Source organism: Pogona vitticeps, chromosome 1 (genome assembly GCF_051106095.1).
Source record: "Pogona vitticeps strain Pit_001003342236 chromosome 1, PviZW2.1, whole genome shotgun sequence".
Lineage (NCBI taxonomy): Eukaryota > Metazoa > Chordata > Lepidosauria > Squamata > Agamidae > Pogona > Pogona vitticeps.
In genome coordinates, this window is record NC_135783.1 from 243536308 (window position 1) to 243592933 (window position 56626).

Consider the following 56626-nt stretch of genomic DNA (forward strand, 5'->3'; position numbering starts at 1 on the left):
AAGTTTTACAAATAGCTTTTAAATTTTTCTTTCAGTTCTACTGAACAACCAAGGCAGTTCCCTTCACTATGCACCCTAAAAAAAGACACTTTTCAAACAAACAAACAATGTCAAGATATGTACAGGCATAAACAAAGTCATGCTGTGTGTAGGTGAATCCAGTTATATTAGAGTTTTTTGTATTATTCAGACATTTGCTGTGGGTTCATAGCGGCTTCGTATTGAGCTCCTTAAACACTAATGTATTAGCTAATGAAAGTCAGTAGGAGGTCAAGGGTTATCCAACTCAGTATCCCTTTGCAAAGCATTAAGCATCTTAAGTCAGCAGGACAGTGCTTTCTTAAATTTGTACTTTAAAGTCCTCTCATCAGTTGTTCATGCCTGAAACATTGGTTAGGATTTATAGTTGCTAATCAAAGCCAAGCTATTTCTTCAGCCTTGTTATTTTTATTTCATCTATGCTCATAATAATTATAGTGAGTCATTCTTCTATATTCTCCTTTAACTGGTACAGGGCTTATCATGAGCAGGGCAAGAAAGCCATTTACCCTGGGCCTCACACTCACACAGGGCCTAAAATTTAAAATATGCCAGAATTCTGTTGTAAGCCATAATTATTTCTTAAGAATCAATAACTTAAGAGTTACTAAATTATGTGTGTTTTAAATGAAAGCATAAATGGCTCACTTGACAGTAATTCATCACAGAATATAAGACTACAATGGAAACAGAGTTATTGGTACTATAGTCAGGGCCAACTAAAAGGTTTTGGCTACCTGAGGCTAATGAGAAGATAAGATCTACTGTATATCCATTTCATATACAGAAGCCAACTGAGCTCCGTTTGAATCATAATACATCAGCACAGGCAAAAGGACAGCATATCCATCATTCCTGAGGCAGGAATCCTGTTTATGTTTCCCATTTTGGACCATGTGAAACACTTGCTTTCTACGTATGAAAGAAGGAGGCTCAGGAAGAACAGAGGTTGCTGCCACTCTCTCTACTCACTAAGCTAGTAGAGGTGGTTGCTTTGCTCTGCCTGATGGAAAGGATGGCTTTGAGTAGCATCATTTGCAAATGACTGAAAATCAACAGGCCGAGCATAGAAAGAACCATGCTGAAAAATAATATAATACTGTATGCTGTCTATGGTTTGTCTAAACAAGCCATATCATGATCTCTGTGAAAAAAACAGAAAGGATCATAAACTAATAAAACTCAGTGGGGGTGAGCGAATGATGCTTCCTGGTCCTTACAGAACTTAGAATCATTAATAGAAATATATGTTTTGCCCAATAAACAGATTAAATGTTTTTTGCTTTCCTTTCTTCAGCAGAGAAATTCTAATTCTTCATATCAAAGCCTTCCCTTATGGGTGAGTCATTACAGGCCACCACCAACAGTTGCTTCTGTCGTTCATGTTAATACACTTTTGAGAAAATAGCTGATGGTAATTTGATCAGGTCTAATTTTGGAGAGGGCAGAACTGTTTCTTTGTGTACTGCATAGCACAAGGATTCTTTTTGATGCATGGTTTATTCAGACTATAAGATTAGCAATCAACATGTTATCAGGGCCAGCCCAAGATATTTTGCTTCCTGAAGCAGAATGGTAAACACCTGCCTCCTTAATTCACAAAACATAGCATCCAAGGCAGTCATGTTATTTTGGCATCTGAGGCAGAAAATGCTGGATGCATTTGAAGTCACTTAAAGTTACTTACAAGAATAAAATCAACAAACATTTTATGCTGAGAACAATATCTAACCTCTTTATCATGCTTTCAAGTACTCAAAGAGCTCCGCACATATTTTCTAGTTGCGATCCCTACAATAATCCTGCAAGGTGAGTTAGTAGTATTATTCCCTATCTTGCAGATGGTGAGTCTTGATGGGGGGGGGAGAGAGAAGAGTGTGAGAATGTGTGCGTGTTGTGCAGTCGGTAGAGTAGGAGATTCGCATTCTAGCCCACACCAAGCCATGAAACTCACTTGGATATCTTGGACCAGCCTCTTTCTCTCATCCTGATCTACTTCATAGGGTTGTGGTAAGGATAATGTGCAGTGGTGGAGGACAGCCATGTTTGCCGATCTGAGCTCACTGGAGGATGAACGAGAAAAATGCGGCGTTTCACCTGCCAGTTTCGGCGCCCCCTTCGCCCGTCACAAGCCGCCCAAAAAAGGTAAGGAAGTGCTAGTGAATTCCCAGCAGAGCCAAGAATGAAATGGTGGACTTCCTGATTTTTTCAATTTCAAAGCCGTTGGGCTGCAACGCACTGCAATCTAAGCCACGAAGTCTCGTGTGAAGCTGGGAGGCTGGCTGTGAAGAAGCAAAATATTAGTCACAACGTGTGTGCAGAAGAGGTTAGCGCCGGTGCCAAGAGAACTGGGCGTGGAGGTGCCAGGGATGCTGTGCCAAGGGAGGCGAGTTGGCGTCCTATTCCCCCGCCCGCCGCGCCTCCCCGGCCAGCCAGAGATTAGCCCCTCGCGCTGGTGCCGCTGGCTCCGGCAAAAAGCAGCGAGTGACTCATAGCCCCGCCGTTCGCCACACAGCATTTTAAATAAGGGAACCGGAGCAGCCAATGTACGGCTGGTCTCTACGGGGAGGCAGTCGTGGCGGATGGCTGCCTGCAGGAGGAGCAGGAAGCTGCTGCACTGAAGAGGAGGAGGCGGCGGCGGCGGCGGCGGCTAAGGAGGAGGTAGAGGTGCTGCCTGGCACACCGCCGCCCCACCTGAGCCGCTAGCTGGGCAATGGACACATGTTGAGCGATCGCCAGCGGCAGGGGAGAGGGCAAGAGGAGGCCAGCCGCCGCCGCCAGCATCCTGTGGACCCCTGGCTGGAGGCAAGGAGCTCTCCTTCTCAGCAGCTGCGAGGTACAGTGTAGCGAGCCCGGCTGCCTTCCCCACCCACCCCCCACCCCGCCTCCATCCATCTCCTCCGGGTCCAGCATCTTCGTCATGTCCCTAGCATGGCCAGGGGCAGAGCAGCAGAGATCCCGGTTCCCCGGGCATGAATCTCATAGGAGAGCCTGTTCAGACGAGCTCTCCTTCATCTCTTCTGTGTGTGGTAGGCACAAGAGTTTGGACTGCAGTGTGTGGAATCTTTCCTGCAAGAAAAGGCACCCCGAGCGTTTGTCAGGGCAACAGAGGACACGGCAGGATATGTGCATGCATTATGTGCCTTTCGGTGAATCCAGCAGGAAAAAAACAACCCAGTCTGAACAGACTCTGTGTGTGTGTGTTTGTGTGTGTGTGTGTGTGTGTGACCCCCCTCCCCATTGTAATCTATGCAACTACTATTGTGCCCACAGGAAATGCCAGTAGTGTCCTTCCAGAACGTACAGCCTCCAGAGCATGTGACAAGTATCAGCAAACTCAAGTGCAAAGAATGAACATCTTCTTGGTTTCCTTGAGGATTTTATGACTGAAATTCAGCCTTGGAGGCTGTTTTTAGTGGCAAGGCTCAGATGTAGAATATTTGAATAATACAGGGGGAAGTGCCCCCAATCACATATAGAGTATGCTTTCCTCACCAGAGGTCGCAACATCTGAGATCAGTGACCTAAGATTCTGTCTGAAGAGAGCTGGCGGACTGGTCGTGTGAGGTCCAATTATTGCTAACAATAATTAACCAGTAGTGCTATATCCATGCGTACCCAGTGTGGTTTAGTGGATAGAGTGAGGAGCTAGGACTCAGGAGATCTGGTCTGAATCCTGCTTAACCATTGAAAGTCATGGGGAGGAGGGGGGATGGAACTAGTACAACCATTCCTTAAATAGCTTGAAAACTCAAATAGGGCTGCTATAAGTCAGTTTTGATTTGACAGCAGTGAACAACTATACCCATAAATACAGACATGCCACAGTGAGCCTAACACAGAAGTTCTCACTGTTTTTTGTGCAGATCATGCCTCCAGTTCTGTACTATGTTTGATATTACTTCACATTGTGCTTGTGTTATATTTCCTTGGTTCCCCACTGTAACCTTGAGCCCCAAGCCCCACTCCTCAGGCAAGAGTTTGAACATTGGGTATACACTATGAGATACCTTGAACTCTTGTCTTCAAATTTGCTGTACAGGGTACAGAATTCAGTCCCTCTTTGCTGGTCTCCTTTGGCGCCAACATCCTATCATTTGGGAATGACGTATGTCTCTAATCAAATCTGTCGTCCTCTTCCTCCTCTTGCATTTCCTTGTTTATTGCAATAGTTCAAATAAGCTTCAGTTACGAGATGTATCTTCATTACATTTAACAGGGTGCGTATGTTTGTAAAGACAGTAAAATGCAGGCCACCAAAGCACCCTGGTCTGGTTGTAAAGAGGGGACAGATAGGCAAATAGAGCCACTTGAGTGGTTAGTAAAATGATTCTGATTGGCAGGAGAGTAAGGCGCACCATCAGAAAAGCTGGAAAGAATTCAGCACTGATTTATTTGTTAGGCTAGTGGCCCATCTGGCTCATTAACAGCAGCCTTTAAAGAAAATGACCACAACACCTGGTTGTAATAGATTGATCTCCTTGTCAATCACTCTCAACAAAGGTTGCTGATTTTTGAACAGCTACATGAGAAACAAAAATTCAGGTGGTGAAGCTTTGTCCAGCGTGCAGATGGAAGAAAGTTAACTTGCTCAATTTCTGCTTGTCATGATACAGAAGCCCTGCTACTAAAAAGTTGGCATCTCTGTCTCCAGTTCCTAGCCATAAGTGAAGCAAAATCCAAAAGACTCAGTCTGACTCACAGATGGAATCTCTGTTGCTATTGCTTCTCACAGTAGTCCTTACTCTGCCACTCTTCTCTCTACTGATCCTACCTCAGCTTTTACACCTTTCCAGCCTCTTCCATTCTAGACCATAATCCCAGAAACTCTGTACTATATGACCCTTCCTCAGATTCATGTACAGCTATTACAACTTTCTTCTACTTTGCCCATTTTCCTCTCTTCCTATTATGTTCTTGAACACTCTCATTTCCACATATGACCTGAAGAAAAGAAAGGGAAATGGGCAGATCAAATGCCTGCTGCAGTCACTGCCATAAAATTACTGAAATCTTGAACTGCCATGATTGGGTTAGGCAAGGATCCTTATGAAGCAGATACTTCAGTGTCCAAATAGATGGGCCAGAGCCATGACAGCAAAGCAGATATTTTACATGCAGAAAGTCCCAGATTCAATTCTTAGTATCTCCTATTAAATGGTAATGTAGGGATGAGAAAGTTTTCAAAAGTTTTCCGAAATCCCTGCAGAACTAGCTAAACAACCTTGCTGCCTACTAGCTAGACATCCACATTTCTGTTCTGTATCCAATTGATACTCCATGCCAATGAGTGTAGAGATGGATACGTAGTCTAGTATTGTGAGGCATTTTGTTTGCCTGGCAGTGTTTTCAGCAGTTGATGGCTATTTATTACATTTTTATCCTTCACTTCTTCCAGTAAATTTAGGATAACACACAAGGTGCCCTCTACTTTACCCCACTACAACGTTTTGAGGCTGAAAGGTAGTGACAGGCCCAAAGTCGTATGGTAAGCTTTGTGACTAAGTGGAAATTCAAACCCAGATCTGCCTGGCTATCATCTAATGCTACCTAAACACCCATATTTCCATTATACATCCAGCTAATGCTTCATCAAGCCTGGTTTTTGCATTCTTTTTCACTTTGTGCCTGTTCTGTACAAATCAAAGCAGGGAGTTTCCTGGCTGTTTTAAATCTCCCCACTACCATGCTATCTCAAGGACTGCATCTCCATTTACTGTATAAGCCTGCTTGGCTGTTAAGATCACCAGGAGAGACTTTTCCCTCATTCCCTACACATTCACAGGTATGTTTGGTGGAGATACAGAAGAGGACCTTCTCTGTCACTGCTCCTACACTTTGGAACACCCTCCCTCAGGAGGCTAGGTTGCCCTCACTGGTGTCCTTCCAGAAGAGAAAAGAGCTTTCCCTTAGTGACAGGATGCCTGAGTAGTTTTTTTAAATGGATTGTCGTGTCTTACTGCTTTTAATGTGTTTTTGGTGTTGCTTTTGTTTACCATTTTTAGTGTGGTATTTGTTTGATCCTTTTTAGTATTCATATAGTTACTGTTTTTAGCTTTAAATATTGCATTTTACTGATGTAAGCGTCCTTGAATCTTTTTAAAGAGAAAGCAGGGTAAAATAGTATATATGTACAAAGAAACAAACAAATAATCAAGTGATATTGAGATGCTTCTTAACAGGTAACACTTCAAAGTTTGTACATAATTGCCCTTTTGATTGATCTCATGAAAGTATAGAAATTCTGCTCTCTCTCTTTTTCCCCCTCATAGCCAACATAGCTTCTTGCATTCTTTGACCAGCAGACATTCTCCACATGTATCTGGTCTCATATGGTTGTCACTGTAATTAAATACATCAATACAAATGTGTGAAAAGAAGAGGTAGATCCATGACAGTTTGTCAGAAAGAATTTTTTTCAGTAGAAAGGGAAGAATGCTTTGCACATATTCAAAGGCATTTTGAAATGTGGTACTGAAAACAAGTTCATGATCTGTTAAGTGTCAACAATACATACATAACTCAATGACAGATCATACAAGTGGGGACTGGCAAGATGGTCCTTGAACATAAGACCTTGTTTAGCTGGGGTTTTTTTAGGAAGTGTTATTTGTAAGTATGTCTGTATATTTATTCCCCCATTACAAACAAATATGCCTGTTAATAGCTAATAAGCTAGGTGTACTGAAGCCACTGCCTTGTTTGCGAGGGAAACCCTGCTGCAATGGTATCGGCACTGGACAAAACAAGTTTGGCATTAGAAGTAGAGATGCAGTTGTTCATATGCTGGAAGTCCTAGATTCAGTCCTAATACCTTTGGGATCTCAAATAGGAGGACGTATAAAGACCTTTGCTTGAGATTCTGTAGAATTACTGTGAGCTAGAAATGTCAACTATGGGCTTGATAGACCTGTATAGAGTCATGCATTCATGTACAATGGATATTCTCAGATTAACAGGTAATAGATTTCTCATTGCCAGTAAAATGTACATGCTTCCCTAAACCTGTCAAGATTGTAGGTGTTAAGTTCAGTTTCTCAAGGGCACAAGAGAATTTCACAAAACCTGCCTGAGTGCATTAATCCAATCTCAAGACTTCCTTTCTCAACAGATGGGATGGGCTATGCCAATATTATTTATTTATTTAAAGATTTTTATCCTACCCTTCTCCAAAGAAAAGATCCAAGATGGCTTACATCATTAAAACATAATATTAAAGCTAAAAACAGTAGATTATTCAAATACTAAACAAATTACAGTAATAACATTATATTAAGAATATTTGGTAAAGTATTACTAAAATAGATTTAGAAGCAGATTTAACATCAGAGTCAGAAAAAAGTTATATGCTGTTGTTATACAAAATTATACTGGTTGCTAGATATTTATCTAAGGGAAAGTTAAGAAATATGATTTGAGAGTTACTACCCAAAATAACCTATGTGGATAGAAGACTGATGACATATCCTTGCTCTTTTTAATATATATATATATATTTATTGCTTAGCATATTTCTAAGTGGTGTCAAATAAATGGTGTTAAATAAATGGTGTCAAATAAATATAACATGACTTAAATAATATACAGTATACATTTAGTAAGCCAATATCCCTCATAGCAGTTAGGGATTAAGACAGCAAAATACTTTAAAAATTATAAACAGATGGAAAAAGTATAGCCATTGAAAATTATAGATTTAATAGAAAAGTCTTGATCTCTCACCAGAAATGTGTATGTTGGTGGCACTTGTACCTTTTTTGGAGAGGGCATTCTAGAATCGGGGCACCATGACAAAGATATCAATGAGTGCCGTTAAACTTAACTACTTGCTCTGCAGCTGCCTCTTAGTTTATTTACTTATCTATTTATTGCATTTATATCACACCTTTTCCCTAGGGTTTAAGAAACTCATAATAATATAAAGAAGAATACAAGAATACAATTAAAGCAGGACAAGACCAACTATAAATATGGAATGATTGGTGTCCGGCTGATCTTCTGTGGAGTGGAAAGTCCCATCATTATAGTCATGCAAGATCACACCATCATATCCAAATGAGAGAGCACTTGTGGAAGTATTACCATTGTATCAGCAGTGCTCTCCATGAAGCTGTGATATCCTTGCCGAAAATCTGATTTTGCTTGTACACAGCTTATGATTGTGCAATCAGCAAGATCCCATGTTGGTCTACTGGCAGGATTTTTTGTTCAGTAGAAGCTCAATAGGATACTGCTGAATGAAATTTTGAAAAAAACACACCAATTTAAAACAATCAAGGCCATATCACTAGGAAAAATACAGCACTCAGCTATGAACAAGCCCTGTCCTGAGCAGCCAGTCATTAGCATTTTGAAACATCTCTGAGGACCATTTATGAGAAAGAGTTCCGTCAAAAGCTAAAGACACTGCTACATCTGTTAATTCAGGGGCAATTTAAAATGGAGTTAGTGGCATTTGTCTTGCAGTTAGTCATTTTGGAAATAGATTTGCCATGGATTTGCTACGATACAGTGGTGCCTCACCTGACGAGGATAATTTGTTCCATTGAAATCGCTGTTAAGCAAAATCCTCGTCAAGCGAAACAAAAAAGCCCATTGAAATGCATTGAAAAACGGTTCAATGCGTTTCAATGGGCTAAATACCTCAGCGTCCAGCGAAGATCCTCCATAGGGCAGCCATTTTTTGTGCCTGTAAAGCGAGGAATCCATCCTAAATCACAGCAGGGAGCCATTTTGCACAGCAGGTGGCCATTTTAAAGCTGTCGATCAGTTGTTTTAAAATCGTTGTCTAGTGAAAAATCGGTTCCCGATTTTTTTTTCTAATAGGGAAAAATCATCGTCAAGTGATTTTTCCCTATTAGAACATCATTTTGCGATCGAACTTCATCGTCAAGCGGTTTCATTATTTAACAAGGTAATCGTTAAGCGAGGCACCACTGTAGTTAGGGTACAACTACACAGTTGAATTAAATTGGGAGCTGGTTTGGATTTTTAGAAATTGATTTAAAGATCATGTGAGTTTTGTCTCAGTGTGTGTATCCATTGGGAAGAACTTTTAGTCTGATGGTAAGCTATGTGCTTTTTCAGCATTCTGGGTCCTTGTTTTCCTGGTTTTTGCTCTGTATCAGGAACTTAATTCTTCACCCTGTTCTTGAGGCAGAACTTGCTTGCCTTGAGACGTTGATGCCAGACTCAACAGCTTTTGTGCAGCAAAGCAAGCATTAGCAGCTGATAACACACATCCCACAACTACTTCAACAGGCATTTCCTCTGTACTTCGTTCTTTAAGAATTGTCATAGTTGACAAATCAGTTTTTAATATTTAAAATTTTAAAATACTATAAGTTTTGAACTGGCATCGTGCTAGATTGGTGCAGTGCTAAAATAGATACAGGGAAAAAAGGAAGAGTTTGGACTGGAAACCCAAACCCATTATACTTGGCAAACTCTGCAGACCCCACAGACACTATTTACTCTGACACAAGCAATCACACATGCCATATTAATAAAACAAAGTGCAACCGAAATGGATTCAAAATAAACAACCCCAAAGTGGATGTTTAAGACCCCCAGGCATGCCAAAATCTGCATGCTTAGTTGTACATCATGTAGATGGAGATTTTTAATTCGATTTCAGTCATGCCAAAACTAATACAAAAGTAGATTTTCTATGTATAGTTATGCCCTAAAGTGAGCTTCTAGACATAATAAATTTGTTCTGAAGTGATGTTTTCAAGGCTTGTCCAAGAACTCCAAATCACCTTCTGATTTGTGTTAGTAGTTTGAAAACCGAAAAGTATATGTATTTAATTAGTTGTGTTTATTGAATATCATTTGTTTCTTTACACACTAATCCATGATCTGCACAATGAATTTAAATTGCCTTTTTGTTACCCCCATCTCATTGCTATGGGACAATTTTAGAACACTTCACACACGTTTATGGATTGTCCTAGAGAAGAACAGTCCATCTGGTGATACTGTTAATTTACACCCTCTAATCTATTGGCACGGATGCATATTAAAAATTGACCAGCACCTGAAGCTGAAGCTGAGTTTAAAAAAAAAACCGAGGTGGGAAACCAAACACTCCCATAACTCCTATTTAAATCTAGTAAGAAGGAAGCAGTGCTATCTACAGTCTACTTTGTCCAGCTATTTTGAAGAGAAGTCAGAAAATCCCAAGAGGGCTATTAAGAGACAAGTTACTGCTCAGTGAGACCCAAAAGCTACGTAGGGATTACGTAAATAGCAAATGGAGGGATTACTCAGCTATGCTTTCTTGATTAGCTATAAATGGCTTCCTTTTAACCCTTTAATTATTTTCCTTTCCTCTACTGTTTGTTATGTGCAAACAGCTGTTCTGTCATCTCACTTTGCTTTGCTCTCACCGACCTCAATTTAGTCAGTCACTGAGTGGATTTTCCACCTTATTTCACCTTCTCCAGTGAGCCTCCCCCTTTTTTCTGAGATCGCTGACTGAGATGGCACATGACTCTCCAGAGAAGGACATTATTAGACCATCATTATTATTGTGCTACACACCATTCCTTTTACATCCTGACACTTAGCTGTATGCAACCTGAGCCAAGCTGGTTTTTGAGCTGTCTGCAGCAATCCCCAGGTCACTTTTCTGAGCTCTCATAATTAATTTAGAACTCTGTGTCTTGCATAAGGGTGTCACATGATTCTGAACAGTGGTTCTTAATTTCCACTAGGTCTTATTTGTCACAATTATTAGCCACACACTCTCGCCAATCTCTATTGTAAGTTCTTCTGTTCTTTCTCCACAGGTTATGCCACGCCTCAGACTTACTGGGTTCCTGCTAATGAAAGAGAAGGGTTGATATTGGCGCAAATATTGCATGACGGTCCATAGAATATAACCTAAGATGGCAGCTGGAAACATGACTCCTTTGGGAGGCATCTTCACTACTGTGCAGCAGGTGACTGAAAAGGACTCTGTCCCTTAGTATCAAGAGGGAACATAATTACAGATTCTCAACAAAAAATTTATGGCACTTTAAAGATGAATTTTGTAGAGTTTAAAGATGAAATAGTTCTTTAAATAAGATACTATAAGACTCCTACATTTGCTGTGAGTCCACCACTGTGAAAATCACTTTTTGTTGAGGCTTTGTGCTCTGTTCGTCCCTGGTTGCTTAAAGCAGCGGTCCCCAACCTTTTTCGAACCGTGGACCGGTTGGGGGGTGATGGCTCCATGTGTGGGGATGGGGAGCACCCCGTGCTCACGAGTGGGTGTGTCGCACTCGTGGAGGGGTGTGTCACACTCGCAGAGGGGCATGTGACACACCCACATCCGAGTGCAACACGCCCACCATGCATGCATGCTGGGGGTGGGGGAGATCCATCACCGCAGCCCAGTTCCAGGAAGCTCACGGACCAGCACTGGGCCACGGACCACGGTTTGCGGATCCCTGCCTTAAAACATTTTTTCTTTTATATCTAGAAATGATTTCTTTTAAAAAACTACCTCATTTTGGATCCTGAGAAGAGTTAAGTTAAATTAGCATGGAAAAAAAGAGCTCCAGTTGACCCCCCCCCACTCTTCGAAAACACTGTTGAGAGGGTGGGGCGTGTTCATGAACAAAGCTCTTAGATGATCTCTCTCCTTATCTATCACATCACTGCCAGAAGATGGGAACGGTAAACCACTTCTGAATATTCTCTACTTGGCAACCCTGAAAAGGTTGTTATAAATCAGAATTGCACTGAATCCATTATTATTTCTGTGAAGATTCTCAGTCATCCAGGTTAGGTTATCTAGAAGTTGACTCATGGCAACATAACTTCTTTCTTGTTAGGTTGAAACTTTTGCTACTCATCCAAGTAGCTTCTTCAGTCTAAGCATCCATTATTATTATTATTATTATTATTATTATTATTATTATTATTATTATTATTATTATTATTATTATTATTATTATTATTATTATTATTATTATTATTATTATTAAGGTTGAGCAGCCTCCAAAAATCTGAGGACCGCATGTGTCTGCTCGTGAATCTAGAAGGATAACTTGTGCACTCCACCCACACTAAAAAAATTCTTTTTGAATTAAAAAAACTAACTAAATAAATACCCTGTACTGGACAATTTAACATACAGAAAATGTAGTGGGGGAAGCAGGGTACTGGGAGCCTCAAACATGGCAAAACTGCTTCCCACATCCTCAGACCAGAGGTTCTCAACCTTAGGTCACCTGATGCTCTTGTACTACAACTCCCAGAAATCTTGGCCAGCATAGCTGATGGTGAAAGCTTCTGGAAATTGCAATCCAAGAACATCTGGTGACCCAAGTTTAGGAGCCACTGATCTACTCTATAAGGGGATTCTTTGAGACACTCTTTGCCAAGGGCCTGCAATATAATATGAGTTTTGTTATATATGGAATAAATCTTGAATGGCTGTATTTGGTTGTATTAATATAGCAACATTGTTTATTTTCTAAAAGAAGGGAATGTAATGCTGTCTTAGCATTCCTGCACCTCAAACCATGTTGAATCTTTTCCCGATAGGGTTTCTCAAGAGCTACCAAAAATGACTTTACACAGCTATTCTTAAATTCTAAAATTACGAGGGGGTGCTGATAAGTATTGAGCCATATCCAGAACAAATTGAGCTAGGAAACTATAAATTGCAGAGTGTATTGGCCAATTTGTGTATATTCAACAGTGCAAAAATCAACTACCTATGATTTTAACTTAAATTGCATTTTCCTGTCCGAAGTGAACATGGTGGCACCTCCAGAAAAGTTCAATGTGGAAGACCATAAGACCATAATCAAGTTCCTGTTTCTCCAAGGGAAAGGTGCAAAACAGATCCATGATGAAATGTCACAAACTATGGATGACAGTGTCCCTTCATATGCAACAGTTAAATGTTGGGTTGTCAATTTTTAAACTGGCCATTTTGGTGTTGAAAGTGAGAAACCCAGTGGAAGGCCTGTTTTTTGTCTCTGTGCCTGCAAATGTGAAAGCCATCCATGACATGAACATGGAGGACTGCCAAATATCAGCCTAAAGTATTGTTATATATCTGAAAATATCACGTGAGAGAGTTGGTGCCATTATCCACAATGGCTTGAAAATGAGAAAGCTGGCAGCAAAGTGGATCCCCAAACTTTTGACAACTGAACAAAAGAGGAAACGTCTGGAGTCATCGGTGGCTGTTTTGGAACATTTTGCAAGAAATGAGTCAGATTTCCTGGGCAAACTGGTGACTGGTAATGAGACATGGATCTACTGTTATGATCCTGAGACAAAGGAACAGTCTAAGGAATGGAGGCACAGTGGTTCCCCCAGGCCAAAGATGTTCCGAGTGCAAAGGTTGGTGCAGAAGCAATGGCAACAGTTTTTGGGGATAAGAAGGGAGTTCTGATGGTGGACTACCTCCAACAGGATTCAACCATCAATGCAAAATATTACTGTGCTTTATTGACGAAGTTGAGGCAAAACATCAAGGAAAAACGTCGAGGAAAGCTCTCCAAAGGTGTCATTCTGTTGCATGACAACGCCTTATCACACACTGCAGATGAAACAATGGCAAAACTGACCTCCTTAGGCTTTCAAGTGATGTCCCATCCACCCTATTCTCTTGACCTGGCTCCTTCTGACTATTATCTGTTCCCCAAACTCCAAAAACCCCTAAAGGGACAACGATTTGGGAGTGTTCTGGAGGAAACTAATGCTGCAAATGAGTAGTTACACCAGCAGTCGGAAGAATTTTATTTGCAGGGACTTAAGAAGCTGCAGGACAGATGTCGCAAGTGTATTGACTTTCTGGGAGAATTTGTAGAATAGTGTGTCAGTTACAGCTTCCTAGCTCAATTTTTTCTGGGAAAGTCTCAATACTTATCAGCACCCCCCTGTATAAGTGCAGAGGTCCAAGCATGCCTATAAAACACACTGTCTGCCCTTAGAAGCCCTTTTCTATAATATCAGATGTGTGGGATAGTCTGTGCTTACTCACTGATGCTTGCAGCTGGCTTTTCACGTCCTTTCAGGTACTCTTTATATATGACAGGGATTAGTCTTGTCATAGAAAAAAAATTCCGAAGAGGAACCTTGTTTCTAATTAAGACCCGGCATAGAGGCCCTTATTTTCAGAAGTGATGGCAGTTACACAGATACCCACCTGCCCTGGCAGGAACACATCCCCTGCCTGGAGGTGGGTGTTGGAGGTTTGTTCAGCTGAGGCCCCTTTTACTTCCCGTTTTGTTTCAGACAAGACTTGTCACTGCTGGGCCTAGTGTGTTGCCATGGTAACTGAGGAGTCCACAACAGCTTGGCACCAGCATTTCAGGCTAAATTGACAGGAATTTTTTTTTAAACCAGTGACTGCAGCTGAAGACTTAAAAAGGCCCGGATCTGACAAATCTCATAGCTACATGACTGAAAATCGGTGACTGGAAAAGGCAGAACTGAATCCTGAAAGAAAGGAGCTAGATCACGGAGCTCAAAATTCAAGGCCGAGTGCCTGACATCTAAAAGGAAAAGGCCTGGCATAGAGCATGTCAGGAGTCAGAGCTGGTGGTGGAAACTCAGCCTCTAATAAGGCAGGATGGGAGACAGAGTGGGAACTGTAAATAGGTGTCCAGCCAGCCAGTAGGTGTATCCTACAGATGTAATATGTAGGTAGTCAATGTAGCCAGTGGCTCTGGCCTGTATTTCTTGTTCTACCAGTCTCTAGAAGTACATTTATCCCTATGCTTTTCACCTTATCTCTCTTCTCAATGTATAGAAACCACAGGATTCTGCTTTCTGGAATGGGGGAGGGGAGGGGAAGGAACTTGACAGTTTAAATGTTATTGTGAGCCTCTAATCCTAGATAGATTTGAGACCGAGGATGATGAGGGAAGGTCTTGAATGGGTAGCTTTGGGCACAAGCTCTTCCCTTTTTTAACATAGAAGTTTGCATACAATCTATTCATCAACCTCTTGACCCTCCCAAACCGGACATCTGGTTTGTCCTGTAACTTCACTATAATCACAGTCTGGGGATGAAAGCAAACAAGGTTGGTATAAGCAAATGTGGGACCAGAGGTTGAAATAGATATCTGGGTGGGCAACCCTATCATGTCATTTGAGTTCTCTGTTATTTCCAGGTTTCTGAGGAACTTGGGTTTACCTGTGTCACCTTTTTTGAGGATACATTGCTATAAAATGTGAGTGAAGGTGTTATTGGCAAGGAGCAGAGGAAGGAGATGATCTTTGTGTGTGTCTCAGTATCAAGGGTCTGCATAAAGGCACTGTGTAATGATCTGCTCTGCTTATTATCTGTTGGCTGCTGTGTAGGATGGTGAGGATGTTGAGACAGTGTTCTCTGGCCCAGAGGATGAGGAGGATTTGGACAAGACCTTGGCTGTTGAACGGTTTGGCGACCTGATTGGCAAGTCTGTGCTAAGAGACCAGGAGAAACAAGGCCGCAGCTACAGTGAGAGCGACTTTGAATGTATGTATCCCTTGTAAACTGGACCTAGCATACACTTGGAGCGCAGAATGACCCAACCTTCAGATAGAAGACATCATTAACTATATGAAAGGTTTTATTTTCAGTGGGGTATTATGTTTTGGGTAGGTTACCGAAGTTTGTATACATAATTTTCTGGCTTTCCACCTCTGTTCTCTACACTGGGATCCCCAACCTTTTTAACCCTGCAGACTGGCTGGGGAAGGCAGGGCACCCCCTCACGCTCACACCCATGCAAGAAGGAGCATGCGCTCTCTTGCATGGGTGTGCTTGTGCGCATGTGCAAAGGAGCAGGGGAAGCGCTCAAGTGGGTGTGTGCGCATTCATGCGCATGCATAAATGGCAGTGCGGTGCTTAGAGTGCACACACTTGTGCGCATGGGCAAATGGCAGCACAGCATGCAGGCGTGTGTGCACATGTGCAGAGGGGCTGTGCAGGGGGGAGCGTGTGCTGGGGGAGTGGGAGGTCAGTCTCCGTGGCCCAGTTTGGCTCAGGCCATGGACTGGCACCAGGCCGCAGATTAGGGACCTCTGCTCTACACCATTCAGTCTGAAAGAATGTATATTGGACTATACCCACTACCAGTCAGAACTGAAACAAATGGAAATTAGAAACGGAATATAAAATTATGTACAGTATTTACAAACCCAATGGTTTAGTTTCATCCTGAGAGTTTAGAGGTTTTGGTGAAGCAGGTATGTAAGTTTGTCAATACTAAAATTTTAGTATTACCTAAAATTTTAGCCCTGAAATTTGACCTTCAGGAGAGTACAGTTTCAAAATGCAATTTTCAGATATTTGACATGAATCCCTGAGGCAGAAGAGAGTACTACATTTCAACTGGGGCACTGTTTTTCAGCGTGCTTCCTGTGTAAAACTGGTTTGTAAATTCTTCTTGAAATGTATTTAGATGCATGCCCTTTTAAAAGATAGCGCTACCATATAGATTTAGCACCTCACAAAACTGAGTTCAAAATAGACAAGTCATGCTCAGGCTGGAAACAAAGAACTTCAGAGATGGACAAGGTCCCAAGGGACATCTAATTCAATATGCTGCCAATGCAGGAAATCCACAGCAAAGAATCATAGACTTGCAGAGTTGCTATACAAATACAAATGTTTGCAATGCAAATGCAGTAAACATTGAACAAGGCAGTGGTCTGATGGTGAACAAGAAGAGTAAGCCTCTGGTCAGTTTTAAGATAACAAATTTCTTTCCCTTTCAGTATTGATTCTTAAACTTGGTTCTCCTTCTAGGGAATTAGCATTTTGAACAGTGTGTAACATTAAATGAATGTACATCAGCACATTGGTCTGTGAAAAGCAATAGTTTTATAGGCACTCGGGAGTCATGGAAAAGAAGTATTTACACTGAACATTTATGTGTTTAAAACATTTATATATCACCCTTACTGAATAGATTACAGAGTGATGAACAACAAATGTATAATAAAAATCATAAAAATGTGTAAAATATTAAACAAATATGTTGTAAAGTAATAAAATATACAATAAAATCATAACCCTAATGACAAAATTAGGTCACAACTAAAAATATATGGTAGGTTAATTATACCATTGCCACTACTGGTAGCACTCACATGGTATATGTAAGAATTTATCTTTTCTTGCATTGAAATAATAGCATGCAGTTATGGTAAATTTTATGCTCCATATTTTTAAGCTCAAGATAGTGAAAATGACTTTTGGTTTTTCCAATATAAATTCAGTAAGTTATCCATTAGTAGGGCAGTTCATGGACTATTGCATGGATGAGGTGCTTCATCCAAAAGTGTGCAGGCTCTTTGCTCCAGTCTTGAACTGCCCGTATCTATAACGTGTCCCTGCCTTGAGATATTCTCTGATGGCAAGGCAAAGTAAAACATCGACAGTGAAACAAAAGTATGTGAACTTTTTGGCATATTACTTTTTTTTTTATTCAAAAAGCATGAGAGAATGGAAATTTACTGATAGTGGAATTAAAAGACTCACTAGTAAAGATGTCCACCTCTTTTTCTCTATTTGTGGTGGGTAAAGGGAAGTTAGAAGCAGAGTATGCCTCATCCCAGTCTGATTAGAAAGAGGGTCCTTCTGGGCTCACTGCCTTTTTGCCTCTGAGTGGGTGCTTGGCCGAGGGGCTGGGGCTTTGAAGTGCTATACACCTGTTTGACAAAAGGATGAGCCAGCACAAACCTCTGGTTCAGTGGTTCATGCCCATCTCTAATTGAGAGTAAATATGGAAGAGTTAGGAAAAGGATTTATTGAATGAATAACATCAGAGTGGAGTCGTAAGAGAGAACAACTAATCATATGACAAAAGATAGCTGTAGAATATGCCATGATAGCAGCCAGTCTTAGCAATGGCGACGGCACCCAGAAATAAGAATTTATCATCTCACTCCATCTCAATTGCTTACTCTGGCATCTTACTGAAAAGGGTGAATGACGTTATATGATTATAAGTTGAAAAACAAAAACAAAATAAGACTGGTATCTCATGTGAATCAGAATTACTTACTGAGATACATCAATTTATTTGGGGATTGAATTTGGAAAAATTAGAAGATTGTGAATTTTATGGCACCTTCCTTGTCATTGGAATGGATATCAGCAGCATTTTAATACATGCTGGCCAAAATCCTATTGAGTTTGTATGCTCGCATAACACTATGTGAAGGTTCATTTATGTGGGTTTCCCTTTTCTTAAATAAATCACCAGGCTCAGTTTTACAAAAAGGACTTGTGTCATTTTATTAACTCAACCAACGGGGTTCCAACTTTAACATGTTCTCGTTTGAGTCTCTTGTTCCAGCAACGGCTCTCGCAAGGGTAACCATAAATTCTCTTCTAAAGGGTTAACCGTATCAACGTTCCAAGGTCCCGCAATCACCCGTTCTGGATCAACATTCTCAAACTCAGGTTCGGTCTGGTTCAAAAATGGGAGGGTCTCTTCATCCCCCATCCATCCCCACAACGGGGATCCCTCTCCTTGTGAGTCACCCCAAGGTCCAGAAAACACCCCATCTTCTGCAGTTCTTCTAGATGCCATGCCCGGCGTGCCTCGTTTTCTCTGGCAATGGCTTCTTTCTCCTCCCTTATCTTCCTCCCTTATCTTCCTCCTCCAATAGGAAGGTCTCTGGGGTAAGCCCCTTCTTCTACGGCGCTCTGCTTCAGCCTTGGGCACCCGAACCTGTTCCCATTTCCCTGTCCATGGGTCCTGCATCCAAACAGTTTCCCAACCACCCCGGATATTATCCCAGGCTCTATTTATTTCCCCTAACCCCCCTTCTTCCAGAGCCCGCCCTTTCTCCTCTTTTCCCACCATTTCAACCTTATATGGAGTAGCCACACTTAACCCTTTCAGCTCTTTCTCTAACTCTTGGGTATCCACTGCTCGCGATATCCCTTTCTCCCGCATGTTCTTCTACTCCAGCTCTCGGGTGTCTACCCCTTGGTCTTTCTTTCTGGGTGGGGTAGGAGGTGGGGTTGTTTGAGTCCCTTTAGATGTCTTAAGGAGAGACGGCTCCACCAGAAAGACCTCTTGTCTCTGGTCTTTCCCTTCACACACAATTGGCCTAAATCTCATTGGCAAATTGCCACAAGTTAAGGATTTAGTCCTTGGCACACAACACAAAATGTCTACGCTAACTTTTTAAATTATGGAATGTCACCAACAAGACTTATGCTAATTGTGTTATGCCAGTTGGCATAACGACCAGAATTTTGGCAGCTGGATTTTTTTGTACATTCTATTCTAATTTTTTATGGGTGACATCAGTCAGCATTATAAGAAGAGGCTACAAGCTTATTTTCGAAATGTTATTTATCACCGTTATTGAGCCAAGACTCAGATAAATGGCACAACAATTAAAAATAATTTTAAAAAATTATATGCTTTCCAATTTCTGCTTTGAGGATTTTTTTTAAATCTGAAGGTTATAAACCACTTGTCTGTGGTACAAAATAAACTTACCTCACCCGGCTGATGTCATATCAACATCCTTGTTAATAAATTGTTAAGAGAGATAATTGTATCTCACTTATAGGAGTTATAAGAGAAAGGAGTTACAAGTAACTTTTTGTAACCTTTTCTTTCCAAATTGTTTTCAAGTATATGAGTGATACACTGTATAAGCTTTGTTAAAATAATGTCAATGTCTGTTCATTTTTTACATTGATGAAAATTACCTTGATTGTTGTTGTTGTTGTGTTTTGCCATGATGATATGTGGAGAATGTCCCTGTAGAAATGTCAGACTTCATGCTTGTAGTACACTGTGTATGTAAATCATCATAGCCTAAGAGGACCACCAGTACCAAAATCAAATATGTGAATATTAATTACAGTATTTTGGCTACAACATGTAGAATTACTCCATCAGTTTGAGCACTGGCCATGTTGGCTTTGGGACTCTAGAAGTAGTAGGCTGAAGAAGTAACTTTTCCCATCTCTGTTTAAAATAGTGGAGAGTATGTTCCAACAGACATACTCTGCACTATTGGACTTGTATTTGGAAGGCCTGGCTTCAACATAGACTCATTCAAATCTATGGGGTCATTTTGTTATGTTAGATGCCAGTTTCTCCCCTCATAACTTTCTTACATTCCCAGGGGCTTTGTGGGGCTATTATAAGACATTTGTTATCTGTTAGTCTTTAAATGTAAATAGGATTTTGCCTTTTTCTCTCTCCTTCCCCCAACTTTACTTTTTGCTACCATGTACACCTTTTAAAAAGAAATCTAAAGGTTGTTAAAATGAAGTATGTCTTCTTAACTCTCTGAAGTCATATAGACATATACCATTTCAGATATATTTTGCATGCACTGTTATTTAAAATTATTTATTTATTATTTATTTATTTTTTCCGGCTTTTACCCCGCCCATCTAGATTCAATGAATCTACTCTGGGCTGCTTTCATTCCGAATATAAAACAAAATTTAAAACAAACAATATCAGACAACATAGATAAACAAAGACCAAGATGGTAAGACATAGGAAATTAAGAAATGGAAGGGGGGAAGGCCTGCCTGAAGAACCTTTGTTAATAATAAGCCCTAAATGGTTTAGGACCTCGATACCTGACAGAGCGCCTGCTCCCACCTAGGTCTACTCGTATCACTCGATCTAGCCAGGGTGGGCGGCTGAGGAGCTTGACCCCGAGAGAGGCCTGGAAGGAGAGAACTAGAAACGGGGCCTTCTCAGCGGTAGCACCTTGCCTCTGGAACACCTTGCCCCTGGAGATTCACCTGGCACCCTCACTGGGAGTTTTTAAGAACAACCTGAAGATTTGGTTCTTGCAGAAAAATGGTGGATGGCACTGTGTGATGAAACAGATGAACCAGGTTGGGACAGACAGTGTGGGATCCTATTTGAAATGCTTTGGCGGTGGGCAGATTTGTATGGAAACACCAACTAACACAGTGCTTCTTGGTTTCTTTCACTGGCATTCCCTTATAGTTTCTCTGTTGTATATGGCTGATGCTTGCTAAGTGGCAACTGTTTCCAACATCAGAATTATAAACCACTCATAGCTCAGTGAGGGTAATTGTAAGAACTTTGAAAATTACTTCTTCGTCTTTTTTTTTTTTTTTTTTTTTTGGACTACAGCTTCCAGTCCACTTCTACAAACACAATTAGAAGAGATAGAAGTGGATTGAATCCACCAAAGCTGACAATGAAATAAAATCATAGGTAAAAAAAAAACATAATAATAAAAGAATAAATAAAAAAGACAAAAATGTGGTAGCACCTTGAAGGCTAACTGTTCCTGTATCCTTTACAGCACAAGCTTCAATGGAATATACCTATATATCATAGAGGTTATCACTCCACCGTTAAATACCTATTGACTTTCTTACCAACCAACTAACCACAATCTCTGTGGTTATATCTCTTATGTTTGAGGAAGTGGATTTGTCCATGAAAGCTCACATTAAAATAGAACAGTCAGTCTTTAAGGTGCCACCATGTTTTTGTCTTTTTTATAAACTCTTTTTTTAAATTCTGTTTTTAACTTATAATGCTTGCACAGATTAACACAGCTACTTCTACAACTATAACCATTAAATAAAATTGTTAGTTGTTAAAGTTGCCAAAAAACAAACACAAAACCTTTGTGTGTCATTTTTGTTGTTGCTGAAAAAGGTCAACTGAAAAGCTCCTCTCTGGACAGCCCCTTCGTCCCTATCAGGCCCTGCAACTGCTCAGCATCACACCCAACTGAACTCTTCTTCTGGCATCTGCCACTAGTATTTGTTTTTGCCTCGTATCTTATTGAGTTTGGAACAGTAACTTTTTTTGCTACAAATCCCAGAATCTCCAAACTAGCACTGCCAGTGGTTTGGTGATTATGGGAGTTATAGCCCCCAAAATTAATGTTTCCAAGATCCACCAGTTTCCTTGGCTGAACTACAGCTAAGAGCAAATTCTGATTTTGACAGTGGAATCCATCTGCCCTATTGAGCTGGTCTTCTGTTTGAAAAGCTTAGACTGCCACCTACAGTCATGTAATGGTAAAAAGTATAGGTAAAAACAAACATAATTAAAAAATAAAAATAAAATAACAAATTAAAAAGACAAGAACATGGTGACACCTTAAATACTGTTATTTTTTTTAATGTGAGCTTTCGTGGACAACTCCACTTCATCAGACATAAGGGAAAGAGATATAACATGGCAAATATTTATACATGGGATCAAAATACAGGTATCAAATACAGAGATCATGGTTGATTGGTAAGTCAGTCAGTGGGTGTTTAACATTGCGGTGATAAGAGTCTTTGATATGCAGGTATTTCATTGGAGCTTGTGCTGTAAATGGCATGCATATGTTGTTTTCGTGGTTGCTACCCTGGAATAGGTGAGACAGCTTGATAGCTGAGAGAAAGAGAGAATTTAGTGCAGTTAGCATTGGAAAAAGCAGCATAGAACAGTTTCTTGTCATGGATGTTTCCATTTTAAACTCACTTTCCATATTAAAGCAGGACCATAATCTGAACTATCTGTGCAAATCATTATTTAACATGGCAAATTAAATGTTAGTGTCTCCTTTGATTTTTACTGTGCAAAAATGTGTAAGACTTTATCTTACAGGCGGTGGGAGTAGCCCAGGGTAGACTGGAAGGGCGGGGGGGGGAGTAGCCATTGTCTATAAATCCACCTTGGAGGTTACCAGGCGCTCCTCGGCGGTGAGGCCGGGTCTAGAGGCCCTCCACGTGTCGATTGGGGCCAGGGATGGAATTGGGATTTTGCTGGGCTACCGCGCTCCCTGCGGTCCAGCCACTTCCCTTCTGGAGCTGGCTGACTTCGTCTCCACGGCATTGTTGGGAACCCCGAGGCTTGTAGTCTTGGGTGATTTCAACGTGCATGCGGAGGCGGAGGTTACTGGGCCGGCTTCTGAGTTCTTGGAAACCATGGCTTCCTTGAACATGTCCCAACATGTCAACGGCCCCACTCACGTGGGTGGTCATACACTGGACCTGGTCTTTTCCTCCAATTGGGGCGAGAGTGGTCTGATGGTGACGGACCTGGTGCCAGTCCCCTTGTCATGGTCAGATCACCACCTGATTAAGTGTAACCTCACAGTGGCTCTCCCCCCACGCAGGGAGCAGGGGCCTATTGTTATGGCCCGCCCTCGAAGACTACTGGATCCGAGTGGCTTCCAGGATGTCATGAGAGGGATCACCGCTGACCTGGCTAGCGCTCCTGTCGACGTCCTGGTGGACAGCTGGTCCATCGCTGCCACCCGGGCAGTGGACACGATCGCGCCCAAACGCCCTCTCCGGCGCAGAACTCGCCCGGCGCCCTGGTTCAACCAGGAGCTCCGGGCGATGAAGCGAAACAGGAGAAGGCTAGAGCGTAGATGGAGGAAGAATCCGACGGATAATAACTGGATAGCCGTTAAGGTCGCAACTAACCTTTACCTGAATACGGTGAAGGCTGCCAGTAGAGCATTCTTCGCTAACCGGATAAGCGAAGCTTCCAACCAGCAGGCGGAACTTTTCCGTATAGTGCGCGACCTATCCGGAGTTGACCTGGGAGATAGGCCTCCCCCTAGCTTTTCACCAGACCAATTTGCGGCATTTTTTAAATCTAAAGTGGAGGCCATCCGCCGGGAGCTCTCTCCTTTTTTGAACACAGTGAATCGAGCTGAGATGTCCAGCGCTCCGTCTTGCCCGGTTATTCTCAATTCTTTTCAGCCAGTAACGCCTGATTCTGTGACCATAGTGCTTGACCGCTGTCGGGCCACCACCTCCTCCTTGGACCCTTGCCCGGCCTGGCTAATCAAAGCAGCCAGGCCGAAAACAACTGAATGGGCCACAGCAATAATAAATGGGTCTTTCCTTGAGGGCAGATTCCCATCTGCCCTCAAGAAGACACTCATTAGGCCCATACAAAAGAAATCTAGTTTGGCGGCGGACGAAATTGGCAATTACAGGCCTGTCGCCAATATTTCTTTCATGAGCAAAGTGGTGGAGAGGGTGGTGGCAGACCAGCTTCAGGCACTCCTGGATGAATCAGATGCACTGGATCCATTCCAGTCGGGCTTCAGGCCGCGCCACGGGACAGAGACGGCATTGGTCGCCCTGTATGATGACCTGCTGAGGGAGGCCGACAGAGGCAAAACGTCTCTGTTGGTCCTCCTCGATATTTCGGCGGCCTTTGATACCGTCGACCACGGTATCCTCCTGGGGAGGCTCTCCGAGCTGGGAATCGGTGGCCTGGCGTTAGCCTGGCTCCGTTCCTTCTTGGAGGACCGCCCCCAGAGAGTTCAGCTTGGGGAGAATGTCTCGGCCCCGTGGAGCTCCAATTGTGGGGTTCCGCAGGGATCGATTATCTCCCCAATGCTATTTAACATCTATATGAGGCCGCTAGCGGAGATCATCAGGGGGTGTGGAGCGATGTGTCATCAGTATGCTGATGACACTCAGCTCTACATCTCCTTTTTACCAACTGCAGGTGATGCCGTCCTGACCCTTCAGCGCTGCCTGGAGACTATACTGGAATGGATGCAGGAAAACGGTCTGCGGCTGAACCTGGACAAGACGGAAGTCCTGAGGGTGGGGCCTCCCGTAGTTGGTGGCCTGGTTGGCCCTCTCTCTTTTGGGGGGGCAACCTTGGCCCCGGCGAGCGGGGTCCGCAGCCTGGGCATACATTTGGACCCGACGCTCACCATGGAAACACAGGTGACGTCGGTTGTCCGCTCAGCCTATTTCCATCTCTGGCAGATTGCCCGGCTGCGGCCCTATCTCGACACGGGGGCCCTCACTACCTTAGTACACGCACTCGTAATCTCAAGATTAGATCACTGTAACGCGCTCTACGTGGGGCTACCTTTGAGGCTGATACGGAAACTTCAGATGGTGCAGAATGCAGCAGCCAGACTCCTCACTGGTGGGAGAAAATATCATCACATCTCCCCCACCCTGGCTAGACTGCACTGGCTGCCCATTTGTTTCCGTGTTGACTTCAAAGTTTTAATGCTCACTTATAAGGCCCTAAACGGTTTGGGACCTCGATACTTGGCGGAACGCCTTCACCCACCAAGTTCTACCCGAACCACCCGCGCGAGCCAGGAGGTGAGGCTGAGGAGCCTGACGCTGAGGGAGGCCCGGAGGGAGAAGACAAGAAACCAGGCCTTCTCGGCGGTGGCTCCTCGCCTTTGGAACAATCTCCCTCCTGAGATTCGTGCGGCCCCTTCGCTGGGTACATTTAAAACTCAATTAAAAACATGGCTTTATGTCAAGGCCTTCCCTCCTGCCAGCTTCTAAGCTAATTTGAATTATTCCTTTCTTCTTTCCTATTTATTATTTATGATTACTATGTTTTGTTATTGATTTTTTGTACTTATGTTATTATAATGTTATACTTTTTGTGTTAGCCGCTCAGAGTGGTACTGACCTACCAGATGGGCGGGCTATAAATCAAATTAATAATAATAATAATAATAATAATAATAATAATAATAATAATAATAATAATAATAATAATAATAATAATAATAATAATAATAATAATAATAATAATAATAATAATAATAATAATACTGAATTCCAGGCAAATGTCAAATGAGACATGGAAATTTGAAGGTTGGGTGGGTACTAAACTCAGAAAATGTAAAGTCATTTGAAGCAAACCGAATCTTCTTTCCATAATGTGATAGAGGAGATACTTTTATTGTTGGAGGGGGCTTTTTCAGGTATTGAAAATGCTAGCAGCAGAGACAATAAAAGTTTCATTTCTTGCTAAATTGGAGTTGGGATATTTCCCTTCTCCTCCTTCCCCTCAGATCTCTTTTGCCATGCCTTACAAGACACCTTCCTGCCTTTTCTCCAAGATATAATTTTCCCCATGTTTGTCTTTCACAGTCCATCGCCAAACATCTCACCACATCCACCACCCTCTCTCCACTCACCTACCACCCCCACACAAGTCCCAGAAGAGGCTTCTGCATTCTGACAGGAAGAAGAAGAAAAAGAGAAAGTCAAGGAAAACTTCTATACCTCCCTCCAATGTCACCCCAACCATTCAGGAGGAAGAGGAGGAAGAAGAAGAGGAAGCAGAATCTGAAGGGGATGAGGTTTTGGAGAAGGAAAGCTCAGCAGAATCTGACCTTGAGGCCTCTTCCAAAGGGGAGTCTCATCATGGCAAACCAAAAGGAGACCTGACAGAAGGAAGTGTGGAGGTGAGAGACTGCTTACCCCCACAGCAAGGGCTGGGAGACACATGCAAAAGAATAAGATAAACTGAATAGAAGGTTTCCATAGGAAGAAAGGAGCCTATGTTCTCACATAAGTATGGCATGTTTGGGTAGGGTCAAGCAGGTAGAAAAATATGGCTGGATGTTTTCACAAGATTCATAGAGTGCTCCTTGTTTAAGTCAGCTTTAATCAGGACAGTAGGAATGACAATTCCTGTGTTTCCAAGTCTTGGGCTAGTTTGACTTGTATTGCTTCTTTACAGTTCAGCATTGGGAGTGAGGAGGAGGAGGAAGAACAAGAAGGGGAGGAGGAGGAGGAGGAGGAGGAGGAAGCCCATGACAGCCAATGCAGTCTGTCATTTCATGTGGCAGAGGAATGCAGTCATCTCCCCCCACTCCCATGTCTTTCTAATCTGCTACCAGAGAAAGGATCTACATCTCCCAGGAGGTAAGATGCATTGATCTTTTTGATGATTTGGGCTTTGGATAGGATGCAGATGATTTAAACAGAGAAAACAAGGAATATTTACATACCTATTTCAAGCATGAAATTTTTTGGGGGGGGGAGCATACAAGAACACATGAAGATGGGATTAATTTGAGCTAAAATTTAAGTGCTTGTCCAGATGAAACATTTGTTTTGCTTTTATGTTTTGTTTTGCTTTAGTCAGGGAATGTGTTTGGGCAGCAAGAGCTCCTTAAAACTTTCAGTTAACATGTTTGTCCATGTTAACAAACAAATAAATATCCAACACAGAATATCTTTATTAATTTTATCTAATTGATAAATTCCTCCCATACGTCTATAAACACATCTCTGCCAGTTATCCCCCTGTTAACTTTTATATCACATGTGAGTTTACAATTGGTTGCTATATTCCAGACTTCCTTGTACCAACCACTTAACAGAATATAATAAGCTGTTTTCCATTTCCTAGCAATAAATCCATTTTGCTGCTGTTAGCAAATTGGACACTAATTCTGTAGTTCTCCAATAAACTATTTTTAAAATATTGATTAGTGCTATTTTAGGACATACAACTACATTTGAATTGTTTGCTTCATTTATTTCCTTAAAAACCAATTGCCAAAATTTCAATATGTTCTTGTATTCGCACCACATATGAAAATAAGAACCTGTTTTCTGGCACCCTCTCCAGCATATTTTAAAGGAAGTGTCACTGAAGTTAAGGACCATCTCCAAACTAACTTCTTTTATCCTTATTGACATGGATTTCAATATTCTACACTTCTATATATTTTTCCAAGCATTAGAGTTTATTTCTTCTCCCATATTGAGCTCCCCATAGTGATCTGAAGTAAGTCTTCCTGCCTGATCTACTGCTTCCATAAATATCTTTGGAAGTTATAGCTTATATATATTTATATTATTTATATTATATATATACTGTACAGTATAGTATTTACTATACCCTTCACTACCTTATTATCACTTTCCTTTCGTAATATACTATGACTGCCAAACTGGCAGTTTGTGCCCATCTCTAGTGATTAATAATAAGCAACACCCCCGATATACTTGGGATTATAGATGATGGTTCCAGGATGGACTTGTTTTCCAAGACGTGAGTAGTGATGATTTTTGGCAAGTTTATGAGATTCATCCTTTCAACAAGGAAATACTTTCCTACTGCTGTTTGAAAACTCCTTATTTGTCCCTTGCTTATAGAATTTTAAATTTTTAGTGTGGTACCCAAATTATTTTGTAGTCTATTGCAATAACAAGAACAAAGGTAAGAATTTGTTGGCAATCCCCAACTAGGGTGCTTCAATACGTTTACCCTGGTTGGGACTACCAACTAGCAAAAGAGTGTTCTGGTACTTTTAGCAAGTTTTACTTCATAGCAGCATTTACAAGCTGGAACCCACTTTTTCAGATGCAGGATTTTTCGGATAGAGAAGAAGTTGAACAATCAGTATGCCCTGTTTCCTTCTAAGTCTCCTGCTAAGAATAATTTATCTCTTTCTATTTTGATATCTTTAACAAACATCTCAGTATCTACTTGTCTCCACAGCTTCTCTGGATACAGAGATAACATATCTCGTGGATGGGACAAGCGCAAACCTTGGAATCAGGTGCCAAGTGGGCAGCGGTCAAATTACGATCTGAAGGAGAGGGTGTGTATTGGCAGCATGACTGCTGTGGAGAGTGCCACATATCAGCGAATCCCTACAGATGAAGCTGAGGCTCAGATGCTGGCTTCTGCTGACCTTGATGATATGAAAAGTAAGAATCAGACTGGGCCTGTCTCTCATTCTGTCTCTGGTGGTGGTGGTAGTAGCAGCATCTGCCTGCTATGATTCTTTCCCAGTCCAGCACTTAGCAAATATGAGAATACAAGAAAAAACATGAAAATTGCATTTTTTTTGTTAGCGGAGTAACTGTTGCAAGGAGAATGAAAGAACGGTACCTATAGCTTTTTGTTTATTTCTACTATCTTCAATAATTGGAGTATACCACCTTTAAAGGAGCTATTCCAGCGCAGTAATTTATATTACTAGCCATTATAATATCATCTGGTAATGGCTCCCATGGGTTAACTAGTTCTTCTTGTTTGTCTAAACTTACTGCTTATCTGTATTGGTTAAGAATTCTGAGTTTTCTATTTGAAGAAATGTATAGGTGAATCATATACATGCTTATTCAAATATAGTTCTCTCTGATTTCAGTGGGACTCTATGTGCACAGGTCTATAGATGGCGGCTAATTGTCCCCTACTCTTTACACCAAACATGCTTTGTAAAACCTCCACCTGTGTCTCCTTTGACCATGTTTCTCTCTGACCAAGAAGCCAGTATTCACATTGGGAAGAAACCAGGGCCAAATAGTAGATTCAGTGGAGGGATTTTTCTTGGGGAACCAACAGGAGTGAAAAGAGTTAAATTTCCCCTCCACACTTGCTTGATAATAATAATAATTATGTGCCATCAAGTGTATGAGTTTTCTAGGTACTGAATACTCAGAAGTGGTTCATCCTTTCTCTCGAGGTGGTCACTGTATAGTTTGCCCAACATCATATGAACTGACTATCTTCCTACAAGGCATAGTGGGAAATCACACTCCCAACTGCTCCTCCAATTTACTGAGCTATATAGTAATCTTATGCTCTTACAATTTTCTCATTCTTTCACTCAGTCTTTGTCCTGCACAAACATACACTGCTGAGTCAATTATCATTTTTGCTATGTTTGGTCATTATGCAGGCAATGCATTGTAGGCTCTTATTCCTCCCTTCCCCAAAGTCATTTGTTTTAGATGCCCTCCCCTTCTTTTTCTCCTCCCTGGGGCTAATTCTCTTTCCCCTTCCGAGCATCACCTATGGTTTTCATTACATGGGAGCTGACGCCAATTGTGATTAAGGCAAGCCAGTTCTTATCATAAGTATGGTTTGTAAATTCATGTCCTTTTTAGGCTTTGATCCTTCTAGAATGTGGGACTGGAGGGTGAGCCATTAGAATCATATACTGTAATCATGCAGTTGGAAGGGGCCTGTAAGGCCATCAAGTCCAATCCCCTGCTCAATGCAGGAAAACAAGTAGAAGTATAACAAAGCAGTAAGAAATTAGGAGTAAGAAATAATAATGTACAGTAGTTCCTGCCTTTTTCTAAACCGTGACATATAATTAACGATTGTTTAAAAAATTCTTAAGGAAGCAAATTGAGTACACAAAGCACCTAATAATGCATGTCCAATGATTATATGGAATCTTCCAGAATGTTGGTCTATAGTCTCTTGCAGAAAAACAACGCAATCTTGCAACACTTTACAGACTAGGATGTTTTATTTGGCCTACACTTTTATGGAATGTAGTCAGATGGTATCTGAGGAAGTAGGACATGTTCCGTGAAAACTCATACCAGATCAAACTTATTAGGTTAGTGTCTCAAGAAGACTCTTATTCTTGTCACATAGAATCTTGTTGTTTATCTTTAGTTTAGCCTACATTAGTTCTCCCTTCTCACTTTCTGCACTATGGCAATAAACTGAATATGTCTCTCTTATCTACTGCAAAGGGGTTTCTCCAGGCCTCACTTTGCTGAAAGGAATGCACTCAGACACTGACCTTGCTTTCCAGCTCTGGCCAGAAGTTTAGCGATTGACTTTTATTGCCTGGGGGCTCAGTTTTGTTTTATTCTCTTTATGTCTTTGTTCCACCACATGTCATGGATTGAGCTCATTTCTGACACATTCAGACAGGACTTTTCCTTGCCCCATAGACTTTCTTGCCTGAAAATGTTTGTCATGAATTCTTTGTGCTCTCAGACAATATCCATAATATCTTCTTGAAAGAGTAGACATATTAGATCCAAAGTTCCACTTAGGGGATTACAATTGCAGTTGCCAAAATTGTTCAAAGTGGATATCTGGGACTTTGCGCAGAGGTACATGTATAAGCTGTGCTGTTCTTCCACCCGGGATTCTGGCTCTGTCTGTAATAGCACAGAAGAGACGTCATGGAAATGCCAGCTCTGAGCCCCAGGATATAGAGAAGTCAATAGACTGCTTTCCAGGCTTCAGCGGAAGGAGACATGGAAGGTGTGTGAGGGGGCGCAGCAGCCTGTGCCACAAGCCAAAGAAGCTTTTCCTTCATACATGCTGTGGACTTCTACAGAAGATCCTTCCTCGGCTGCAATGTGCAAGACTATGTATATAGTCTCTTGGACTTGAAGCAAGCTGGTGCAGTCCCTGCACTAGATTCCTCCCTAGACCATGTATGCTGGCATTGTCTCTCAAATATAATCAAAACAATTCCTGGGTGCTGGATCTAGTAGCTTCTTGTGCTACCTGCAGAGTTTCATACAGAAGAAGAAGCTGCATCTTACTGCTTGCCAACGTTGTGATTGGCCCTGATCCCCTTGACGTCTTACCTCTTTAAAGTCATAGCAATGGCTGTTCTGGACAGGGAAGAGGCAATGAAGGAGATGGGAGTAGGAGACAGTTCAGAAATAGGGATAGCTTTCTGTGTCCCTAATTCATTTGCCTATGACGACTTTGAAGAATTTGTGCTCAACTTTGAAGACTATGATCTATGGGAGGCCATCCAGAACCACTTGGGCTATCCCAGCTTGGAACCAATCTGTAAGTATCTGCTGGTGTGCAAACATATATACATACATTCTCTCCTACACCCATTCTCACCTTTGCTTAGATTAACTTTTTTATTGCATGACCAGACTTTGCTTAGATTGACTCTTATCATATGATCATTCTTTAAGATATTTTTAGCTTCAATAGTTATGCACAAAATCATTTCCCTTTGTGACAACTTGCATTTTCCAAAATATTTCCTTCTACAAATCTATTAAAGGAACCAGAATAGTACCCTCCTTTACATCTGGTCATTTCATCTGTCCATGGGTACAAATAAATCATATTTTATTTGCATACACTCATACGTTTGAAGCAACAAACCACAAGTAATATTGTTTTTGGAGGGCAGGGGTGATGAGGGGACAACAAAATTAAATGTAAAAAGTAATGTAATGAGTTGGAATGAGGATGCTTTATTATTTCAGTAAATAATATTTTACATACTTTCTAGAAATTAATTTTAAATAATGTTTAGGCATTTTAGAGAAATTATGACAGGGTTTTTAGATTTTTTTAATGCCGCTTTGAAAAATTAATTAAGCTATCGTGTGTTTTGTTTTGCTTTGCTTTGCTTTGTTTTGTTTTGCGAATACTTATTTTGTTTGAGGTAGTGGATAGAGTGACAGACTAGGATTCAGGAGACCTGAGCTGAAATCTCTCCCCAACCATGGAAACTCATCAGAGGGAGGGACTGGAAAAATCACTCCTTAAAGAATTAAATGTTCTATGATTCTATGAATAGTGTATCTCTCCTACCGTGAAAGTCCTGTTATGGTAATTTAAGTTGGTTCAGACTTGATGGCACATAACACACATAATTTTTAAAACATAGCAATAGCTAATGGAAAGCCACTGAGCAACACAACGAGTTGCTTCTCAAAAACAATTAAAACATACATTGTATATCAGGGGTGGGCAATTAATTTCTATAGGGGGGGCTACATGAAAAATCTGAACTGTGTTTGGGGGCCAAACCAACTTTACTTAAAAATAAAATGAAACAGTGATGCTATGATTGCTTTTATTTTAAACTTGTTAATCTTCATAAATAATAAAGATATAGAGAGTTTGGGACTGGAAGTGTTAACTTGTCCAAAGGTGCTTTTTTTTTTTTTTTTTTTTTTTTTTTTTGGAGGGGCGTAACTTCCCTTCTCCACATAACTGCAGCTCTAGAATTAGAATTTAGGACATTTGATCTCCTGCATCATTTCTGTTTTGAACTCCAGACACCATCCTCAGACTGTGGTCTGTGGCATGGAGATAGCACCAATCATTCCCTCCTTCCTGGGGATGTCAGATCTTGGATGAAGCAAGCAAAATATGGAATTATATACACTCATTACACACAGCTAATTATCATTCCGTATTCTCATACAGAGTTGAATGATTACACTCCCATACATTATACATAGTCTACATATACATGTTTGTTTGATACATGTATGTTGCATACAGGTTTCTGGATTCAGTAGTCTTCATTCCTGACTAAAACTCAAGTGTAAAACATGCCTGCAGAAATGATGGGCATTACATACAAATGCACATAACAGCATCCCACAATAGCATCTCCAAACAGCTTGAGTGCACAACTATTGATAAGCATTTATTGGTTTTTGTCACTCGTGTGTAGTTAAAAATGGGAGGAGATGGAATCCAGCTGTCAGCATGCCTCAAATCAGGGACACAGCCAGTGGGGGAAAAGCCCTCTGGCATAGTATAGATTTAATTTATATTTAATTTAGTGACCCAGTTTTTCAAGGAGTAAAGCTTTAATCTAGCAGCACTGGTAAAAATATTCCTTCTGTTAGATGAGATCATGGAAGAAATTAGAGACTTCAAGTTTGATAACTGTGAATATGATTCCACTCCATATTTCCAAGATGTATTAAGAGTAAGTGAAGAACAGACAGAGATCATAGCAAAATAGGATGGTCCTGAGAATACCTAGGTGGAACTCTGTCCAGAACGTCTATCTTTCACTTATTTTTTACTAATTCCCAATAATTCCACTGAAGTTTGGATTTAAAAATACCACCTTCCTGAGTAGTTGCCCTTGGCTTGAGTAATCAGTGTAGTTGTCTGATTATCAGCTGTTCCCAGATGAGATAGTGCTGCTTCCATCACAAGTGAAAGAAGTCCCAGTCTCTGTGTCATATCGCTGTAGTACGTGAATCTTCTCAATGGGAATTTCTGTTACTATCTCTGACTATAGCATTAGTAGCAGATACTGTACTTGTCTACTTTGGGAATGGGGATGGGAAGTGTCAGTATGTAACCCTTGCTAGATAATTAAGTGATGTATTTTCTGATACGTAACAACAACAAAGAAAAACAGTGCAAAATATACACATGGGCCAAAATCTTGTGGCTTAGTACAGCGGTGCCTCTCAAGACAAATGTAATTTGTTCCACGAGAAGCGCTGTCTTGCGAAAAAATCTCAAAACCCATAGGGAACCTCGCAAGACAAACGAAATTTATTTGTCTTGCAAGGCATCAGTCTCGGGGGGGAAAAACATTTTGCGAAGCATGGTCATAGAAGAAAACATCTTGTGAGGCACCATAGCGATGGCAAAAAACAATTGTCTTGCAGGTTTTTCATCCCGTGAGGCGTTCGTCTTGCAAGGCACCACTTGGTCATAGAAAAGCCTCTTTGGAAAGGCCTATCTGGTGCCTAATGTTAAAACAAAACAAAACAAAAAAGCAAAAATGTGCTTTATTTTGTCAGGTGTTTTAAAATATTGTGAATGTGAGTTTTTGAAAGAGATTTTAGTTGTACTGAAATGTAATATAATGTATAATGTACATCATTCTCTATTGTGTTAGAAATTCAGGATGGTGTACAGCTAAGAATCCTGATATCCTGACAACATTAAGGGCAATACAAATGTTTTCAATAAAATATAGGGAAACAGATCCTGAAAAGCTGCTTCCTCATCTTCCCAGTAGCCACAGATAAGCATAAGACATAGCATAGACTCCCTCTGCCTTTCTCCACTTTTGTTCCATAAGAACAGTAATTTAACAGAGACTTTGCTGCATCTTATGAAGTATATTACTTTAGTCACATGTGCCTCTCTTCAGTTTGTGATGCCAAGGCATCTGAACCTCTTCAAGAATGGTGTTGGAAGACAGATGTGTGTGAGCAAAGTCTCCTTTTGTCACCTCTGTTCCATAATCAGATTTCAGAATGCAGACAAAGGCAAGGCCACAGAAGGACATTGTACAAAAGTAATGCTTTGCATACAGAAAGACCCAATTTCAGAAACCAAAACTCTACATTGAAGTCTTAACCTTATTTAAATCTTACATGGCTTCAGAGAAGCTGTTGTCTGTAGTGTTCTTGGCTGTTTTAGATCTGTTTGATTTTAATGAGATTCTTGACATTGTTGCTAATCAGTAAATGTTATGCTTATACACTATGCAGTTTAACTGCAAAAGATTCTTGTCACTGGCACTAATTTTACTGAAATACAAATAGCTGGTGGTGTTAAACTGCAATAACATGATAATGTGAATCTCTTGTAATTAAAATAAGCAGGTTCAAAGAAGCATATACAGCACTGGTTTATTGTAAAAACTTTATTTCCACTCTGATGAATGAGTTCAATAAATGTTATACCATTATGATGTTTCTGCTCTGGTTAAGCAGTAACTGTGTTACTTGAGCCATGATTAGCTTGCTGGCCAAATGAACGATAGGTTGGGGCTATCTTAATATAGAGTAAACAGGATATTGACTATAAGTGTCTTATTGAGGATATTTACTCTGGTTTTGTGGCTGCATGTTCCTTGCTATGAAATAAGATGTAAATGCTGCTATTAATTCCAGGTAGCACTGCAGTTACTTTATACAAATTAACTGAGCATACAAAACAACATCTTTGGAAGTACTGTGGTTGATAAGTATATGGATTAGGATGCAATGCTGTTGCCTATACAGTGGACCCTCGACTTACAGACAGCTCGACTTACAGACTTTTCGAGTTACAGACTTCTCTGGCTGCAAAATTTAGATTCGACTTGCAGCCGGAGAATTGACTTACAGAGCAGAAAAAAACCAAAATGGAACAAAAATAGAATAAAAACTGCTAGTTATGGGATTAATCGGTTTCCAATGCATTGTAGGTCAATGGAGATTCGACCTACAGACTTTTCGACTTGCAGCCACCGTTCCAATACGGAGTAATTCCGTAAGTAGAGGGTCCACTGTACTTCAGCTGCCACAATCTGAGCATGTTTGTATTAACATGTATCCATAAATGTATTGGACTAAAACCACCAGTTGCCCACTTCATATTTAAAGCATATTTTCAGATTGGTCAAAAATTTCAGTATGACTCTATATTAATTTACTTCCATAATGGTGCTGGTTCTTTGCATAGTTCATGTGGATTTCAGTAGATTTTTTTTTAAGTTATGCTGGAGGAGCAAAAAGGACCCAAGAAGATGGTTGCTCAAATTTAAGGTCATTTAAGTCCATCTTTTTGAACAGAAGTTAGCTTCTCTGTTCTATGCCCTTCAACATCTGTCATCCCTCAGCTAGTTTAAGCAGTTTATAATGAGTGTTGTAAGGCAATAACATTTGGAGGGTCACAATTTCTTACCTTGTTTTATTACATTGCTGTTGAGAAGAAAGTTCACTTCTCTAATCTTGAAAGTGCTATGCCATTTCATGGACTATGTCAAAAAAGTTGGATTCTGTGCCTTGTAGAAGTTGAGCAAATTTCTCTACATCTGTTTATTTCTCATAATTTATTTCACTTTTGGTAGACATGGAGAGGAGTAAGGAGTACTATGAGCTCCAGCTCCAGCTTAATTTACTTACAGTATCTTGATACCTTTTCCATTTCCTGAGTTTTTACCAGGCATTGCAATGCCCACATACATGTTCTCAAGCCTATCTTTGCAGTTAGAAACATGGGCTCTTCCAAACCAAAGTTGCACTCCTCAAAGTTGCAACTCCTCAATAGTTGCACTGTTAACTATTGCATAGTTACAAGAAACCTGTATTTCCATGGTACAGCGATGTCAGGCATACAGACCCACCAATAGAGAGAAAAGACAGACGTCTTGACAATGCATTTTAATTTATCAGTTCACTTGCTCTTATTGCTCTACTGCTTCTATTCTAGGCCATCGTTTTGAAGATAATCCAGGAGTAAGGAGACATCTAGTAAAGAAACCCTCTCGGAACCAGACTACCAGAAGCAGCAAAAAGTCTTTGTCTTCACAGTCTGTGAAGAAAAAGAAGAAGAAGAAGAAGCTTGACAGGAAACCCCACGAGGTACCATAAATAATGGTCCTGCCCTGCTGAGATCCCACAATGTGCAGGCAAGATTGGCAGCTTCACGGGTGTGCTGGTCATGTTGCACATTGGTGAGTTGTTTCTCATAGAGACAGTGGCAATCGTCAGTGTAAGACTGTATGCCCACCCTCCTCCACCATGGGCATACAAGGTTCATGGCACTGATGGTATAAGAAAGTGATCTCTGACCAATCTGTGATATTATCCCTGGGTTTCTTTTGGTTTCTTTTGGTCCAGATCCTGATTTCAGAGAGGAAATAGCTGGGCTGGAATGGGACATCATACATTAGACACCAGTCTCTATCAGACCCATAGGAAAAGGACAGGCATATATTCCTTTAGATTATCTCACAACAACTTTTGTAAACATCTTGTCATCTACAGGACTGCCTGTGCCAACAGGGCAGAGCTAAAGAGCACGATTGCATCACTATACCACCCTTTGACAGTAACAAAATTTAGGAATGGCATTCCTGTGAATGACCCTACATAGAGAAAACAGCAAAAAACAAAGTGAAATGCTTGTAGTTCAGTTGTTTGGCTTGCTTCTTTCCTTCATGTGCCAGGTATTTGTGGAGCTGAATGAATTAGTTGTGGATAAAAACCAAGATATGCACTGGAAGGAGACAGCACGCTGGATCAAATTTGAAGAGAATGTAGAGGAGGATACAGCACGCTGGGGGAAGCCTCATGTGGCCTCACTTTCCTTTCGCAGTCTTCTGGAGCTCAGGAAGACTATTGCCCATGGTGAGTAACTAAGAGGGAATGTGTTCTGGGGTTTATACATTGACAAGCTACTGATCAGATATAATCTGACTCACATACGAAGGCATAAAGCAACAAGCTCTCTCATGGTTCATGCTTTCCTGGGAGAAAGAAAGAATGACATAAAGTTATGGCCATCATGAAGAGTTGCCATCTAATTGGCAAGTTGCCTTACACCAATATACAAAGAGTCCTAGTTCTCAGGCTGGCTGAGCAGCATGCTAAAAGTTTGGGCAAAGGAAGAAGTCACCAAGTTTTCAGTGTAAATTAAGGCTTGCTTCTATGTTTTTTCCTCTCTCAAAAAAGTTAGGGTCAAGACAAGATTCAGAATTCCAATCCAGATTTTAAAGAGCTCTCAATAGCAATCTGTGAAAGCTATAAAACCCATTAAAAGGGTTTGCGTATTTATATGTGTGAATAAGCATTACTTCTTCCTACCTAGAGGAACTTTTAAGGTTGCCAAAGGGAAGGTAGTGTGCACGAAGGTGTCCTTTGCACAAAGAAAGGGGTAACAGAACATCTGTCTCCCTGAAGGATCTTTTAACTGAGAAATCTCTGAGAAATTTAGATCTCAGTGATCTAAATCTGTTGGTCTTCCTGTTCTAAGGTGCTGTTCTGCTGGATCTGGAGCAAACAACATTACCCGGTATTGCTCACCTGGTAGTTGAGACCATGATAATCTCAGACCAGATCAAGGCTGAAGACAGAGCCAATGTGCTGAGGGCCTTGCTGCTCAAGCATAGGTGAGTGACTCAAACGAGAAATATACTGGTTGAATTCCAGTTGACTGCAGTTCCACCAGCATAACTGTTGATGGTGTCATCAGCCCATTATGTTACTCTTTAATTTAATTCAGACCTTCTTGTGTCTTCACCCCAGGTTTTAAGGTTTCCCAGTGAACCCTTTTGAGCTGGGCAAACACTTGGGAGCCTCAGGCTGAGGAGGGTAAACCTTTAACATTGGGAAATGTCTGCTAGATCACACCGGTGGCAGTATTAAGCCAACTGATGGTGATCTGGCAGCAACATTCCAATATTAAAGGCTTCCTCCTTCTGTTTTGAGGTTCCCAAAAGCTCCCTTGACTCAGAGAGACTCAGAACCTGAGAGGGTGTAGGGCTTGAAAGCTTTCAGCTAAAACTAAAGTGTGTGTGTGTGTGTGTGTGTGTGTGTGTTTTCTGTGCTATCAAGTCAGAACTGACTTATAGCAATCCTAATAGGGTTTTCAAGGTAGGTGAGATATTTAAGGAGTGTTTTACCAGTTCCACTGCCCCAGTGAGTTTCCATGGCTGAGCAGGGATTCGAACCCTGTTCTTTAGAGTCCTAGTCCATCACTTTGTCCACTACACCACGCTGGGAATCTAAACTAAATTAAATAGTAACGTTGTGGGCTGATGCTGTTATCAGTAGTTCCATCCTTGCAGTTACTCAACAGGGTTTCAGCCACTGGTTTGGGATTTGAGAGACAAGGAAGGGCATAAATGGAAGAACTATTGAAGAATAAATACTATAGAATGTGAACACTAGCACAGTACAAAGGTTGGAGCCTAAATGTTACACAAATGGCAAGGCTGACAAGGAATTGCTTTCGAGAATACAAAGAATAAGGGACTTTTTCAGTGTTTCAGTGGACCCTGAGGTGGTAGCAGAAAAGTTATGATGCACAGAGAGATTATATATCTTGGACAGGTAAAACCTGATCTATATGTGAAGCTGCAGGGCATCTTATAGTCCATGAAACATGCATGAAGGGAGGCCAGGGCTTTGCAGTATATAGGGGCCAAAAAAGTAGATATTTGCTGTTGTGGACACAGTAAATGTTTCTGTAGAAAGGCACTATCTTTTCACTTTAGTTGGCTTTGGACATCTGGTTCAATGTGAATTTCCAGAGAGTGGCAATGACCTTTAGTCAGAGAAACCAGGTCAAGGTGGTGTAGTTCTTTTAACAGTGATGTTGCTTCCTCAGTCATCCCAATGATGAGAAGGAGGCATTCTTCCCCCGGAACCATTCCAACTCCAGTATGAACTCTATGGTAGGAAACCACCACCACAACCACACCACTGACACGTGCATGCCATTGATGGGGGAAGACCACATTGAGATGACAGAGCCCAGAATCCATGACCCTGACTTCAGAGAGGTGAGTGAGAAACAAGTAGTGTGGCTTAATTGTTTTAAAAAGCAAATATATTTAAAGCTGATAATGAGTTAGAGAAAACTATGGGTACCTTTATTACTGAGTACTTTGTGCTAAAGTTTTTGTTTAAAATGCTGAATTCTGCAAACCATACAAATCAAGAAAAGGTGCACATAAATCAGTCTCTTACATAATGTACTCTGCTTGACTAGTCATAGGAAGAAACAAAGAAAAGTCAGAGAAGTGCCATTGGTCAGGAGGTGGTAGGAAAAGAGACATGGGAGTGGTTTGCTTAAAGATTTAGAGGCCTGAGAATGAATGAATAAATAGATAGCTGTGTAGGGCAGTTTTGTAACATATGCTAGAACCATCAGTCTCTAAACTTGCCTTAAATTAATGCATAAAGATGCAGAGTACAGCAGAGGATTAAAGGCTGTGCCCTGTGGGACCTCAGTCACCAGAATGTATTCTTTCTGCTTTCACAGCCCATTCATCTTGTAGATACAGAGCTATCCAGTGGTGTGAGACAGCTCTGACTAATCAGAATCTTTTTAATTGAGACAGAAAAGCATGCACCTTCATAGCAATGAGGGACATCGTGGCAGATATCTGAAGCTGATGGAGAAGATTCCTGATGATGCTGAGGCCACTGTGGTACTTGTTGGTAAGGAATCCAAAACCAACATCTACTAGAGAGTCTTGACCAGGCCTTATAGAATTGGAATACTTACAACATTCCCCAAAGCCCTATATGCTGCTCTTGTCTCTCCAGGGATCAAGTACAGTTTGTTCCATAGGTCTGTTTCCTTACCTGGTAAAACTTTTTAGTCTGATAACCCACTTCCTGCAATACATATGCTTCATATAATTTTCCAGGCCTCTGGAAAGAACAGCTCATGAATTGAAAGGTAACGATTCTGTGATTAAAAAATTGTCCATATCCATAAAAATTAGAGATTCACTGGCACTGTGTTTATATAGAAAATACCCTATTTGTAATTTCTCCCAGCAACTGATTTTTAAGAAATGTTAAGAGATTTGTCTTTGTAGTACAACACATTATTATTCAAAATTATTCTTTTGATGGGATGAGGTAATATTTTGAGATTCTTTCAGCTAACACCTGCAGAGATGTAGACAGAAATTCACAGACTCATAGAATTAGAAAGGTTTCTGAAGATCATTTAGTCCAAGCCTCCCTGACAGGTGACTCCTTCCAAATATACAGTTCTATGACACCAGCCATTCACTGATAGCATCATCTTCCCTGAGACTCAATCTGGAGGGAAGCTTCTGAATTTGATTCGTCTTTGAAGTGGGTTCAGTATCAAAAAAAGGTTGTCTCATTTAATTTAGATTCCTCTTTTTTGTTACAGTCTTCCTCTCTGCTCCTGCAAAATTAGGAAAATAACTTTCCAAGTGCCTCTTACAGCCACTGTTTAGATTATCAGGAGATAGTATAATGATGACACTGCTAGAAGCCAGTTGCACCTGAATATGCCCACATATAATATACCTGGACTCCCTAATTCTGAGACTTGCTTCCAGAGAGCAAAGGCTTTTGCTTTTATTCTACTTAAATGATTTAATACTTTTCCTTCTGGCAGGTTGTGTTCAGTTTCTTGAACAACCAACAATGGCTTTTGTTCGTTTAAATGAGGCTGTGTTCTTGGAGTCAGTTCTGGAGGTTCCAGTTCCTGTCCGTTTCATCTTTGTCTTACTGGGACCGAGCCAGTCCAACATGGATTATCATGAGATTGGACGCTCCATTTCCACCCTCATGTCAGACAAGGTGAGATGTTTGCTCTTGGTTCAGGTTGGAGCTAGAGAATAGAAGGTAGTGGTAGTAACAAAGGTGCTACCGAGTTGGGCTTTAGATGAGAAAATCACAAAGAATCAGGGGCTTTGCATTCACTTTGTGGAGAAATGTGGGACAAATATGACTCAAATGTGAGTCAAATAATCAATCAGTTAAATAATCAAACATATAAATATATGCATACCTACAGGGACAGAGGAATAAGCTCCGTTTCTCCATGCCTTTGATGTACATTAAAACTATAGAGAACAAATGGGTTTTTTTCTTCAGAAAGAGAGCAAGGTGTCTTTCTTCAGAACCAGAACAGAAAAGCAAAGGGTTGCATATGTGTCTTTGTGTGAAGAAACAGAATGTTTAATCTCACAGTTGATTCCATTCTACTTACTGCAGAACAGGTGCAAGTCAAATGTGTTAAATAACATTGAGTATCTAGATGGGTAGTTGAAGGATAAAAAGAAATCATTTACTTTGGTCTTTGGGTAACCAAGGGAAAATTTCTTCAACCTGATTCCTGATTTAATCACATAGTTTAAAAGAGAGTGCTATTTTAAAGTTGTATTTGAAAAAAATACGTATAACGTCCTGTAGTATGTTCATACCTGACAGTTCAGTATGAACTTCACCAGCTGCACTGTGTGAGAAGGCAGGCTGTACAGTAGATGATGCCTTGGTGGGTGTACATTTACATTCGTGCATATGGAATCAAGTTTCACTCAGGCTTAATATTGAAGATTCTGAGTGAAAGCTCAAAAAAGGCATTTTCAATGAACATCTGCTCACATTAACAATAATTTTAGAAAATACCTCTCGAACAAACTCCCAAAACAAACTCCCAAAAAGCAAAGCAAAGAGCAATATAATGTTGCTGATGCCCTAGGTACAGAAATAGTGCATCGATGCTCTCTACCTGCCTGACCATATTCCCTTATTGGCTGACAGCGTTTCCATGAAGCTGCTTACATGGCAGACGACCGCCAGGACTTGCTCAATGCCATCAATGAGTTCCTTGACTGTAGCATCGTCATCCCCCCGTCAGAAGTAGAGGGGAAGGATTTGCTCAAGTCGATTGCCACCTTCCAGAGGGTGCTACTGAGGAAAAGGAAAGAGAGGGAGCAGAAGAAGGTTGCCAAAGAAGGGAATGTCCAGGAAGCCAAAGGTCCTTCTCTCCTATCTTTTGCACTCAGTTGTTCTGTTTTAAGCCTTAGGTAGAGTGGGTAACAGTGGAAACAGTCCACAGACATCTCTTTATCAGCTGCCCTACTACATGGAGACTTCCTGAAAGTTATTGGAGGCAAGTAAGAGGAAGTGAGAGCCAAGTATTTGTCTGATTACTGTACCTGTTGGAAGCTAATGCCAATCAAAGGTTTCTTGTTCTGCTTTCTTCTTGTTGTACCTCAAGACCTTATATCTTTATATAAGTCCCACAAGCATTAAAGAGAGTGCCTTCTCTCAGTCTCCCCACTTTCACAAACACATTTAGTGAGGACTTGGGAGAGGGCTTTTCGTATAGCTGCTCCTAGATTATGGAACTCTTTTCCTTGGGAAATTCAACTGGCTCCTTCCCTACTTCCTTTTTGCCAGTACAGTAACTGAAAACCTACTTCTTTTGGCAGGCTTTTGGGGAGTCAGCAGGCAATTGAGTTGGAATGATCTTTTAAAGTCTGATTGACAGTAATTAAATAATGTTTTTAAGTAAGTAAAATAATGTTTTTAAATATTTGTATGTCATAGTTTCAACTTTTAATTGTTATGTTTTTAATTGTTTGTGGGATATAAATATTTTTCTATATTGCCTAGAGTCTCCTAGAGAAAAGTGAGAGAGTGGATGGTTGGATGGTTGGTTGGATGGATGGATGGATGGATATGCCATCCTGTTTCCTTCTTTCCAGAGCTGTGTGAGGTGAAAATCGAGGAGGAAGAGGAGGGTGAAGAAGAGGATGACCCTCTGAGGCGTACTGGCATTTTCTTTGGTGGTTTGGTGCGAGACATAAAGCGCAGGTACCCCAAGTATCTGAGTGACCTCAGAGATGCCCTGCACAGCCAGTGCCTCGCAGCCGTGCTATTCATCTACTTCGCTGCTCTCTCTCCTGCCATCACCTTTGGGGGACTGCTAGGTAACAAGTCCACCCTCTTTCTCCTTCTCTTCCTCCCCTGCCCCACCCTTCTGTGCCCAAGCTGGTTCCTATTTGCCTGTGCAGCCCATTAAGTTGAGCAGGATTACAGGAATTTTTGCCTGTGCTTGTACTAGTGAGATGGCTGGGGTTGATTCATCTGTGCCTGTGCACATGCTGGCTAAGAGGGCAGGCTTGGTTTGGCTCTTGCAATGCCCAAACGAGTTTGGCTTTGTCCCATTTCATTCTTGCCTGGCTCTGGGGCTTCTCAGTCTCTGCATGTCCTTTGCTCATTCTATATAGAAATGACAACAGGATATTACTGCTATTAATAATCATTCTGTGCATTCTTTGATGGTTCATGGGTGCTAGTATATTTATTAGTTCTTGAGCACTGAGATGTGCTGGGTAGGTATGTGAAACAACCATGGCAAAACTAAGCACATCTAATTTTGACCAGGTCTTGAATTGAAGCATTTTTGGAACCCTTTGCAGGTTATCTTGAGTTCTAGTACAGAAAAAAAATACAAAATGTAGAAGTGATAAAAAAAGAGTTTTAATGCAAGGTGCCATATAATAAAAAAACAGAATAAAAAGTAATGGAACCTTGACCACAGGCATAAATTCTAATCTTTCTGCTCATGTTAGGGGCAAATTGAAACACAATGGCAAGGAACTAGAAGCAGGGAAAGAAGGTACTGTTTGCTATACTGTATTACTGTTTTTACTAGGATACTTCCACTGCCTTGGAAGACACTGTTCCCTTTTATGAAGGTGTATTGATTTAAAAAACAAACAAACAAACAATGTGGACACTACCAAGAACTTACTTCAACAGATTACAGAACTCAGCTAGAAAGTGTCTCAAGCCCTTGCTGGGCTGTCTAACAGAGATGTCTGATTGTGAAGTATTATAGTCTACAGCTGGAGACCTTTTAGAAATTTACTGCCGTTAAAAGATGCCAGTTCACACTGAGGGTCCATCAAGAAATCCTTGTTCAGTTCTTTATTTGAATATTTTTAAGGTGTCCTTCATTCAGTAGATTCCTATACACCATAATATACTATAAATGTAAATAAATTTATATAAAATAAAAGTACAAGTAGAATAGTATGTTATAATAAATATTTATCAAATGTCCACAAAAGAGTACAACGATTACAAATAAAGTGTAACTTTTTAAAATGCCAGGACAAATAAACATTTTTAACCAGGAACTATAAAGATTGTGTTTTTCTGGGTCTGGCCACCATGAAAAAAGGACGCTTTAATTAATAAATATATAATACATTTCTATAAAAGGAAGATATATAGAAAATTTTAAAATATGGGCAGGCTGGTATAGGAATAGGCACACTTCCTCTGTTTGTATCAGAGTGTTACACAATTTAGAATTACAGACATAGATGAAAAATACTGTAAATAAAATTAAAACAAATTAAAATGTTCAGATATTTGGACTATTTTTAACCAGAATTAGGCTACTTCAATAGCATTATCTTAGCCACTTGCTAGATGTTCTTTTGTACAAATGGCAGGGCATAAATTGCATGCATGTAAGTGCTGCATTGAATGAATTTCTCCAAAGACATAAAAAATTGTCCTGTATCCAAGTAGCCCCATTTTACTTGATTATTCTTTGATCTTCCTACTTTGCTTCAAAGTCTGTTCAGATGGTCCAGATGGTCTAGCTAGAGTCTGGTGAGAGACACTCTTTAGCATTCAAGCATAATGTACTCTCAATCCCAGATATTGAGGTCTTCAGACATTATGTGCCAATGACATGAATTGGTTAAGAAGCAAATGGACAGCCAATCTCAGTCTTCCAAAATTGGAAGGATATGATTTCACTAGTTAGTAGTAGTTAAAACTATGGCAACTTTGTTATTGAATAATTGAAATTTGCTGATGCTTTCTGGGTCTCAAGCAACAGGACTAGAATAAGGAACACTGCTGTGGAGTAGGAGATGCACCCTCATTCAAAACAAAATTGAATATATACCTGGTGGGACTCACTCACAATAGCAACAGCAACAAAAGTATATTATTTAGCCCTGTGATGAGACTTGGAAGAAAAATCTATTAGTTTTCCCTGTGGTGAGATTTGCATCCTCCTGCATCAAGAGGAGGTGTGCACATGTCTTTGATACTTTCTCTCTACAGGTGAGAAGACAGAAGGCCTCATGGGTGTTTCAGAGTTGATCATCTCCACATCAGTGCTGGGTGTGCTCTTTTCTCTGCTGAGTGCTCAGCCTCTTCTTGTCATTGGCTTTTCAGGGCCCCTGCTGGTCTTTGAAGAAGCTTTCTATAAGGTACCTGTAAACAGGTGTCCTACTTGCTTTTACATCACCATTTATTTGTATATATGTCTCCTGTGTCATATATGGTTTTACACTGATTCTGATGTATCCATATACAGTGGTGACTCACTTAACAAGCGCACCGTATAACGACGAATCCGCATAGCGATCCCTTTTTCGGGATTGCTAATGCGGAGGCATACCAACAGTCGCCATGGGCAAAACTCCCATGGCGACGATCGGTAAGCGTTTCGCTTACCGATCTTCGCTTTGCGATGCCCATGGATCACCTGTTAGGCGGTTCCAAAATGGCTGCCGGAAGCCGAGGGCGCGAAAATGGCTGCCGCTATGGAGGAAACTTCGCTGAACGGTAAGTTTAGGGCCCATTGGAACGCATTAAACGATGCTTAATGCGTTCCAATGGGTTTTTACGTTCCGTTTAGTGATGTTTTCACATAGCGAGGGTTAATCCGGAACGGATTAACCTCGCTATGCAAGGCACCACTGTACCCGTGCAGTTTATGATTTCATCATTCTGTCCCTTTGGTCTAATTTATACAGTACTTGGGTGGTGTGATGACCTCAAACATTTCATACAACATGGTAGCAGAACCGTATTTTAAAAATGCCCAAAATCCTGTTGCCTAGTGTAGTAAGTTCCACTAGAGTAGTCTCATGGACTCAGTGGGGATTTGGTGAATCAACTCCTCCATAAATTCCATTAATATAAATGGACCTACTCTACGTGCAGCTTACTGTGCTAAAGTAAGTCGCAGCTAGTGTCGGTCCTTTTCAATCAATGGAACTTATTAAGAAGTTGACTCACCAGGTCCCTGTTGAGTCAGTGGGCCTACTGTAGTACATTTTGGGCAATCTCTGAAGTAATACTCACATGTGCTAAAAAGGCTTCAACTGACTTACTGGAGCATGTGAAAACGAAAGGTTTTTGATCCATATAAGATAGTTTCTACCGTTTTCTGCTCATTTACTGATTTCAGAAACTACCTCAAGTAATCTATGTACTAGGCATTTCAAAACTGTAAGTGATGCCATACCATGAAAGACTTGTCTTGCTGGTCAAATAATCACCACAAATGTACTCCATAACATTTTGAAACCTACATAATCGATGTGTACTACCCTTTCTTGAAGAAACTTTTTGCCCAGACTGGAGAGTGCTCCTCCATAGGATAGGAGCATTGTTCCCTGTATAACGTAGTAGGATAATAAAATGTTTTCATAGAATCATAGAAAAGTGAAGTTGGAAGGGGCCTACAAGGCCATCAAGTCCAACCCCTGCTCAATGCTGGAATACAATCAAAGCATATCTGCCAGGTGATTATCTAAATTTTTCTTGAACGCCTCCACTGTTGGCCAAAGAGACTGCTATATAGTGGTGAACCAAAGGAGTTGTTATTGGCTAACATTGCTTCCATTTCTGCTTTTCTGGGCCCTCTCTATTCTTTGTCTGCACAGGAATTTGCCCATGGTATGCTTAGTGACCTTATGTAAGTTTAGTGACTATGCGAGGAAGAATATTTGCAAATTGTTGAAATGGTGCACATGAAATGCAACATAGCAAGATGTGTGAGGGGTTGACTGTGAGCAAATGTGTCTCAAAGAGCCCAGTAGAATTACAGCGGAGCAACATAATGAATGTGGGCAAGCAAGCAGCACAGCAAGAGGTGGAACTTAATGAAATCTTTTGCTTTGCTTTGCTTTTTGCTCTGCTGTTTGATACTTCTTTCATAGGAAAACAGAGAAGAACTTACAGTTACCAAATTAAACACCATCTGACCTCTTTTTTATATAAGCCTCTGATTATTGTTATCTTTTCTTGAACTACAAACATGGGGGAGGGGTATCAAAATCTAGCAAGCCACAGTCACGTGTTGTGTGTGAGTGCTGGAAAATGGGCTAAAATGTCTGAAATATGGAAGTGAGAAAATGTTCCTTGGCTGCCTCTCTTCTCTCTGTCACCCCAATTTTTTTCTTTGTTAGTTCTGCCAGAGCCAGGGCATTGAGTATCTAACAGGCCGGGTGTGGATTGGCTTCTGGCTCATCGTCTTTATTGTCATCATTGTGGCTGCTGAGGGCAGCTTCCTAGTGCGCTACATCACCCCCTTCACCCAAGAAATCTTTGCCTTCCTCATCTCCCTCATCTTCATTTATGAAACATTCTACAAGCTTTACAAGGTAAGCCTTTCCTTGGATCCGTTTGTCTGGCTGCTGTGGTATCAGTTCTATACCAAGCCAACTGTATGAAATAAACTATGGTCTTCAGCTTTTTGCCAGTTATTGATTACTTCTTGTAGTGCTGTGCCTGAACAGAATGGATTAAAAGTTTTTCTGCCTGTTCAAATGGCTCAGAATTCACCCTTATCTTATATGATATTCCTAGATATTTACAGAGCACCCACTTCTGAAGTTCTACCCACCATATCTTCAAAGCCGTCTAAATGCCACTTCATTTTCTACTGATTCCACAACCCTGGACACCCAAATGCAGCCCAACACTGCCCTGCTGTCCCTCATCCTCATGCTGGGGACCTTTTTCATTGCCTTTTTCATGCGCAAGTTTAAGAATAGCCGATTTCTGGGAGGGAAGGTAAGGCTATGGTCACGCTTCAAACAGTAGGAAATGTGGCTTTTTTCATGCAATTATTTCAGATGGGTTGTCTTGTCTTTTCCACTTTATACAGCAAATGACACAAGGGTTTCATCTTGTAGAGTAACAATAACCTTCTGATGCCATTCTCTGTATAGATTTTTAAATAGTAGCTATGGAGACAAAAATCTCTCTCCCTCACTGGGATACTGACATTCAATTTGTCTTTAGGAAATGCTACTGTTCAACAACCAGTACACTCTAAGCCTTCTAAGGCATATCCCTAAATTCTCCAAAGATAATTTTGAATCTGTCTGGGCATTCCTATGTCAAGAATAATAATAATAATAATAATAATTTATTGTCATTGTAAGTATATACACATACAACGAAATTCACAGACACCCAGAATGGCTAGGGATCCTTAAGGATCCTTAAGGATTGGCACTGCAGTGCAGAGGTACAAAAAAAAAAAGTCAGCGCTCTTGTCCCCTGTCCAATAGTGTAACTTCCTCAAGCTAGAATAGAATCACTACTCTCTCAAATATTTTCAGGCAGAGTCATGCCATGGTAATCAAGTCTTCAGTAGAGTGGAATGGACTAAAGATCTAGGTAGGGTCTCCGTTGGGCTCAGTCCTGCAATAGCATCTCCAGCCTTTCCTGTGCTCATGCTTCATATCTCGCATTTGCTCTGCAGGCCCGACGAATCATTGGAGATTTTGGAATCCCTATCTCCATTTTGGTCATGGTTCTGGTAGATTACACAATCACTGATACATATACACAGGTAAGTGTTGCATGTCTCAATCTTGCAGTGTCTTAAGGGAGATTGCTGTGGCAGAGCTGGGTGCAAGCCTTCTCAAACAATGTAAAATTCAAATGCACAAAGAAAGAAGAGACAGTCCTGTTAGCAGAAAGCAAATCACATTCAGCTATGGGGCATGTTATTGAACTAGTTTCTGCTTCCCATAGTTGGATTGTTTGTGGAATGTGTGTGGTCATTTTATTTAATCATCAAGTACAATGTCGGCCTTTGATTCAAGACAGTTGTGGCAATTCTGTTAGAGGCAGGCATTTCTTTAGTGTCAGTAGAGGCTAAGGGCTAGAATTCCTCTCTAGAGTTGGTATTTTCGTCTTAGCAGTGGGCAAGCTGAGTGATCATCCAGGGTGCCAAGGTGAGCTAAATGGAGCAGCAAAATGAGTTGAGGGAGGCTTCAAGACACTCCAAGTTCAGTGTCTGTTTTTTGAATGTACTGTGAACAGTGAGTTACCAAAGGATGAGAACTGCTACAAATAAATAGCAGATAAAAATTAAAAGTAAAATGTATCATAGTTCTGCAGTGTTGCAAAGCGCATTGCCACAGCAGCTAAGAAATCAAGATTTTGAACAAGGTAGCTCATGATTAAGTGGTGATCTTTTAAGAGTCACCAATGCCATATCACAAAGACCTCTATGGAATCCTAGAAGTGGAGCACAAGTGCATGAAATAGAAAAGCAAATGGGAGGTAGCTCACTTTTTTGATAGAAAAGGATAGGAAAACCTGGGGGTAACAGGGCTTCTTATACTGCTCTGTTTTGCAGTCTTGCAATCTTGATAATATTGCAAACCTGCTAGGCTGACTCCTGCCTCAATCAACTTTTGTCAGCACAGCATTGGTCTTTCTATGGTTGTATTATTGGTTACTTACCCTCCATAAGAGCACAGAGTATTGAGCATTGGTTACTTTCTAAGAAATGAGTAGACAATTAATCAGAGCATGTACCTCTGTAAAGTTCAGAGAATGCCCCAATACAAAACTGATATAAGGGATAACTGTCCCACAAAAAGCCTATAACTAATCACAACCAAATCATATATTTGAGAGATGCATCACATCACCACAATTAGTTGACTTACTCAAGCTTTTTCTGAATTGATTTGATAAACATATCCGTAAGGATAGTGGTAGCCTGTGCAGCAGTGTGTTTTATGAAATGACCCCAGTGCTCTAGAGAAGCAATTACAATGAGGGGGCTTGCCATGTTATTACTGATCAGTATCAGGATGTGTTAGTGAAGGCAGAAGGTGGCTTAGTCACACCACATGCATGTGCAACTGCTGACTGGTTAGCTATCTCACCTAGCAGCAGAAGCACCACTTCAGTCTGGAACCAAGCAGTTATGTGGGTCTGATTGAACCATCCACTGACTCTATGAACACATGCTATGAACACCAACATTTTGCACGAATGAGTAACAAATCTGGATTAGCCATAAGGGTGTGTGCACACTTGGGCTAACATACCATACAAAAGTTGCTTATGAATAGTCAAATAGGGTTAGAACAGAGACAGGACCAAATTCTGATTAGAAAAGGGTTTTGTTAGCTGCATTCCAATAGTGGGTAGTGTTAAGAGTATGGAGTTGTCCTGATGTAATTCTTTCCAAGGCAGACATTTTCTCATTATGCATCCAAAGCACAGCTCAGTTTTTCTTCGTGGCCTCTTGAAGAACTACAGTTACAGGTGAATAACCTGCCTTCTATACAACTGTAAGCCCAAGTGTAGCTGACATATGGGGAGCAAAGTACAGTTCAGGGTGCAACTAGATGGGGATTTACCCTGCTGTTTGGTCTGCTGTGGGGACAGGCTGGTTCACTCCTTTTCCCAGCAACCACATGACATAGTGCCATTGCAAACTAGTCCATTCCTAATGTATTCCAACTGACACATTATTGGCTTCCTCTCAGGGCCTATTATTTTTTAGGAGTGGGTTTGGTTCCATCACATGTGATCACTGGGATCGAACCAAAGCAGAAGGCTTAAACTTTCAATTTCCCAAAAGCATTAAGTGACTTAGGCGGATAGCTTAAGTCACTTAACTATATTAGAAGCTTAAAGCTTCCTCTGCTCCTCCATAGAGGAGAGAGGAGAAGCAAAGGTTGTTATTTACTTTTTAAAAACTTATAAGACAGTGCTGATATGCTATGTCTTTAAGAAAAATATATTCCCATTGTGAAACTAGGCAACTGCTCTTTGGATTGAATTCTAGATCTGTGTTGGCATTCTACAAAGATACAGTGATGCCCCGCATAGTGACGATAATCCGTTCCGGAAAAATCGTCGCTATACGGATTTGTCGTTATGCGGAACAAAAAAGCCCATAGGAACACATTAAAACACGTTTAATGCGTTCCTATGGGCAAAAAACTCACCGTTATGCGAAAATCCTCCATACGGCCGCCATTTTCACTACCCGGTAAGTGAGGAAAGGGCATGAAAACACTGCAGGCAGCCATTTTTTACCCGGCGGCCATTTTGGAACTGCCAATCAGCTGTTAGAAAAAACATCGCTATGTGAAAATCGGTAAGCGAAACAGCTTACCGATCATCGCAAAGCGATGTTTTACCATTTGAAACATCGCAATGCGATCGCAAAAAAGCCATCGCTATGCAGATTCTTCGTTAAACAGGGCGCCCATTATGCGGGGCACCACTGTATATACAAGGCTATGATTTCATTTAGAGCAGAGGATATGAATGTTGCTCGTGTGTACTATTTTACATGCCTCAAACAAGGATTTTAGTTTACTTTGGGTAACTCTCTCTTCCTCTACATTTTGTGTTCTTGCCACAGAAACTGAATGTCCCCTCAGTGCTGTCAGTCACAGCCCCAGAGAAGCGTGGCTGGTTCATCCATCCATTAGGCAGCAAGCAGGCTTTCCCCATGTGGATGATGTTTGCTTCTGCCATCCCTGCCCTGCTAGTCTTCATTCTTATCTTTATGGAAACCCAGATCACAACGTAAGTACCAAACTTCCTAAGACAGGCACAGAACATTGTACCCTAGCACATTTTGGGTGCTAAGCAAATGTTCTTCCTCATACTAATGCTCTCCAAAGGCTGTTAGGCTGTACCTTGAAACTTACATATATTCTACTTTTCTTCTCTTTTGCAGCCTGATTGTCAGCAAAAAGGAACGGAAGCTGATAAAGGGGTCAGGATTCCATCTTGATTTGCTCCTCATTGGTACAATGGGAGGGCTCTGTGCTCTTTTTGGACTGCCATGGCTCACAGCTGCCACTGTCCGCTCGATCACCCATGTTAATGCTCTCACTGTCATGAGCAAGGCCATTGCACCTGGCGAGAAGCCAAAGATTGAGGAAGTGAAGGAGCAGCGTGTGACAGGAGCGCTCATTGCTAGCCTTGTTGGTGAGGCCCACACACAGGAGCTTGTTTTCTGATGTGATTGTGTGTATTTTAGCCCATCTGATTGAGTTACTTGCTCAGTGGGAACCTTTCTGAGATGTAGTGCCTATCTCTACTTTGAGACATTGGTGTGAGGTGGGGGCCCATGAATAGGTGGCCCTGTAAGTCTAGTGAGCACTTGCACAAATGTATTTAACCTGTAGACCTTTTTTCCCAGACCTTGAATCTATGTATCTGACCATGAGGTTCTATCCTATGTAGTTACATAGATGCAGATGTGTATCCACATCTGGATTGTCTCATATTTCTTAACATGATACAGGGGTACATTTGCCTGTGAGAAAGAGAATACAACTCTATGTCCTGCTCTTGTAGGCCTGTCCATTGTCATGGGGAGTGTATTGCGCCAAATCCCACTGGCTGTGCTGTTTGGGATTTTCCTATATATGGGTGTGACATCGCTGACTGGCATCCAGCTCTATGAGCGGCTCCTCCTTATCTTCATGCCATCCAAACATCACCCTGATCATGTCTATGTTGTCAAGGTAGGTGTACTGGGGGAGCTGATGGAGATCAAAGGGTACATCTTGTGGTTGGCAAGCTGAATAACATGGAAAGAGGAAGAGGGAGAGGTGGGGAGGCCATATAGTGGCTGGCTGGATAGGCAGAAGAAGGAAGAAGTGAGTTACTGGCTGATTTGCCCCTCAAATTGACAAGAGATTGCCCTTCTGTATGAAGATCAGGTACATTGTCAAGTGCTTATAAGCTGATTTGCCAGTTTTGCATAAGGTGACTAACTTTCCCCTAGGTGAAGACATGGCGAATGAACCTCTTCACATGCATCCAGTTGGCCTGCATTGTGCTATTGTGGGTGGTGAAATCCACAGCAGCATCGTTGGCTTTCCCATTTGTCCTGATCATGACAGTCCCTCTGAGACGGTTCCTACTGCCACGTTTCTTTCAAGAGAGAGAACTCAAAGCGGTAAGGAAATCTTATTGCCTGATAACTGAACTTGTGCTAGGATACTCAGCTTTCATTCAGCAAAATACTGAACATGTGCCCATCTAATTCTGGTAGATGAATATAACCTCAGTCTGGGGGCTTTGTACTGCATTATGATAAAGACATGTGAAGTAGAATGAATATTTGTGCCACTTTATTGCACCGGAGTAGCTGAGACTGTTTTGGTACCCACATGATACATTTTCCCATAGACACCAAAAACTGCCATCAGCCTTATTGGGCTCTGACCTCTCCACTCTGTAATAAAGGTGGTACACTATGGTTAGATCCTTGCTTATTACTGTACTTTCTTCTGTCCTTCCTGTTTGCAGCTGGACTCAGAGGATGCAGCACCAAACTTTGATGAAGATGGGCGGGACGAATATAATGAACTTCACATGCCTGTATGAGACCAAGCATATGTTCACTGGCCTTCATTCTTCCCTGGCCTCGTGGGATAGGCCTTCTTTCCTTATGCTGTCCCTGACCAAGAAAATCAGAAGTGGCTTTGAACTGGTTATGGCTGTGAACCATCTGGCAGCTGTCTCGTATCTTTTAGGGAAGCACCAGCTCAGAAGGAAATTTGGGCCAATCAAAGCAAAAGTTGCTATCTTCTTCTGGACACATAATATGGGTCTGGACACCACCCATATTCCTCCTCAGACAGATTGTGACAGTGTTGGTGCTGTGCCAGAATAGATACCTTAGCTGGCTCCTGTTAGTCTCCATTGCTCAGAAGACAAGGAGACTTCACTGCTTTGCTGAGGGAGAAACAGCAACAGTTCAGCAAAGAAGAAGGAAGAGAACAAGTAGGCCCTACCAGAAATGTCAAGTGTAATGCTGTTCATGCAGAGCTAGCAGATTCCTGGGGTTGGGAGTACAACTGGTATCTCCATCTTGAACCTTACTCCCATGACTATGACCAGGAACATCCAACAGTCTCTTTATTCATCTGCTGTTCTGCATTATGTTTAGTTGGGAGTCCATGGAAGATTCTGACCCCTTCTATCTGTGGAGCAGCAATGATGAATGCTCAAGATAGCAAATAATAGTATGTGCATGTGCAGGGCCTTTTGCACTCTGGTCTGCCCTGCAAGTGTAACATGGGAACTTGTGCAATATTAATATGCACATGTATGTGCTCGTGCACAGCATGGTGCATGTTCTCATTATCACTCAGGGCAGCCATAAAGAATAGACAGTGTATGATGCAAATCTTTACTCATACAGGGAAAAGATGAATATAGCAACACTTGCTTACATAACCTGAATACCAGGAGCAAGCTAAACTAATAATGAAGTGAAGACTTGCATTATTCATGTAGCTGCCATGGTCAGGAAATTGTCACACAATTTATACACCACTCTTCTGGTGTCTTTCTCCAGCTTTTGACAAAGGGCATCATAGGATGCAGTTAAAGAAATGGGGATCACAAGGAGCTCAAGTTAAAAACCTAACTTGGGACTGAATTTGACCTTGGCTCAGGGTCTTTTTCATGCCCAGCAGAAAATAGGAATTCCCAGTATCAGTGCAGTAAGTAAGAAGCAAGAAACCTCCACAGCATCTAAGCCAGGTATAAACAATTGCCCTTTAGCCTTTGTATTTGCCTGATTAAATGAATAGAAACTTCAGCCCCTTCTATCAGATTCTCCAGCTCCGCCTTCAATAGGTACAGTTTTATCTTGTTCCTACTCTAACCTCCTTCCCACATCCCTGCTCCCCCCCCCCACGTCTGTATGATTGTTACATTTCTTACTATATTCTTTGTCATGCAGTGGTTTCATCTGCAGTAACATTTTTCATCAGGGTCAAGTCTTCAGAATGGCCACAACAGCCCAGCCTCAAAACTGGAATGAGATGTTTCTGGGAAGGTGGGTTGAGGTACTCTGCCCTGCAGCTTTAACTTTTTTTCTACTACATGGAGTTTCTCTTCATTAGTCCTTTGAGAGTTCAGTGGCTCCCAACTTCCTCAACTTCACCTACCATTAAACCTCTCTGCCTCTTCTTCATGCACCCACTTAAGTCATCACCACTACAAACAGCTTCCCTGATATATTCTACTTCAAAGGTCATATACAAAAAAAAAATCAGATTTCATGTAAGAATTATGTTGTGTAAGATACACATCTGCTTCAGTCTCTAAATCTGAATATTATTTTTAATACCCTTGCTTCTCTTTGGTGAGTAGCATGTGTTCTGTCCCATATACATGGCATAGCCGATGAGACTGAGCACATGCACAAACAGCATGCCGCTGGAGTTCAGTGCAAGGGTCCAAAAAGCGGCTTCTCTTCCCTTAGGTCATCACAAAGAAACTTTAATACACCATTAAGTCCTGTTCTGTAAATCTGTTGTATTAGATTATGTATGTGGAAAAATGGGGTGTTCAAAAGTGCCAGCTATGATTCTTGTCATGACCACACATAGAGCCATCAGGCTTTAGAGTTTGGGTCATGGTTCTACTCTGGGCCATGGCCCACACTCTGTTAATAAAATGGAGGCTGTCCCTCCCCACCTACCTCAGGGGCTGCCTGCTGTTGGCTGGATAGTTAAGAGGCCATAGGTATTCCTCTGCTCATTCCCAGCTGGCTGCCAGCCTGCCCCACCTACAGACAGTGACCTCCAGTGTGCCCTCTGTAGCCAGGATAGGAAACCTGAATAGTTTGAAGCAGAGCCTCTGGTACTTTGCCTGAGCATTGCAACTCTTCTGAATGTAATAGGAATGGATATGGCTGCACCAATAAACCTTTCACTTAAATGTTGTCCATTGGTCCTCTTCTGAGCTGCAGAAATGGGGAATTCAGCAAAAGAATAGCCACTCAAAACAAATGATCGGGTGCAACATGTACACTAAAGACATTATCTTCCTAATGCAACATTACAAAAAAAGGCATTGCCAAGGTACATGGTATACCTCAATAACGCCTTTCTGTGGAAAGTGCAGACACTTGTGCCTCCAATTATTCTGGACCCAGAAACATTAATCTTACTAAGACTAGACTATTAACAAATGATGCTGCATTGTACCAGGGTCAGACCCTCG

At 41.2% G+C, this 56626-nt stretch overlaps 1 protein-coding gene across 4 annotated transcripts; it reads left to right on the forward strand.

Moving 5' to 3' along the window:
• The first annotated feature begins 1895 nt into the window (after positions 1 to 1895).
• SLC4A3 (solute carrier family 4 member 3) lies at positions 1896 to 56341 on the forward strand. 4 transcript variants are annotated; one of them, XM_078383477.1, is made up of 23 exons: positions 1896 to 2184; positions 10833 to 10985; positions 15358 to 15514; positions 25901 to 26217; positions 26496 to 26680; positions 28269 to 28480; positions 36480 to 36631; positions 37219 to 37399; positions 38025 to 38160; positions 39381 to 39555; positions 40117 to 40216; positions 41160 to 41344; positions 42311 to 42527; positions 43261 to 43485; positions 45647 to 45795; positions 47785 to 47979; positions 48185 to 48391; positions 49089 to 49178; positions 52008 to 52174; positions 52329 to 52582; positions 52955 to 53124; positions 53388 to 53561; positions 53915 to 56341. In XM_078383477.1, the coding sequence occupies exons 2-23, from the start codon at positions 10932 to 10934 to the stop codon at positions 53990 to 53992; spliced, it is 3780 nt and encodes a 1259-aa protein (XP_078239603.1). In that variant the 5' UTR covers positions 1896 to 2184; positions 10833 to 10931; the 3' UTR covers positions 53993 to 56341. The 4 variants fall into 4 exon arrangements, with proteins under 4 accessions (XP_078239603.1, XP_020647720.3, XP_078239604.1 ...); XM_020792061.3 differs by lacking the exon at positions 1896 to 2184 and adding an exon at positions 2741 to 2875; XM_078383478.1 differs by lacking the exons at positions 1896 to 2184; positions 10833 to 10985; positions 15358 to 15514; ... (1 more) ...; positions 26496 to 26680; positions 28269 to 28480 and adding an exon at positions 30601 to 31334 and having other exon boundaries at positions 42311 to 42562; positions 43293 to 43485.
• Positions 56342 to 56626: the final 285 nt, after the last annotated feature.

What these genes read in the sequence shown, in the direction of transcription:
- SLC4A3 (XM_078383477.1), top strand. Translation starts at nt 10,932, where the DNA reads ATGGCAGCTGGAAACATGACTCCTTTGGGAGGCATCTTCACTACTGTG. An exon ending in CCACCCTCATGTCAGACAAG is followed by an intron (nt 41,345 to 42,310) that starts GTGAGATGTTTG and finishes ATTGGCTGACAG; the next exon opens with CGTTTCCATGAAGCTGCTTA. An exon ending in CATTCTACAAGCTTTACAAG is followed by an intron (nt 47,980 to 48,184) that starts GTAAGCCTTTCC and finishes TGATATTCCTAG; the next exon opens with ATATTTACAGAGCACCCACT.